Here is a 72,089-nt window from a genome sequence, read left to right as displayed (position 1 = left end):
TCTCTTCCGCATTCGAAGGATATACCTCTGGTCGGTCAGTGGTGGGGGTGGGACTTCTGGTACCAAGGTCGGGCAGATGCTAGAGCGTCAACCAAACACTAACGGGTGCCATGTTGGAATTCCCGCAGTGTGTCAACCAAAAGCTCTACACTCGACCAGGTATAGGCAAATGTTAGAGGCCAAGGAAAAGGTGGTGCAGTTATGATCAACATAGAGAACGAACACCACTGTGTCAGGATTTTGTGGTACTCAATTTTTATTAAGAAAAAATATTTCTTCTCGTATGTAGAGGGAAAAGAAAATATTATTCTCACTATAGTAACTGGGTATCATGGTGATGTATAGATGTATAAATATTTTGGAATTGTACTCAATCACCCAGATACTGTTTTGGTCGCTAGGAGGTTAATTAGTTGACAATTGCCTCAAGGTCCCTAAGGTGAGTATTCTTTACATCAGTCTTTTTTGAGGTACAGTTCTTGAAGCAGATGGCTCCTATATTAGGTATGGCGTTAGCCAAGACTTTTTAATCTTATTAAATATTTATGTATAATATACTTACTTTTGGGTTTTGAGACTGCGTTCTTCATCCAATGGTCTGTTGTGCCATTCACATTATTTGCTTCCCTCCACTATATTTTACATCCTGGGACTTTGGATCAACCTACTTCTGCCACTGGCTAACTTCACTTTAAGTGGCTGCATTTTGCTCTTTCACTGGAAGGACATCCACACACAAGATAGTACCCTTCAAGGCAATTTGTTTCCGATTTTACATTATTATTACTTTTATGTTACCTTTGTGTTTATAGCCTTATGTGATAGCGGGATACTTTCTCCTAGCTCTTCGTCTTTTAATGAGAGCCTAGATCTAATTCCAGCTTTATTGTATCTTTTCTCCTGTTAATGCTGTTGTAAATTAACTTTGGGGTGGCATTTGTTTATCTCACAGCATAAAAGATTTTGCCCATTTGAAACTGTTCTTTACCTCTTTTTCATATGCACGCAACAACATTCATTTTTAACTGCACTCACATATGGCCTGCTGATATATATTTTACTTGAGGACTACAATTATACTTGCAAACACATTCAGTCTATATGTCCTGCTTGTATGGCTTTCTGGTTTAATTTCAATGTTCTTTCATGTCATGCTTAAATAGACATTTAACTATTTATTACTAATCAAAGCAATGCTCTTTATTCCAATTTCCTGTTCCATCTATCTATCCGTTTGTCTTTGCAAACCTATCTGTCAATCTCTTTATTGACCAGTCTGTCTGCCTATCTACTGTCTGAGTCTATCTACCTGTCTCTATAGCTGTCTATCTGAAAGAAACAGTTAGTTATAGATTCCTTACCTTAGAATTACCCCCAGGTGTCAGACTGGATCCAGAACGTTTTTCGTCATCAGTACTTCTGCGCTTCAAAAAGTGGCTTCGGTCGGCTCTGCGTTCATTGTTGGCGTCGTGGTTGCCGAGATGACATCGTGGTAACTACATAGATGCCGCCCTCATGCGCTGACGTCAGTTCTTCCTTTTTCACGCCAGCCAGCGCAGATCCTAAGAGAGCGGTACCTCCAGTCACTTTTTGACTGACTTTTTCTCGACTTTTATTGACACCAGTGTTGCTGAGGCTTGCAGTGTCTGTGGCCGACTGGTGTCGGATCCACACCACGTGTGCCTGTTTTGCATGCAGCGTGACCACAATTCGACCATGAATCCAAAGTATTTGCGGGAGCGTCCCAAAAGCTTCTCAAGGCCCGTCAGTCGGCTCCGTGCCTTTCGAGGTCCAGGTCGCGTGGGAGGTCGAGGGAGCCACCACCACCAGTCTTCTTCCAAGTCTTTGCACTCCTCAGGTAAGTCGAAGCACAAGAAGTTGAAGAAGCATTGTCGCTTTTCGACTTCTCCCTGGCAGCCAGCCAACATGATGAGGGCAGCGCGTGGTGCCCCAACCGCAGCTCCACATGCGGAGCCCAAAGAGTCGACTCAGAGTTCCCCTCCCTTCCCGGGACCCGTAGCGACCCCTGACCTGCTTCGACAATTTTACTAAGCAATGCATGCCATCTTTGGGCAGCCCGACTCCATTGGCGCACCTTCGGGCCCCGCGGACTAGGCTGTGTGCCCTAGGCCTTCGACGCTGGCGGCTTCAGCCCCGGCACCGCAGGGTCCCCTTGGACCCAGGCCTCGATTCGGATCGGCACCGGTCGACCTGATTCCACCTCCCCTGGTGCAGATTCCACCGGCACCTCTCCCCTTTTCCGACCCGCCGAGTAGCTGTTGCCAGCGAGCGCCAAGAAACCGCCAGGTGTACGAGCGCTATACAAATCCCTTCAAATTCAAATTCAAATTCATCATGCCCGCAAACGACTCTAGTTATGTTTCCAGGCGGCATCGACCACGGCCTCCACCTCGATGTAGACATGGAGGCGACGAGTACTTTGTGCCCTTGTTCTACCCTGGCTCTTTTAGACCAGATTGGCAGCTAGAGGAGGGTGAGGAGGACTGGGAGAGGAACTGGGGAGGCCAGTGGTTTGGATAACTTACCAGACCTTGGCATGTTGTCTGCTCCTACCGTGGCTAAGGAGGTGGGAGCGTCTTACTCTGTGGTTTTGGGTAGGGTAGCCACCTCGAGCTACCTACTGTGGCAATCAGGACTAACCTCCTTCCTGACAGAGGTGCTTCAACTGGCAGCGAGCTCGTCGGAACCCCTGCTACCGTTTAATGAAGCCCTCACTGACCTTCTGTTGGGCACCTGGTCCAGGGCCAACACAGGGGCTCCTGTGGATAGGATGATTGCCCGATGCCACCGCCTGGCCCCGGATGACCCACTTTCCTCTCCCAACTTCCCACCCCTGAGAGCTTGGTGGTCCAACCCTCCACCTCTAAAGGTGCATTCCCTAACGCACCACCTGATAGGGAATCCAAAAAGCTGGACCAACTTGGGAAGAAAATGTTTTCTTCCTCCGGCTGGGGATTGCGTTCGGTAAACACTGCGTGTCTGTTGGGCCGTTACACCCACTCCGTGTGGGATATGGTGGTGCAAGTGCTGCCCCATTGCCCAGAGGAGGCCCGGGTCATAGTCTCCTGTGCAGTTGCTGAAGGGAGATGCAGCAAAGTTTACCATCCGCTGTGGGCTGGATAGAACCGACTCACTAGGCAGGTCAATTTCCACATCAGTAGCCCTTCGACACTACGCCTGGTTGAGGTCGACTGGTTTTTCAGGGGATGTCCAATCCACTCTTATGGACCTGCCCTTTGATGGCCGTCGCCTATTCGGCAACTAGGCAGACAACGCGCTGGAACATTTTAAGGACTCTCGGGCTACAGCCAGGTCCTTGGGCCTCTCCACCACATGCCATGCGCAGTCTACTTTTTATCCCTTTTGTGGCTATGGAAGGGGTGCTCTGCCACCTCCCACCCAGAGCCACAGGCCAGTGCAAGCGGTTCAGCCCCTGCACGGGCAGGGATGTGGGAACCAAAGCTGTGGTTCTGTGGGCCAGCAGGCGGGCCAGTCCACCACAGCCCCCTCTGCAGCAGCCTCCAAACCCTCCTTGTCCGAACTTTCAGGCCACCAATCACCAGTGGGAAGCAGGATTTGCCATCACCTCCCCCATTGGTGCACCATCATGTTGAACAGGTGGATTTTGCAGATAGTCCGAAGGGGCTACTCCCTCCCCTTCAAGAATGCTCCTCCATCCATGCCACCTCAGTACCATCGCAAGTAAAAGGATCATTTGGCCCTTCTCCAACAGGAATTGTCAGCGCTATTGCCCAAGGAAGCCATCAAGTGAGTTCCTGTCTCAGAAGTAGGTCGTGGTTGCTATTCCTACTACTTTGTGGTGCCCAAGAAGGACAAAGACATGTGTCCTATCTTGGATCTCAGGAACGTCAACCGCTTCCTCAGGAAGGAGAAGTCTAAAATGTTGCTGCTAGCTCAGGTCCTGTCTGCCCTCGACCCTGGAGTCTGGATGGTACAGTTGGACTTGCAGGACTCTTATTTTGACATCCCTGTCCTGCCGGCGTTACCTGTGGTTCACTGTAGGCCATAAGCACTTTCAGTTTACGGTACTCCCCTTTGGTCTTAGCAGCTGCCCTCGGGTATTAACGAAAGTGATGGAAGTGGTTGCAGCTCATCTGCCCAGATCAGGGGTTCCAGTCTTCCCCTATCTCGGCGGCTGGCTGTTGAGGTGGGCTCGCTCCAGGCTGTCATCTCCCCCATCCAGACTACGGCCGGCCGGCCGAACTGCATTCGCTGGGTTTCTCCATCAAAGTGCCAAAGTCACACCTGACTCCCTATCAGAAGCTCCTCTTCCTTGGAGCGGTTCTGAACACAAGGCAGTTTCGGGTCTATCCTCCCGAACAGTGAGTCTGGGATATTCGGGCAATGATTCTGATCTTTCAGCCTCTATCCTGTGTTTTGGTCAGTATGACCTAGCCTGAGGTGGCCTCCTGCATCCTGCTGGTGGACCATGGCAGATGGCATACGCAGGCTCTGCAGTGGAACCTGAAGTTCCAGTGAGCACAACATCAGGGGAACCTGTCTGATTGCCTGCAGATCTCGGATGGCACTGCACACCAATTGCAGGGGTGACTAACAAACCAGGATTGGGTCGACTGCAGATCCCTCTCCCTTCCCCAACCAGAGTTCACAGTGGTGACCAATGCATCACTTCTGGGATGTGGCGGCCACATGGGGGAGGCGGAAATCAGAGGCCTCTGGGCATATCCCTGGTGGTTCAACACCGGGCAGGTTCGCTGAACGACTGGGTGGATGAACTCAGCCGCAGGTGCATGATGGATCACAAATGGCGTCTTCACAATGAGGTGGGGTAGGGTCTCTTTCAACAGTGGGGAGAGCATTGGTTAGATCTATTTACCACCGAAGAGAATGCGCAATGTTAGCAATTTCGCGCGCTGGAATTTCCAAGGCGGCACTCGCTGGGCAATACTTTTTGTCACAAGTGGAGTTGCGGTCTTCTATACGCCTTTTTGCCAATACCACTTCTGCCCAGAGTGCTGAAGAAGATCAAGCACGTCCGGGCCCAAGTCATTCTTGTGGCTTCAGATTGGGCACGAGGAAACTGGTATCCCAAGCTGCTACACATGGCCATCGATCCTCCGATCAGACCGCCTCTTTGAGAGGATCTTCTGTCGCAGGAGACTGTACTCAACCCTAACCTTACCAACCTCCACCTCCTTCCATGAAGATTGAGCGGAGGCAGTTGATGTTGTTTGACCTGCCTTCTGAAGTCTGTGATGTTATCTTGTCAGGCTTCCTGATCAGCCTTCTCTTTTCAAGTCCCCTGTTGTAAATCGCTTCCTTAAGGGTATTACTTACCTTTTTCCTCCTGTTCCCATAATGGCCCAGTGGGGCTTGAACTTGGTTCTTACATATCTTATGTGTGCACCCTTTGAGCCGCTACATAACTGTCCTCTCAGGCTTCTGACCTTAAAAACTGCCTTTCTGGTGGCTGTCTCCTCTGCGTGCAAGGTGAGTGAGCTCCAATCACTTTCTTCTACGCTTCCTTTTCTGACTGTTCATCCGGACAAGGTTATCTTTCGAACTCGTCCTTCCTTCCCAAAGTGGTTACTCCTTTCCATATTGGACAGACCATCACTTTGCCTACCTTCTTTCCGCCTCCTCATCCTTCCAAAGGAGGAGACTCCACCGTCTGGATCCAAAGAGTGCGATTTCCCTTTACTTGGATCGCACAAAACAATTCTGGGTGATTGACCAGCTCTTTCTTGGCTACGTGCGCGCCACAAAAGTTTGCACTGTGCACAACGGACCCTCTCTGGATGGGTCTTTTTGTGCACCAAAGCTTGTTATTCCTTGGCAGAGAAGGAGCCTCCAGTGGGGTTGCACGCCCATTCTACCAGGGCGATGTCAGCTACCACTGTTTGGGACGCGGAGTCCCCCTTAATGTCATCTGTCAGGCAGCTAAGTGGGCATCGCTGCACACGTTCACAAGACACTACTGCCTGGACAGCCAAGTCCAGAGAGACGGCTTCTTGGCCGTTCTGTACTCCAGGACGGGGTTGGTATTGCTGGGATATCTATTCTAAGGTAAGGAATCTATAACTTACTGTTTCTTTCAGATGAACAAGTTACTTACCTTCAGGAACGATCTATCTGTAAGAAACAAAGGTTAGTTATAGATTCCTTACCGCCCCACCCATCCTCCCCGTTCTGCAAACGTACTTCTAATGCTCCCCAAGAGAGCGTCATCCAGCAAGGCTCTCGAATCCTTAAACTGGCTTCCGATGAGAAAACGTTTTCTGTTTAAGGCTATGTGCATTATTCACCGGATCTTGCGGAAGAAAGACCCTTCCTACTTACACAATCTCCTTATCCTGTATGTTCCCACGAGAGGTTTAAGACCCAGTGGTACTGGTCAGGTACGCATACCTATTATCAGAAGAACTAGGATGGGAGGACGTTCTTTCAGGTTCCTAGCGGCATCTTACTGGAACAAGCTCCCAGTGGGGCGCCAACTGGAATCGCCTGAGACGATCTTCCCGAAAAAGCTGAAGACATGGCTTTTTCCATCATATCATTCCATTGTTTGATTCTTCTTTGTCTCTCTTCCCTGGTATGGGACCTTGTCGCAGTGCGGGGACGCACGGGTTGTGCAACCAGGCGCTTTATAGGCTTAAAATTGATTGATTGATTGAGGGTTAAGGACTACCTTTCAGGGCCCTAGTTTTGTGCACCAGTGGTCAGTGTCTTGCCTGGGGGTAATTCTAAGGTAAGGAATCTATAACTTGCTTATGTTTCTTACAGGTATATTGTTACTGAAGGTAAGTAAGGTATTCATCTAGCTGTCTCTGAGACTATATACCTGCCTCTTCCCTACAGGTCTCTCAACCTATCTATCTACCTGTCTGTCTGTGTCTATCTACCCAGGTGTCTATCTTTGCAACCATATGTATCTATAACCATCTATACCCAGCTATACATCTGTGGTTGCAACTATATTTACCTAGATGACTCTCTTTGCAAATATATCTCCCATGCAATGCTTTCTTGGTATCCAACCATCTCTTATTATCTACGCAACAATCTATACATTGAATGATCGATACAACACTATCCATCCATACAACTTCCTCTGTTTATACAACCCTCTCTATTTATCTATCTTTTCAATCCACTCTATTTGTAATAAATATTTACTGCAAAAGCATTAGCAAAGGGAAGAGGCTGGCAGCCAACACCAGACCAATCAGCTATTTAAGGCCTTTTGTTTGCCAAGACATTTTGTTTTTACTAAAATTATGAGTATAACATATTTTTTTATAGAGGTTTTCAGCCAGATGCCATCCATTAAGCTATTGTTGTGCCATTCACATTTTTCTTCCACCAACTCTGGCATGCATCATGGGCAGAAGGTCAACCCACTTCAGACACTGGCTGACTTCACCTCGAGTTATGGCATGCTTCCGTTCACACACAAAGTAGCTCCCTTCAGTGTTAAATATTACAATGGTAATGTGGGCTTTTTTTTTAACTCGCAAATATTCTTGTCTATTGCGGAGGGCCCAGCGGCTTCCTGAACAATAAAGTTTTGCAAATACCATGACAGAATAAAACACGAACTGCCAAAGCCAAAAGGATGGCGGTCAACACTAGACCTCTTGGCTTTGCCAATGATTGCTATTATTTGTATCAGCATATGTAGTACTTCTAGACCTTTGGACAGGTCATTAAGCCCCTCCACCACGTGCGTTGAAAGTACTCTGAATATTGCTTTGGGAATGGCTGCGCTTTGAGTTCCCTTTGCCTTGAGGCCTTCAAGTGCCCACCAAGCCCCCCATCCCCACCACTCCATCGGGTTGCTGCATTACTGGCTGGGGAACAGTCAATTTCCCTCTTTTGCCCAAAGTAAACCCCTCATCCCCGACCTTAAAACCATTCTGTGGTAAATGGATTACCCAGGATCCAGGAGAAGTTAGGAAGTCCTTTAATAAGATTCAGAGAAGAGACAAGAGCGGACTCTCCACCACGGAGGCAACCAGTAACTGCCGTGAAACAGAACCCATAAATCACAGGCAAACATAGAACATAAGAGTAAAGTACAGTCTGCATGAAGTAAAAGCATTCTATAAACACTAGTGTGTACTTATGTACTACACATCCTCTTCCTTTCTATTGTTAAACCCAAAAAAAACAAATGACAATAATTTAAAAAAAAAAACAATCTTAACAAAAGAAAATCACCATAAACAAATGACGAGCAAATAAAATCTTGTAAATAGGTTTGTGGTCTGCAATGCCTTGGAGCACGATCACTGACCAAACCACCAGCAGGTAAAATAGATGTTTGTAAAGAGTGATTTTCAGAAGTGGGAGCATCCCCACTTCCCACATTGCGAGCTTCACCTGTTGGAACTAAGGAAATGGTCTCGACAGGTGTATGAGCTAAAAGATAAGTTGCAACACTTCTTTTATATAGCACCACTCTCTTGAAATTCCAGCACTCACCATGATTGAGAATCACACAATGATCAAGTACTTTCTTGACAGTAAAAGCCCTTTGAATTTAGACAAGCCTTTGTGCATTCTACCACTCTCAATTTTGACAAGATCACCCACCATGAAAGGAGATGCCAACTTCGTAGAAGAAGGCATGACTGGAGCTTTAGAATTGTAATGCAACAACTTGTTTCATCCAAGCTGGTACCGATTTCAAACCTGGAGATCGCCCTCTCATAAGTTGGAATGGTGAAAGCGGACCATCAACTAAGGGAGTAGTGCGATAGGCCCATAACATTTCATTAACCATTTTCCGTACAATGAATTCATTAGCAGAGGCCATTTGTATAATACCTTTGACCACTTTGTTGGCTCTCTCGCATATTCAATTGCCCTGGGAATTGTACAATGTAGTGCGATGGTGAGAGACACCACAACTCTTTAAAAATGTTTGCATCTCCTTGGAAGTAAGTTGTGTGCCATTGTACGCAATAATGACTTAATGAATACCTTCATCCTTAAAGAGATTACCTAAGAACATAATAGTACTCTCAGTGGTGACATCGTTGTTGAACTCTACAACTAACAATTTGGAAAAAATATCAACCACAACAATAGGAAATCTGTCCTTTTCATTTAGTTCCCCAATGGAACCAATAAAATCCGGACAAATTGTGTGCCAAGATGAACCCGGGTATTCTATGTGTGCATCCTTAGATTTAGGTCCTACTTTAAGTATTTTCTTGCCTTCCCTGCAAATAGAGCAATTCTCCACCCACTCTACAACCTGAGAATCCATTCCTGGTCACCAGAAATGGTTCTTGAGTCGACGCTGTGTGAGGGTTTGACCCAAGTGCCCCTCATGTGCTAAAGCTAAAAGTTTATTTCTGAGACTTAATAGAGGTATGAATTTTTCATCTTTGACCAAAATGCTAATATTGATGATAGAAAGATCATCAAGAACTTTACCAAAGGGTCTGACTGATATAGAGACAGAACTTTCTCTCCTAGAACCAAGTCTAGGAAGTTTGATAACTTCTTGAAGAGTGTGATCAGCATTCATTTTACGGTCCCAGTCACCAGCCTCAAAAGCACCCTCACCCACAAACACATCATCCTCTATAGAAGCAACAGTGATTTCATCAGCACCTTCAGAAACAAATGGATCAGGACTGGTTCGCCAATCTAAAGACATTCTTGAAAGACAGTCAGCCTGTACATTCTTCCACCCCTGGGTATATTCAATAGAAGCAAGTTTAACAAGTCTAGCTGACCCTTTGCCAGTACCCCCAGGAGAAAGAATTTTGAGAAGTGGTTTATGATCTGTTCTTAAAAGAAATTTCATGCCCCAAAGGTATGTCCTAATGTACTCCACTGCCCAAGAAGCAGCTAACGCTTCTCTTTTGATGACCTAAAAGTCTTTTTCAGCATCAGTTAGAGTCCTAGACGCAAAAGCAACTGTATATTCAGACCCACCTTTGATTAGGGAAAGCATAGCTCGAAGACCAGTAGCACTTGCATCCACTGTAAGAACAGATTTGTTATGTACATCAAAAGGCGATAAAACTTTTGCATTACAAATTTCTTTTTTGATATTCTCAAAACATTCCTGATGTTGAACACTCCATGAAAAGCTCACCCCACGTTTAAGTAAAGATCTCATAGATGTTTTATCAGAATTTTGTTTAACAAATTTTGAGAAATACTCAATGAGACCCATAAAAGAATGGAAATGGTCTTTGTCTTTAGGCTGAGGTGCTGAATGAATAGCTGGACATAAATCCCTTTTCGGTTTCACCCCGGAAGAACTGATAGTGTAATGCAGGTAGTCGATCTGGTCAACTAAAAACTTACACTTTTCTCTATGGAGGGTGAGACCAGCTGAAGACAGTCTGTCTAAAACTATCTTAAGAGTGGTGTTATGTTGTTCAACTGACTGTCCATAAACCAAAATATTGTCTTGAAAATGGACAATATGACCTACACCTTCAAAAATATTGGACACCATTCTCTGGAAGACACTGGCCGCAGAATTGAGGCCAAAAGGGACGCGTGTGAACTGAAATGTACAGTAGGGTGTGATGAAAGCCGTCATGTGTTTTGAATCCTTGTGTAAATTGATTTGGTGGTACGCACTCCTAAGATCTAATTTAGAGAATACCTTGCCACCTTTCAAAGTAGTAACTATTTCTGAAATATTGGGCAAGGGAAAGGTGTCTGCGACCACACACTGATTTAAAGACCTCAAGTCCACACAGAAGCGGAGTTTGCCGTCCGACTTCTTAGTGACGACAATGGGAGAAACCCATGGTGAGGCCTCTACAGGTTCTAGAACTCCAGTTGTTAGCATGTCCTGGATGAGTCCTTTAAATTCTTCTTTGACAACAATAGGAACCCGCCTAACTTTGTGTTGTACCGGAATTGAGCCTTTTCTCAATAGGGTTTGATGAGAATATCCTTTAAGTTGGCCTAAACCTTCTCTGAACACACTTTTAGCTTCAGAGAGAATTGTGTCTAAATCTCCATCCTCAATGACCATGACTTTTGGATTGGAGGGGGGATCGACTATTATGCCTAGGTCTTACTGATTAACCATCCAAGAATGGCAGGTCCAGATAATGACACATAAACTTTGCCTTGGATATGTCTGTGAGAAAACGTGATGTGTGCTTTGAAATAACCTAGTATGTCTATAGACTCCCCTCGGTAGCCCCCAGGGGAAATATCTTTTGGAAGAAGTGGTCTGACACCCCACTGTTTTATGAACAAATCATTAGGGATTATTGTGTACCTTGAGCCAGTGTCAACCATTAAATGAATGTCTTGACCAGTAACAGTGAACAAGGCTTTGGGTCTATACTTACGTTTGTCTTCCTCTTGCTCAGACGATAAATTTGACTCAACATTCAATATTTTGTCTTTATCATCAACCATGTGTAAAGAATTCTGTACATAAGCTATGCTAGAACGAGATTTACCCTTACAGACTCTGGCATAGGGGCCTATCCGACCGCACTTTAGACACTCTTGTTTTGCTGCAAAACAAAATTTTGAATCAGAGGAATGTACAGTACTCCCACACCGATTACACAGTCTGACATTAGGCAGTTTCGGAGTGTTAGTAACTTTTGTTGGAAAAGTTTTCTTGATCATCTTTTTATTCTTGATTGCTGCAATTTCACTTTGATAATCATCGTTTTGAATCTGATCCATTGACTCTGAAACCGAAACCTCGTTGACATCACTTGAAGATGACCTTTTTTCAAGCTCCTTCCTGCACCCTTCTGACTGTTCCACTATTTTAGCTAATTCAATCGCAGTTTGCAAGTTTGGATTTTTAGCTGCCCAAAAACGTTCTTGAATCTTTTTATTATTAAGCATGGGCGAATTTTGCGAATCTCGCGTTCGCGAATTTTGCGGATTTGCGAACTCGCAATCTGCAAAATCCGCGAATTCTCGGATTTTTTTTTGTGTTCGCGCGGGTTTCTGCCAGTTCGCGAGGGTTTTGTACAATTTCGCAAACGCGAACTTACCTGTCGGGTCGCAAGTTTTGCGAACTTGTTGTTTCTACGTGTCCAGCCTGTTTGGGACACTCTTCTTCATCACTGCCACTCTCTGACTACTCATGCCACCCTCTGGCCCACCCATGCCACCCTCTGTTTCATCACAGCACCCTCTGGTTGTCCAGTGTACATTATTGTGGCAAAGCAAAGCACACCTTCCCTGCCTCAAGTGACCTGAATTAATTTGGGGCTGATTAATGTGTCATAGAATATTTTTTTAGCTGGCACCTGCTTCCTTAGTGCTTCCTGATTAGTGATCTTTTGCACTTGCTAAGTGCTTTCATTGTTGCAAAATTAGTTACAACACCTGCCCTGCCCTGCCCCAACTGACAATAATGAATTAGGGGCTGATTAATGTGTCACTGGATTTGAACTTCCAGCCTGGCTCCTGCTTGTCTCCCTTAGCTGTAATTCAGGACCTTTGTGGCATATGTGTAACTATTCTGAGGGTCAGAGCAGGGTCACATAATAGTTGCAAGTAGGCAACTGAACTCTGGCGGGGCCCCTCAGGAAGCACTACTGGAAATGGCTACTAATGATGAGCTTGAACTTTTGAACCTGGTAAGTAGTTTCAGTTTTGCTAAGATCGTATTTCTGCAATTTAGCGCTTATTCGCGGGGCGCGAAGTTGAACTGGGAAGCCGCGAACTCACGCGAACAGTGCGAGCAAGCCATAAAATCCGCTGCTTGCGGATTTGCGGATTTTGCGGGAAATTCGCGAATCTCGCGGATTGCGAATTTACCGAAAATCCGCAAAATCCGCGAAGGGAACGGATTTTCCGCCCATGCTTATTTATTATTACATTGGACTATGAGTTGGTCCCTGATTAGTTCGTCGGTCATATTACCAAACTTACATTTGACAGACATTTCTCTGAGTCTTGAAACAAAATCATCGATTGATTCACCAGTTTTTTGACTCTTCATAACCAGGTTTTCCTCTTTAAAATATCTAACCTCTAATCGTGATATTGCTTCTTTGAACTCATCTGGAAGCGCTTGGCCATTCGCTTAGAGAGCTTGAGGAAGAAAACGAAATACACGTTGACCTTCTTTTCCTAATGAACTCAACAATAATGCTTTTTTCCGTTTGGCCGAATATTCTTGGGCATCAAGAGCATAAAGGTAGTTTTCAAACATTGGGAACCAATCTTCCCAGGATATGCTTGGCTGACCAGGATGACAGAGAAAACTTGGAGGAGAAGCACAACTGAGCAACTTTGTGAGCATTTTTGTGAAGCCATGATACAATAAAATCCAAATCAATTATAAAGAGAATTTTCTTTGAGAAAAGTGGGCGAACACAATGTATTAAGTAATTGAATTTTTTTGAAAATATGTATGAACTGTAAAGTCTACAAAACTATTCAACACACTGCATGTAAAATTGTCACAAAGTACTTAGCATGTAAAAACAGATTGTGCCCAAATTTTTCCCCAAAGTACCTGAAACTCTGAGGATGCAGAAGCACTGTAGGCATGTGTGTCGCCGAAGGAAGAAGCACTGTTCCTAAAATAATGCAGGTACGGGATACACAACAGGCGTGTGCATCGCCGACAAAATTGATATGCCCAGACGAATTCCTGAAAACAAAGACTTAAAAGCATGAGACGCATGTGCCTCAGCGTACGTGAGTAAACTGGAAGTCAAGATGTGTAGGGTTGTCAAAGTAGCAATAAACAATACAAAATAGCTGCTACGCCCTGCGCAATGACGTATGCAACGTGAGGACGAAGAAGCTGATTCGCCGGAGCTGACTTGTCACGAAGGAATATGAGGAAACATTTCCGAATAGAGCATCATGAAGTCTTCGCCAACCCTTGGGAACATTGTATGATGTCATCACTTAGACGGAGGCGATCGAGGAGAAACAATCACTGCTGCGCCCAACGGTGAGTAATGGCTAACGGTGAGCCGAATTGTGAAGAACTTGAGCTTGAGATAAAAAAAATGGCACAGTTCACACAGACATCACGCTGCTTGTCGCTAGAAACACAGTTCAGACAGACTTCAGGCTGTTAATCACTAATTCGTGCTACTATACGTTACCTGCTGAGACCGACTAAACGGTGCATAACTCAAACGTTTGTAGCCATGACAACCGCACGTTACTTGCCGTTGCCTGCCTGAATTACACAACGGAACCACAGCCAAAGTACGGAGGGCGTTAGGGTCTCACCTCTGAATAAAATGTTCACTTGCTGCTTGTGGGGGATCCGCGTGTGATTCATAGAAGTCGGCAGGAAAGTAGGAGTCCTCTTGCCCGCTCTTGTCTTAAGAACGCTGAAGGACCAAATTGAGTTGCACGGTGGGTTGAAGATATCGTCGCCAAAAATTGTGGTAAATGGATTACACAGGATCCAGGTGAAGTTAGGAAGTCCTTTAATAAGATTCAGAGCAGAGACAAGAGCTCTCCACCACGGAGGCAACCAGTAACCGACGTGGAACAGAACCCATAAATCACAGGCAAACATAGAACGTAAGAGTAAAGTACATTCTGCATGAAGTAAAAGCACTCTAAAAAAAATTAGAGTGTATACTTATGTACTACACATTCCTACTACTAAACAATATTCCCTTTATTAAAAGAGTATCAACCACATGCTTATACTCCCCCCAGACCGCAATACTACCATTACCTGCCCATGGAATCAGGGGGCCTCATTTATGAAAAGTGACGCATCGCTGCGTGAAAACAGCGATGCGTCACTTTTCACTGCGCACTCCTTGCGACATTCCTGATGCGTCATATTTAATGTATGACGCATCATGTTGCAAGGAGTTACAGATACGTCAGTATTTCTGACGTATCTGTAAGCGCAAAAGTGACGCATTGCTGGAGTGTGTCACAAAAGTGACGCAACTCCAGCAATGCGTTCTTTCACATGGGGATGGCCCATGTGAAAGGGCTTGCGTCAGTCTTACGCCTGCTGTGAGTCAGGCGCAAGATTTTGACGCAACAGCGTCCTAAAAGTGACGCAGTGAAATCTCATAGATTTCACTGCGTCACTATTACGAGGCTTTTTGCGGGGGAACGCCCCCTCTGCATACATTATACCTGACGCAGGTATAATGTGGCACAGGGGTTTAAAAAGTGACGCATCTACCTAGATGCGTCACTTTTAAATATGGCGCAACAGGGTGCATTTTTTACACCGCTGGTGCGTCACAAAAAGTGACGCACCGGCGGCGCAAAACTGACGCAAGGCCTTCATAAATAAGGCCCAGGATTCCATGCTGCATTGCTGAGGTCAGCGCACGGTGTCACCACAACTGTCTGATTCTGATTCAGTCACTTTGCTCAGGCTAGCTTTCGTCAGGTGGTGCAGGACGCTGGTATGCAATGCTGCTATTTATGGGAAGGGAGGTCATGTCACCTCTTTAATTATTTTTTAACAGTTTGCCTGTCTCATCGGAGTTCATAGCTAGTTCTAGGATTGGAGCCAACCCTATCTCCATCTAATGCACTTTCTTCAGTACTGCCCAGAGCCTCTCAAACATACATCTCATAAAGAGGACATTCAATCTTTTGATGTGCCAACTAAATACGATTCAAAAGTAGTTTCCCCATTGTTAGGAAACCTATTGCTGGCAAGGAAGCACTGTGACTGGGCAAAAGGCTCTGTTTTCAGAGGAGAGTTACTGAGAGATCTTGATGTAGTTGAAATGTGGTCATCCTGTGTGAGCAAATTATTTTTATGTTGTCTTTTTTCTCTTAAAAGAAATAGACCACTGTAAGGATATCGGGGGTGGGGGGATATTTACAATCACCTCAAGCAAGAGGCTTAAACAAACCATCCAGGCAGACTGGGTAGTCCTCTGGCTTGTTTCTGATTGAACGTACAAGGTCTTTGTTGGTCCACTGAAGAACAAGTTACTTACCTTCGGTACCACCTTATCTGGTAGAGACCCTATCTTGCCGCAGATTCCTTTCCTTTAAATTACCCCAGGCGTCAGATTAGATTTGAAAATAGTTTTGTGAGCAGTACCCCTGAGCACTGATAGGTGGTGTCGTTCAGTTCCATGTGGCGTCCTTGACTTTGTTCGCACTGGAAGTGTCTTACGCTGTGCCAATATAGTGTCAACCAAGGTGCGCTGATGTCAGTTACTTTACACAACTTTCCACGCAAGAAGCAGGGAGCCACAAATACACTGACCACTGATGTGGAAACCTAGGGACCTGAAAGGGGAAAGCCCTCGCCCTAGAAATCTGTTCATAGAGTGGGGTATGGGTGGGCTGGTAAGGAATCTTCAGTTAGAGTTTCTACCAGATAAGGTGTTACTGAAGGTAAGGAACTTGTTCATATGACAGAGACTTCTTGCCATGGATTGCTTACCACTGAATAGATATCCAAACTATACCTCCCCAGAGATGGGTCTGTGGACTAATTTCACACGAGGAAGTCCTGCAGAACTGAAAGGGTGACGTGCTCATCCCTATGGACCAGACTGTCCAAACAGTATTGATTGGTAAACGTGTGCAGAGATGCCCACATTGCTAACTGGCAGATGTCCAGGACTGAACTCCGTGTGCTAATGCAGTTGTCAGAGCTTTAACTCTTGTGGAACCAGCACGCAAACCCTTAGGGGTTTGCTTTTTTGCCTGTGCGTAGCACATTTTTATATAGAATGCGATCCATTGTGAGATGGTTATCTTCTGTACAACATGATACTTTTTTGGTCCAACATACACCACAAAGAGTTGGTCGTCCACCCGGAACTCTTCCTTTTTTCTGAGAGAACCTTCTCAGTCTTTAAGGATGAAGCAGCATCCAAACAACTTCCACTGCATTACGGCGTACCCCAGGGATCTTCATTGAGCCCGACCATGTTTAATATCTACATGAGGACTTTGGCTGATGTGGTTCTCCCCTGGGGAATTCAGCTGGTCACCTACGCCGATGATTCACAGTTGGTTGTATCGCTTGCTAGGGCGGATGCTGTGGATTCCGGGACTAGTTATCTGTTCCCTTGCCTCACCAAGGTTCTTGAATGGATCGATGCCTCCTTTCTAAAGCTTAACGGCTTTAAAAACAAGATTATGCTTTTGGGATATAAGGCCCCCATTAATCTTGATCCGTGGTGGCCGAGTTGTCTGGGTCCCTCCCCTGCTCCAATGAGCCAAATTAAAAGTCTGGGGGTTTGGCTTGTTCCTTCTTTGGGTTTTCAAGTTCAGGCCCGTAAGGTGGCCTTGACATGCTATGGCCTTCTTAGGCTCTTAAGGAAGGTTCTGTCCCTGTTGCCATTCGAGGCTAGACGGGTCCTTGTCCAGTCCTTGATTCTTTCTCGACTGGACTACGCAAATGCGATCTATCTGGGTGCCCCTTTGGGCACTATTAAGATTCTTCAATCGGTCCAGAACTGCGCAGCCCGTCTGCTACGGGAAGTGCCAAGGTACTGCTCGGCGAAGGTTGCTGTGCGATCTCTTCATTGGCTGCCGGTGCAGGAAAGGATCTGGTTTAAAGCCATGTGTTTGGCCCATAAGTCAATAACCAACAATAGCCCGGCTATCTTGCACCCTTTGTTCTCTCATTATCAATCCTCCAGAGTCTTAAGATCTAACCATCTGAATCTATTGACAGTTCCTAGGGCCAAGCGCGCACGGATGGGTGGCCGACGGTTCGCAGTTCACGCGGCCAAATGTTGGAATCAACTCCCCGATAACATTCGGCTTCAAACCAACCATATGGCGTTCAGAAAACGGTTGAAGACTCTCCTGTTCTGCTAAGTTGTGATGCTTTGCCCTGGGTCTAAAAGCGCTGGGATGCCTCCGGGTAGCAAGCGCTCTACAAATCTGTAATCATTCATTCATTCATTGTATGTGGTCAAGGTAGAATGACAACACCCATTTTGGCTCCAGACGGTGGAGTCACTCCTCTTTTTTGTAGGGATGCGGAGGAGCATAAAAAGTAGGCAAGGTGATGGATTGGCCTACATGAAATGGTGTAGTGTAGTTCCTATATTCCCAATAGGCTCTGCACATTGGAATAATGTATCCTATAGATGTGACGTAGGACTTATGTCTACTAGTTCTCTATCGAATATATTAAACTTAATTGTGAGTGCCAGCTAGCTCAGAGGTCATTAGAAATGTTCTCAAATGAACAAGAAGGGATTCGTTTCTTTTTTTTGTTTTTTTTTATTGTCCTCATCTCACCAAAGACTTTCACAGATTTAACAAGACGATTTTTCTGCTTCTGGGGGATGCCCTGCGGCTCACTGCGTCCGTCTAGGCCCCCAGGCCTTCCTCACGTGTTTGAGGACTGGTGTAATCATAGGACTTTAGGGTTAGGGCCATTTTGGTCTCTTACTCATTAATCAAGTGCTGTTGCCACGCCCATCTTATCAAGGGCAGCCAAATACTGGGTGGACTAGTCTCCCTAATATCTTGTTCTAGACGTGCCATATTAAGGATGTCTTAAAGCCAACCTTCCCTCCCCGGAGGAATAGTGGCCTTCCATTTAATACAATCTCTCTCCTTGCCAGGAGCACTAAGTATAACAGGAGGCCCATTTGTTCCTGTGGGAGCACCCCACTGGTGAAATCGTTCTTACCAAAAATCACCAGGTGCAGATCTACTTCGATGTCAATTTCAGAAATGGGTGTTAACGTGTCTCCCACATTTTACCAAAAAATAGTTAATTCTGGGCATTGAAAAAAAATATGTATGTCATTGGCATTAACACTAATGAGACTGTATCTGGGGCAGCTTGGCGGTGGGCCAGGGGGAACTTTTGCAATCTTGGCTGGGGTGTAATATAGCCTATTGATCACAAAAAAATGATTTTTCTTCAGGCAAGCGGGCTTTATATATTTATACAGTGTCTTGAGAGATGATTCAAAAGATTCCTCAATGTGAAGGGCGAGTGATGTTTGGTTCCAAACTGATGTTGGGGAAGGGATCTTAACTTCCTCTGCTTCTTGGATTCTTGCATACCAGAGAGATATTTCTTTCTTCTTCGGCCTGGGGTCTTGCAATAACTGCTCAAGTTCCCACCTCCCAGAGATGTCACCTACTTCTGACTCATACCATGATCTTAATTGGAGATATTTAAACCTACAAAAGGGGGCCTATCTTGGCTTGCAAAATTTCCCAGGGAAGAATACCCTCTGAGTCCACCAGATCCGACCACCTCACCATTCTGATATTCTGTTGGACTGTTAGAGTCCACATGACATATTGTACCAATTGTCTATGTATTTTAATTGTTTTAGCTGAGCTAACAGTTCTACATCTGTCATTCTTTCAATGTCAGGATGCGGTGTATAGCTGGCTAGTACCGGCCATGTTGCTCCTGGTCTACTTAGTGGACCGAGCTTGGTAATGTGATTTTGATGTTGTAGGGCCAGAGCTGATACTCTTGGTAAGTTAGTGGAATTTCAATGTCCTCGAAAGGAACGCATTACGGTGGATGTTCCTTTATCTTGTATATGTACGTGTGTTGTTGGATTTGCTTCTGGGAAGATAATCTATGAATAGAATACTTCCGTCTGACGATATTCATGTGCCTCTATGACAAATATAAACCTACCACCCCTTGGTGATAGGCCATTTTCTATAAGTTTTATAGCTACTGTTTTCCGTATGTTGCTGCGGATGATTATAGCATCCGCATCCTTTTCTTAGAAACCTGTAATGTTTAAACCTGGTCTGTTTGCAGCTCCACTGGTTCTTGTAGGTCTGCCGGTCTCTGAGTCGCTATCCGACATTTTGTTGAAAGTCTTGCAGAGCAAGTTTCAAGGAAACAAAGGTAAGGTGCACAATATTTTTGGAACACTGTATCCTTCAACGTTGAACAAAACCAAAAACTAATACATAGGATTTTTGTCCTACTCAGTTCTGGCGGATATTTTATCCTTCAACCCACTCCAGACGTCTATTGGAGTATTTTACGGAGAAAAGGGGTCTCTGTGAAAAGCACGACTGAGTTACTCTAGTATCTAGCATTAAATTAGTGCCTTACCAAACGTTGAGCGCCATGTAATGTAGTTCCTATATTCCCAATAGGCTCTGTGCATTGGAATAATATATCCTATAGATGTGACGTAGGACTTATGTCTACTAGGTCTCTATCGAATATATTAAACTTAATTGTGAGTGCCAGCTAGCTCAGAGGTCACTAGAAACTTTCTCGAATGAACAAGAATGGATTAGTTTCTGACAACCGCATAAACATGACAACTTTGTTTCCCCAAGAAAAAACTGATCTTCAGAGTCGTGGAAACAATAGATAGATATTTTACTCAGTCATTCGTGCATGCTTCGTTTCACCAGAGGTGCAGAGAAATAGAGAGACTGGCGTTTTCAATAAAAGTATTTATTGAACAGTCTTTCTCATGCAGAAGAAATGAACTGCTACAATTGTAAGACTGGCTGTAAAGTATAACGCATACAGCAAGAAGAGTATTATAAAATAATACTGTAAAATCATGGTTTCTGAGCCATAAAATACAAGTACTTAACTGGTGCTTCTAAAATACGCCTACCCCGATGTACCTAACCGAAGTCTAGTACGAGGGAAAAAGCAAGTGTGGTGTAGCATAAGTTTAGTATTCTTTTGCCAAGAATCTATCCAAGATTTCTCTTAGGGTCTAATCAGCTCCATACCTTGGGTTTGAATGAAGGAGGTCTGTCTCAGGACTCGATTTCCCAACACCCCTTGGAAACATTGGAGCTGGATTTCTCGGCAAGAGAAAAGACAGCGTCTCTCTCAGTGCATTTACTGGAGGGTCGGCTTCCTTCGGCACTTGCTGTAGCGAGATGCGTAGGGCAAGTAGATAGTGGAACTGCTCCAAACCACTGTGCGTTTGCTTGGGCAAGTGTGGGCATATTTAAACCTTGAAGGTGCAGAGTTTGACATAAAGGTGGACATAACGTCATCAAAGAGTCTCCTGTACTTTGAAAACTCCATGGGTTCCTGGACAAATCAATATTCAAGCAATGGGAAGTCCCTAACTGCTGAAGCCGAGTTTTCCAAGAAATCGTTGTGGATTTTTCTGAACTAGTGGAAGTAGCCATGCCGTATTTGGACTGCATGAGCTATGTCTAAATATGGTTATGATTTCTATGCCTATATAAGGATATGGTGATTTATACCTATATAAGGGCATGAATCTGGAAAATTACACTAGGGTTCTAAAATACTGTACAACACCCACTCCACTTTGTTATGTTCAACATTACTAAAATGTAAGCCCTAAAACATAACTAAAGCATGTGTTTACAATCCCACCAAAAAATATATAAAATGCTTTTGTAATGGTTGCACACGAAAATGAGCATTTGTGCTGTATGCATTTAAAAGCAATGATTTCAATTCAAGCATAAAGTATGATATTGGCAATGCTAACTGAATGAACCATGAATATTACATTTATGAAATGGCTCTAAATACAGAAAAAAGATCGAGACCATCCCATAGCAGAATATATAAACTGTTTTGGTATGTGGATAAGGCCAATATTGTTTCTAGGAAGTATTCAAAGAATTCTTGTTCCTAAGAATAGTTCTACTTTAAGCAGATTACTTTGTGCCAAAGTTCATTTTTGGAAAAAAGTCAAATCAAATCGTAGAAAAATAGAGTTCCAAAGTTAGAAGTTTTTTGTTTTGAACAACGAAGGTCGAATTCAAAGCTGATAGAACGATGTGTGCTAATTTCAAAAGTTATTCTCGGTGTCAGGAGAAAACATTAAATCTTCTAGGCTGGCAAAGAAATCGTCTACCACAGAAGGTGAAAGTTGAACCACTTCATTAAGTAGATCAAACGTACACAGATGAGAAGCATCGCTGTCAGCGTCAGTCGCATTAACAATGTTCGCAGTAGATGATACCTGTGTGCCTGTTGGTCAGCTGGAATTGCCGGTGAGACCTCAATGAATGCAGTCATCAGTATTGGTAGCCGTTGGGGGCAACACAATGCATGAGCCGTTACCGAACCAAGCAAAGCGTCAACATCCGTTGGCAGTGCTGATGGAAGTGTTAGACAGATATCGAGCACGCATTCTTCTCCACAAAAAAGGCATCGTAGAACAGGTAAGATGCAATCTTGCCAGATTGGTCTGAACGATAAGAACCACGTGGTATTCAGATCTCTCAAACGAGCCAAGCCAAGAATCTGCCTTATGCGCTCACGATATTGCATTGCCAGAAGGGTGTTCTCCATGGTAATCTCCGTATCGCTGGTGTCTGTACTTGCCATATCGGAGCAGAAGGAACAAAAATAGTATCCCTGCTACAAGTCCCAAGATGAGAGGCAGGCCGCCGAACACAGAGTGCACGAAGTTAGAAAAAATGCCTAGGACTGCTTCAAAGTGTGCTAACAGTCCCGAAAAAAATCGACTTAAATACATGTACAATACCACTGGTATCAGACATGTTTAAGATAAGACCTAACATTTCTGTGAAATGTATGGGGCAGTTTGTTGAAAATAAGGCATGTATCTCTGCAGAGGACCTTGCAACTTGCAGATCATACGTCTCTGTGGAGGAGGTCATTGGCACAGTTTTTTGTAAAAGAATGGCTTTCATTCTGCTTAACGTATCAATTCGTATAGAAGAGATGTTCAGTGAAGGCCATAGCGGCGACTCCTCATCTGTCTTAGTTTTAGGAAACAATACTTGCATACAGCAAGTGACCCTGGCTGACACACTAATAAGATAGGCTATTCCTGGCATCATTCCACAACAGCTGTGATCATTCAACATTATGTAGCTCCCATTGGAAAGTTGCCTAAAAATTGGATCTATCGCGGGGCGTGGCCAAGATGGCGGAGTAGGAGGACGTGTTTTCCGGAGCTCCTGTTCCCATCCAAGGCCCCAAGCCCTACTTTGAGCTAACTCTCCCCCCCGGAGCCACAAAGTGGAGCTGAGACAGCAGGGGAAGCGGCGGCCTGTGGACCGCACCAGATGAGCCCCGCAGAACACGTACTCACTGAGGCCGAAGGACCGAGTGTTTGATCGGCGCCGACTGGAGCCGGCGCAGCTCCTCAATCCGGACGAGGCAGCAATCAGCGGGGCTGCAGGAAAGCGAGGGTCCAGCCAGCCGAAGTGAGCGGTGCAAGTCGGCGATGGCGGACCGGGAAGCCGGTTGCAGGTATCCGGCGCCGGGCAGTGTCCGAGGAGCTCCTGCCCCACCCCCCGAGGAACAAGATGGCGGCGAGCTGAGGCCGGGGCTCTCGCCCGGACTTGCGGAGAGCGCTAGGCCCGAACAACGGGTGGGGAGACTGGAGCGGCCGATCACCGGCATCAGGTCAGAGCCCTCAGCGGCGGAGCGGGCGGGGAGCCTGAAGCAGCAGGTTCGATTACCGGAGCCTAGGGATTGCTTCACCCCGGGGCACTGGCTCGGCCGGTGTCGGAGCTATGCGAGTGCCCGGCTTGGGGGCCCTCTACAGGCCATGCGGGAGACCAGGATCAGCAGGCCGCGGTGACGCGGACCACCCACGCACCGGTTGAAGCCGGAAGACCCTCTGTGCCTGACCGACTGATAACGCCCACAACCTCCGGCACTGGCTAAATTTTGTACGGCCTCACCAGCGGGGCCCCGAACAGACTAAGCCGCGCACAGGACAGGACGGGGCCAGCGGCGGTGTAGAGGAAGCCCCTCCGACACAACTCTCAATACCACAGGCACATCTGAGCAGTCGGAAGGGGGGTTACAAAGCCCCGTGCTGCAGCCCTTACCCAAAAGTAACTGCAGATAGTGTCTGGCAGTGGTCGGAGCGGGGGGACGGCTGGAGACCCACTGAGGAATCGGCGCGGGCGCCGCGGGGAGGCCCAATGGTGGGGTTCTTGCCTTGACCCTGGGACCCGGTTGGAGACTAGACCCGGAGGCCGGGACAGCACTGAGGGCTCTGCACCGCTGACCGCCCCAGAGGCACGGCGCTTGGGGCACTTCGAGGAAAAAGGACGTAGATCTCCCGCCTCAGCCTGGAGTGCAGCGGGTAAGCCAAATCATCGACAGCCTTTGGGGGTGGCGCAGAACGGCATTCACCCCGGACTGGGAGCAGAAACCTGGAGAGGTGCCGATCAGGAGGGTCCAAAGCAGTGAAAGGCACGCGGGACTGAGGAAGGGCCAGCAACATGGCCGGTCAGAGGGGTGGTAAACGCAACGATCGCACACTACCGGAGATGCTCAGCAGATCTCAAAGCAAAGGGGATAAGACCCCATCCTCACCTGGAGCGGCTGGAGGCTCGTACTCTGGTGCTACGGCGGAGCCCCCGGTCACCAGATAATTTCTGGAATCCCTCTTTGGCACACTAAGGGAAGACTTCCAGGCCCTGAAACAGGAAGTGGCAGGTGAGGTGCGAGAAATACGCAGGGACGTGGACGGCTTGGGCGAGAGGGTGGCCACAGTTGAGGGCTCCACGCAACGACAGGATGAAGAAATCACTTTTCTGCAGCAGGAGGTGTTGACTCTTAGGGAACAACAACTGGACCTCCAATTACATAACGAAGATTTGGAGAATAGGTCGCGAAGAAACAACATAAGGGTCCGGGGTGTACCATCCTCGGAGGAGAACCCGGATATAGTCAAGTACCTGCAGGAACTCTTTCGAGCTGTCCTGGGAGAAGGAACTGATTTTCCCATCAGGATTGACAGAGCACACAGGGTGGGACCCCCTAGACGGGCGAATGGCCCCCCGCCGGGCATTCTGGCATTCCTCCCGGACTTCCCACTGAAGGAAAGAATAATGGCGGAGGCACGGAAGGAACACTCACTCACATTCCGCGGTCACCCTGTGGCACTGTACCAGGACCTCTCCACAATCACGCTTCAAAAGCGTAAGGCATTTAAGATAGTGACGAACTTCCTCAGGCAGCATGAAATGCCCTACTCCTGGGGTCACCCTTTCCGTATTATCTTTAAGTGGCATGGAGAGACCCACCAATTGCGATCCCTGCAGGATACCTGCGAAGTACTGGGCATCACCACGGAGGAAGAGGAATCCCCCACGCCGCGGAGAAGACGCACGGCTGATGGAGGATGGCAAAGAGTCGCACGGAGAAGGACGCAGGGGGTATCCCGGAGGCCGGGATCTCCAACCATCAGGGCGGAAATGGAGGACGCTGTCCGGATAGCTTCCGGGGAGCTGGGAGGAACGGAGGAAGTAGCCCTGACCGCTTGAAAGTGCTCCGGGGGGAGTTCACCATGGCATCACTGCAACTGCTGGCTTGGGGATGGGGGGAGGGAGCGACGGATCGGACACGTGTGGCTGGACGTCCACTAAGGTAACATACCACGGACTGGTCCGCTCGGACTTGTCTGGGACTGCTTCAAGAAGTTGTGGGAAGTTTGGGGGGAGGGGATGGGCCGGGAGGTTGGGGTGTGAGTTGAGAGAATGGGGGGGAGGGGGAGCTGGGGAGTTGGAAGGGGGGGAGGAGTTTGGGGGGACCCTGTCCAGTGCTTCCGGAGCGTCAACACATATCTGTCTCGGCTCACGAGCTAATTTGAATGTCATTTCGATGCCACACACTTCAGATCTAATGCATAAGGAAGGTAATCCCGACAAACTATGGCGGAACTGAAGGTAGTGACCCTGAATGTTAAGGGGTTGAATAATCCTACAAAGAGGAGGGCAATCCTATCACTATTAGAAGGCTCACAAGCAGACGTCTGTCTGCTTCAAGAAACCCACCTACTGGCTAGTGACTGTCACAGGTTGCGGTCCCGACATTTCCCTACACAGTTCTTCTCTTCCAACACAACCAAAACGGCTGGGGTGGCTATCCTTTTGTCCAAATCCTTTAAGGGGGAAGTGTTGCACAATTTTGTAGAACAGAAAGGAAGACTTCTAGCCTACCGATTCAAACTGGGAACCCTGCTGTTCACTGTAGGAACGATTTATGGCCCAAACGAGCAGCAAGATAGATTCCTACGCACCGCACTGGAGGACATTACAGCATCACCAGATAGGCACATAATACTGGGGGGGGGGACATAAACATGGTCTTTGACTCCACAATGGACAGATCAGCGCAGCGACACCCACAAACAGGGGAACTATCACACGCAGTGAAAACACAGTTAACTGACTTGGACATGCACGATCTCTGGCGAGGGCTTCACCCGTTAGATAGAGACTTCTCTTACTACTCACATGCACACAAGACATACGCCAGACTGGACCACTTGCTGGTCTCTGGACCGGTCCGGGACATGGCCGCTCCTTCAGAAATAGGGGTTATCTCTCTTTCAGACCACGCGCCGGTCTCGGGAACCTTTCTTATCCCATCGAATTCTGCTCGGCGAGGGGTTTGGCGGCTTCAGGACACGCTCCTACATAAAAAGACGGTAGTGCAGCATATAATAGACTCGGTGAAAGACTTTCAGCTGCATAACTCTAACTCTGATACCCTATTGACGACTCAATGGGGTGCTCTTAAGGCAGTGTTGCGGGGAGAATTCATAGCGATTTCGGCAGAAGACAATCGAGATAGGAAACTAAAACGGGATGAGCTCACGCAGAAGGTCAGGGAACTTGAACAGGTACACCGCCGCACTGGGGCTCCCAGGGTTTGGAAGCAGCTGAAAGCGGCCAGGAAACTCTTGTCGTCACTAGATTTAGATAGGGCTGAATATGCCGCGCTGTGTCTAAAACATGCCTATTATACAGGGGGGGATCGATGTGGCCGCCTACTGGCAGCCAAACTAAGAGCGGCGCATCAGAGTCGTCAGGTGAAAGAAATAGAGGGGGACGCGGGGCAACGGATTATGGATGACGCTGACGTAGCTGAAGGCTTCCGCCGGTTCTACGCTGAACTGTATGCGGCAGAGGATGCGCGGATGGAGGAGCCGGAGGCTTATTTGGACTCGGTGCCTCTCTCGTCCCCGACCCCAGAGCAAGCAAACTATTTGGAAAGAGAGATAAGGATTGAGGATGTTGTTGCAGCGATTTCCAGACTTAAACACGGAAAGGCCCCAGGCCCGGATGGTTACACTACCCTCTTCCATAGAACGTTTAGCTCGACGCTAGCGCCAATTTTGACTAGGCTGTTTAACTCCTTCTCCGACCCAGGGGCTATCCCTCCAGACCTCCTGCAGGCAACGGTGTCGGTTATACCCAAACCAGGGAAGGACAGGACCCAGTGCAGCTCGTATAGACCGATCTCCCTCCTAAATGTAGATCTAAAAATTTACACAGGGATCCTAGCAGCGAGACTAGCGCAGTACCTCCCCGGCTTAATTGAGCCGGACCAATCTGGCTTTGTGCCTGGAAGACAAACTGTGGATAACACTAAAAGAATTGTGCACGTTTTGGAAAAGGCCTCGCGTATTCCGGGGGAGAGGATGCTGCTTTCGGTTGACGCTGAGAAAGCGTTTGACCGAGTGCATTGGCCCTACCTCGAGCGAGTGATGGCACGGCTGGGAATGGGGGAGAAATTTCGACGCATGGTGTTTAACTGCTATAAATTCCCATCTGCGGTGGTGCGAGTGAACGGCTGCGGTTCAAAGCGATTCAATATTGAACGCGGAACGAGACAGGGATGTCCCCTCTCCCCTCTCCTTTTCGCGCTCTACATGGAGCCCTTTGCTCAACGAGTGCGACAGAATCCAGACGTGACCGGAGTGCGAATGGGTGGTTACACCCACACGATCAGCCTTTACGCGGACGATGTAATTTTCACACTGGAGAACCCGAGGCGGGCTTTGCCCGCAAGTATGGCTGAACTCAAGGCTTTCGAGGGTGTAGCAGGCTTTAAGATGAACGTGGCGAAATCCACGGCTCTGGATGTCTCCCTAACGCCCGCAACGAGACGCGAACTACAGGGGCTCTTTCCTCTGCGTTGGTCGCAGGACCAAGTGCAATACTTAGGGATTGCGCTGGCACCAACGTTGCAGGCGATGGTTTCCATCAACTATGAGGCGATGAGTAAGAAAGTTAAAGAAGAAATGGGGAGATGGAACAAGGGGACCATATCCTGGCTTGGCAGGGTTGCAGCTACTAAAATGACAGTTTTACCCCAAATTCTGTACTTATTCCGAGCACTGCCCCTACAGCCCCCTAGAGGATGGATTCAGCAGATGCAAACTGAAGTGTCCCGCTTTGTGTGGCAGGGCCGCAAACCCCGAATGCGCCGCGCCCTTACAACTTTGGCGCCGGAGTCAGGGGGACTGGGGGTCCCGGACCTGCGCAAATACTTCCAGGCATCCCAATTGCGGTACTTGGTGGAATGGAGTAGGTGGGAGTCGGACAAACACTGGCTCTTCCAAGATCAGGCGGTAGCTGGGCGCCCTTTACAGGAAATACCGTTTCTCCGCCGGTCACACCGCCCCCCGAATCTCTATGCTTCTTATATAACGCGGGTACCGCTGAGAGTGTGGGACACCACCAATCGAACATTCGATCTCACCACATTCCCTTCTCCGTTCACACCTATTGTGGACAATCCAGACTTTACGCCAGGGACAGAACCTGGGGCCTTCTCGCACTGGAGGGTGAAGGGCTGCATAGCGCTTTTTCACGTGTACGCAGAAGAGGGGATTATCCCCTTTCAGAGCTTTAAAGACAGTTATCAGATGGGCGAAACAGACCGCATGAGATACTGGCAGGTCCGACACTGGGCCCTGCAACCACAGGTTAGAGAATCGGCAGACAGGAAGCTGTTGCCGTATGAAAGGTGGCTGGTGACACGCACTTCAGACACAAAACTCATAACCGACCTCTATAAGATGCTACAGCTCCCATCCTCCCATTTCCATATTCCTGGTAGGGAACGCTGGAACAGAGAACTAGGGAGAACACTTAGCCACAAGGAATGGGAACAAATCTCGTACCGGGCAAGACATTCAGCTTACCATGTAGGTCTCACCGAAACCTTCACCAAGGTCTCCACTTATTGGTATCACACCCCGGAACGACTGCACGAGATGAACCGGCTCATAGATGATAGATGCTGGCGCAATTGGGGGCAGGTAGGCACATTGACACACGTCCTATGGGACTGCCCAATATTACAGGCATACTGGTCGGAGGTGATTGATGAGATAGATACATGCTTTGATATTGAACTGCCCCGATTTCCGGCATACGCCCTGCTGGGTCTCCCCAACGGCCTAATGTACCCGTTGAAATCTCGAAGGGGAAGGCAGATCACAATTATGCTGGGCTCAGCTGTTCAGAACATCCTAATACACTGGTGCACGCCGACCACTCCTTCTCTCACGGGTTGGCTACACAGGCTGTGGCATGTTCTGGGGATGGAAAAGCTATCGCTCACACTAACTGGGGAAGTGGACCGCTTTCAGGAGCTGTGGCAGCCTTTTCACACACTACTAGCCACAGAATTCATGGAAATTACATGCCCGAGATACCTGAGACTTATGAGGCTTACGCCACCGTTGTAATGTACTGTCCGAATGGGGGGGATATGAGTGTGACCCTACGAGCGACATGGGGGAAGGAGAGGATGACCGGGACAATACCTAGGTTCTATATTACACAGCACTGGACAGGGGGGAGGAGGGGGGAAGGGGAGGGGGTTGTTGGGGGGAATTGTTTATTCAAAGAAGGGTACGAAAAGTTGGGGAGTTGTTCCTTAGATTCTTTTGCACATCTCCACGCACGGCGCCGGATACCAGGGCGACCTTCCAAGGCTGGGACACTCGAACTATATTCCTGGGACGCCCCCTGGCGTAAGCACTGACTCTTTGTATAATTGTTTTCTTTTGCCACTGTACCTTTCTAATAATAAAATACTTTAAACCTAAAAATTGGATCTATCACTGCTGCCGGGGAACCCTGCAGGTGGCATGATAAGTTGTTTGACGAACCATCACAGGCTCCATGTAAATTAATGCCTTGACATAGAAGTGTACCGCTCAATGTAGTTTTAAAATTTTTACAACTAAGAAATACCTCCTTTTCCTCACTCCAACATTTGTGTGTGTATGGTAAATCCCAGGTTGACTTTATGTATTCTTTACCCAACCTTTCATACAGGCCTGCTGGTATGTGTTTTAAGCAATACTGAAACTGGAAAATCGTCACTGGTATCGTGATGGTGCCATGTATTATCCGTTCAACGGCTGGTTTCTCAGAAACGGTTAATGGTAATCTCTCCAGTTTTTGTTATGCTCAGCACCGTATAGTCTGATCCCCTCTGTGCCAAAGAGATGTGTTTATCTGTAAGGTTAAATCCAGTAAACAATGACGTGGTGTTGATTAGACGCCAAGGCACATAGCCTGAACAAAGGTTTTGTAACTTCCAGCCTAGCAGCATTATAGAACGCAATTGAGACTGTCCATGTTGTAACATGAGCAGCAAATCTTGTTCCATTATGTCTATGGCAGAGGATACAATGCTGTCCAAAGAATACATTCTGGACGACAGAGTTGTTAACCCATTGTCAACTACAGAGAGAGCTTTCTCTAAATTAATACGATCAATTTCTCGTATTCGTTCTGCAGTTTCCATTTGCGTGACTTTCCATGCTTGATTATAAACAGCGTAAATACCGGCGTATATGAAACGTTTATGACGTTGTTTGCGAGGTCCTAGTAAGAATTCTCTCAAATCAATGCCATCTTTAAGTAAATTTAAGTGTTGTTTTATATCTGGGAGTGCGGATTTTTGTAGCCACTCAAGGCACAGTTTTCCTACACTGTAAGTTGTTATTATCCCTGGATGTTGTCTCTGGATATATCATGGATCTGGCCTAGTTACTCTAAACCCTTGTGTCTTGTACAGGAATCTATCTTGACAGTTATTCGTGTCTGTGGGCCAGATTAACCATTTTTTCCAACCAGGGTTAGTTCTGTTTTGTTGTAAAATATAATTTACGTCTAACTCCTTATCTGTAGTTCTATTACTATCAGGTGTGGGTTTAGGTATGGACGGTTTGTTTAAGTCTTTTATCTTAGCCAGGCCAAGACAAGATGTTGGTTGAACAGTTTAATTTAAAAACAGAATTTGTTCTGGGATGATGCAGGCTCTAAATAAGGCTTCTAAACCTTGCACCTGCCAGTCTTTTGAGCCCCAAACAGTTTTTGTCTCAATGTTGTCTTTCCAAAAGTCAAAACCTAATGTGGACAATTGAGCATAAAAGGCAGCAGAATAAAATCGCTTAGTATTAGTCAACATACTTTTCATGTCTGTCTTATTAACATTTTTAAAATAAAATGTTTCTGGATTAGTGACATTAAAGCCTAAGAAGTATGGACATTTTTCATAAAATGTTTTAGAGCTCCCCTTTGGTGGCGTTGGACAATGTTCCCATTGATTATAAGTTAAAACATTTCTAGGGTTTGCAGATTTGTGCAAATAATGGTGACCATAATGGTTAAAACAATACATGTGTTCATAATCTGATGAACCTTCTAAGTATTAATGTTTTGTACATTTTCCTGACATTTCTAAGTCTGCCATCATGTTATTAACAGTCTCAAAGTCCCAATCATCAGAAAATGTGCTGGGTGAAAGAAAGTCACTCAAGGAAACCTTAAATTGGTGTGGAATCTTCAGCAGCTCGACAGGACCATAAATGTCATAATCAGTTCAGCTCCATGCTATACCACCTGGTAGGGGAATGGCTGTGATGTTTACTGACAACAGGTCTCTTTGCTCACAATGAGATGACTTGTGTGTCTTCAGGAGCAAGTTGATGTTCTTACTTACTGTGTCCATTTTACTATATTTTCCATCTATCAGCTTTCCCAAACTTAAAACAAGAATGAGCTAAAGTAGGAGAAAAAGTACACCTAACACAATCCAAAATTCAACCCATAGTGAAACCAGATATGTATTTGTGAGCTGGTGAAAAATTTCTTTTACTTGTTCCTCAGAAAAAAATCAAAGTTGATGAAATAGCCATAGGCGGTTCTGTCAATTGTTGGTATTGCATGCAGATTATTTGAAATCGCTGGAGCTGCTTGTTCCCTCGACATATTAGTATAGTCAGATGCTACATCATTGTAGACTGAAGTTTCTTGACAAACTGTTATTTGGGGTTCAAGAGGCAAGAGCTCCATGGCTTTGTTGCATAGTCCTTCTTTTCTTACTGCAGATTCTTCAAAGGTGATGAGTCTCTCAGTTTGAACCTCTTAGATAGTAGCAAGATTTGGTCTTCTGCTACACCTTTGGAGTCCACTTGGCCTACTACTTATTATCGACCACATGATATGGTTTTACCAGGTCAATTGATATGGACCGGTTCTCCTTTCTTCCAGCAAGGGGCGGCAGTAACACTGTTCTTGATCCGTGGACTGCTAGCACAGGTACTGGTTTTCTGTAAGAAGGTCCAAATTCCTTCTTATCCGCTATTTTTTCTCTGACCAGATCCCCAATCTTTGGAATCCAGACAGGTCTTGCTGGGACATGTGGTTTTTCTTCAGTGGTCGTTGGCTTCTGTATGATGTTGCTTAGACTTCTTCTTGTTTCATTTAAGTCCTGCAAAATAGCCAAACGGTCTTTGATATCAAAGGGTTTTTGTTCTACCACTGAAGTATGACGATTGAGGTCTTCGACAATCATTCTAGTACCAAAAAGGATTTCATATGGAGTGATTCTACCCAGAGAATTTCTTGGCAGGTTATTAAGACTACCTGGAAACTTGTTAAATGTTTGACCCACCCGTCACCCGAGCCTAATACCCTAGCTTAGATTGCTTAATGTCACAGTTTTTTCTTTCCACAACCGCATTTCCCTCAGGATGGAATGGACTAGAGTATCGCAATGCAAGGCCCAAGCTGGCCATGGCCTCCTTGTAAGCTCGAGAGCTAAACTCAGGACCCTGGTCTTATAGGACAAGTATAAAGGGGCAATTTATGAACGCAGAGTTCAAGTTCGATAGTTTAAACACAAGTCTCCAATTTGGCACTTAAAAAAATCGAAGGAGATAAAAAAAATTGAATAGTCGTGAAAAAACTCAGCATTGGACATTGATAAAGTCAATAGGCAATCTTTTTTGAAGAGAAAAAACAAATCCTGTGGAGGGTCCAAATCTTTTTTCTTTATTCAAACGAGATGTTCAGGTCAAAAACTTGAGACTGCAAACCCAGTTCATCCTAATAATGAATAGGCAAAATAAGCAGCAACAGCCTCCAACAGGAAGTCACTGTTATCATCTGAAAACAGATCAGCCATCCAAACATACATGCTCTTCGATTACCGGAGCCTCTTGCACCATCAGAGGACAACTCGGTGAGTTCTCGAGGAAACTGCGAGCCAAGAAATCTTGCGCCGCTGCGAACACATTCCAACGACCCAGAATATCATGCGTCGCTGAAAAGGCCATAATCCCTCCATCAGAACAAAGCAATTCATGAGCAACTAAGGGACTCATAAACTGATTATAATCCGCTTCGGGAGATACCGTATTGCAGAGACACAAATTCAGGGCCCAGTCGAAATTGCAACTCAGGCAATGGAAAACAGGCTAAACGCATGTAAAGTAGGAAAATCGAAACGATAATCCATACGCTGCACTAAGTGTGGCAAGCGGCAGTGCACCATAGTACTCAAGCATCCAGGCGCGAAGAAGCTCTAACCGAGACAGCCCGTCTTGAAACACAGGATGTGTATCCATTTCGAAATACGCCCGCAGCAAGAGCCAGTAGTAGCGGTAATCCACCAAACAGGCTGGAGAAAATAGAATGGAAGAATGCTGGAATGACTCCGAAAATATTTTGGAAGGAAGTCACTAAGCCACTGCTTACAACTTTAAAAAAGTGAGCCAGTCCGAAGTGGAGGACGCATTGAAGATTGTATGAATTAATTCACTGACGTGCAAGGGCAGATCAGTATTTAATAAGGCATGTACTTATGTGCGGGTGTTAGCCACGTGAAAGACAAATGTTTCACGAGCAGATGTGAGGGCAACTTCTTTCTGGGACAATAGAGCTCTTATGCGACTCATCTTATTGAACTCTGCCTTCAAGGTCGAATCTTAGGCCAGATGGAAATATCAAGTTTCCCTTGCGGGAGTGGATACATTACATTCTTGTAACAAATTACACGTTCACTGACTGTAACGACATAAGCAATCCCTTTAATTAACCCACAGCAATCCTCATTGTTTAAAAGTGAATAACTCCCGTTAGCCAGCAATGTGAATGTGGGAACTATTGCAGGCACGGGTGTACCTTTCAAAACACAGGCTAAATTAGGCTCGTCTTGGTTGCAAGAGCCATGTATTTGGATATGTCGACACATTAAGGAATGATCTGGTGCTTCAGTGCATTCTTCACCATTTTAATAAACTTCTCTTCCTTCCCTAAGACATCTGTATGTAAAAGGAAGCGACCAGGCTTCATGGAGATAAGAACTTCCTAGAGGCTCGTATCTGCCAATGGCAAAGAACTTTACACAATTCGTAAATGCAAATAAAGGAAAAGGAAGAGTAATCAAACTATGATTAAGCCAAGAAGCAGCATTTGCTTCAGCCACTGTAAACGGTAATGGTTCTAACTTCTCAATGTGCAACATGGAAAAAGAAGCATCCTTCATTGATAGTAAGCGTTGCTTGTCAGTCAAATTAAAGTGGGCAAACAAGGCAGACGTATTCAAGTAATGCCAGGGCACTTTAGAGGCTTTAAGTGTCTGCAAGGTCCAGGCAAACTGTATAATGGAACGTAATTGATTTTGACCATGGTACAGGGTAGATACCTCATCTTGCACAGTATTTACAACAGATGACACAATATTATCTAACGTGTAAATGCGAGAAGAGAGTGTGTTAATGCTGTTATCCACAACTGCTAGCACTTTTTCTAAATAAGCTTGATCTATTGCCCTGAGGCGGGTAGCCGCCTCAATCTGGGAAGCTTTCCAAATTTCATTATAAACAGCATATATCCATCTTTTTGACCTACCTTTAGCCGGGCCTTTAATAAAATCATTCAGATCAGTCAGTTTAGATAAATGCAGTTTAACTGACGGCAAGGTAGAATGTCTGAGCCAGTTCTGACACAATTTTCCCACAGAATAGGTAGTTACAGAATGGCCACTTTCAAGACGGGGATCTACCCTGACCTGTGTATAGCCGGGAGCTAAACCCAGAAAACGATGCTGGCATGAATCAGCACTTCTGTGCCAGAGTAACCAGCCTTTGGGATCCAAAGTGGATATGTTAAAGGAGGAATTCAATAACAGAGTTTGTAACTCTCTCATGGAATATTTAGTAAAATTACCCCAACCGGAATATTCCTCTAAGTCAGGAAAGGAAGGAGCATTCAATCTTTTAGGAGTAGCCAATACAAAGCATGTTGTTTGCGAAATAGTAGAACTCAAAAATAACATATGGTTCGGGATGAGGCATGCTCGGTGCAAAACCTCTGTGCCTTGCACTTGCCAACTTTTAGAACCCCAAACTGATTTAAGGTCAATTGTATCCTTCCACAACTCGGAGCCCCCAACAGCCAACTGGTCTAGAAAGGACTTCGAATACAGTAATTTAGTATTGGTAAGTCTAACTTTGGAAATGGACTTTTGAGCCATTTTAAAATAAAAGGCATTGGGATTAGATTGATTAAAATCTGTAAAGTAAATGAACCTTTTCAAAAAGGTAGAAGAACTGCCTTGTATAGGAGCTGGACAGTATTCCCACTGGGTGTAATTTACAGTGACCCTCCTGGTATTAGCTTTATGCAGGTAGTGATTGCCAAAATGTTGATAACAATACAAATCACCGTAATTAGCAGACTCCAAGTACAAATCTTCAGCATCAAAGGCAGCATAATAATTCAAATCAGAACAATGATTCAACGGCCTGAACATCCCAATCATCAGAACGTATATTTTGTTTAACCACATACCCCATTGACACTAAGCACATTGGGACATTTATAACCTCAGTGGGCCCATGAATTTGAAATCGAACCTCATCCCATACAATCCCATCTAGGACAGGCCAGGCTGTGATGTTAACAAAAGCCAAGTCTCTCTGCACCGTCCTGTTCCATTGATATGTCGAATGTCAGTTCTTTCCTCGATATAGTGTCCATTGACGAGACGGAAAAAATAAAATACAAAACCAATTGTCATAAAAAGGTAAATCGAAAAAAGCACCATCCAAATATAAGTCCAAGGGGGGAATCAAAAAATGTTTTTAAACAGTCTTGCCAAATTATAAATCTTCGAGGGCTTAAGAGATGTGTGTGAGACAGTGTCAAATGAAAATCTGGATTCTGTAGCCAAGCGAGTTTGCAAATCAGGCATCGATAAGTCAGTAGGATAAGTATAGTCAGTTTCATCATGTTGAGTACCAGGCAGTATACTCAATAAAGGACTGGAAATTGCAGGCAACTCAAGAGCAACATCAGGCACAGGATTGGAAACCCGGGCCAAAACAGAGTTTCTCAAAATCGAAGGACATGAGACTGCCGGTGTCATACTAAGAAGAATCGGCCACTCTGTGTATCTTGATAAATACAACAAAAGTTTCAAAAGGGTCCAAGGGATATAAAGTTTAAAGACCCACACCTGATTTTATCCCCAGCTTCAACTCAATGTACAACACAAGAAACACAGGGGGTCTACCAGCTAACTATTAAAGCTACACTGTCAAAACTGAGTCGGCTAGATCTCAGAGTGTATACATCACAAAGACAGTGTATTTGTGAAGACAGAAAATAAAGAGAGTAAACTCAACATGCATAGGAGAGACAGATACATCACAGAGTATTCATGAATGGCTAACCAGTCCAAAACAAATGATGTAGGGTTTCCATCAAAAGAGACTTAATGATCAGTCATATCATCTGGCCAAAACCTGGTGTATGGAGGGCTGGTCCCCTGATCATAGGAACCGAACCGCACCTTGTTGATGTTTTGGGATTTTGTCCACCAACATAAATGAAACGTCCATGATGACTGATCTTTGATGGTAGAATAGACAGGTGCAACAAAACTAATAGTGACTTAAAATAGGATGGAATGCCCTCCTTCTAATGACTTTATTCTATGGACATGACACGCCTCCTAATTAAAAACAGAACAGTGCAAAAGGACAGTAACAAATATCTGCCTATAAATGGGCCAATTTATAGGCAGATATTTGTTAAAGGAGGCGGCTTGAGTCACCGAGTCTAGACCGTCAAGGTCCGGAACATACATCTTGATACCAAAGAGCATTTTGTATGGGGTCCACCCACCCAGCGACTTCTTGGGAGATTATTAAGAGCACACTGGACGCCATTGAGATGGGCCAGCCAGTTCCTGCCAGTACCTATAACTCTGGCCATCAAAGACTGCTTTAAATCTCAGTTAATTCGTTCCACAACACTATTACCCTCAGGTCTGTATGGAGACGAAAACTTGACTTCTACCCCCAACGAAGTCATGGCATCCTTATACGCCTTAGAGGCGAAAGCCGGACCCTGATCCGAATAGAAGGTACCACAGGCAAAAATCCATACAAAGATACGCAAGTCTCTTATGACAGTCCGTGAATCAGCGCTGCAGTGCCGCCAGACCCACGAAGCGTGTGCATGAATCAACTGCTACTAAGATGTACTTATACGCAGTATCAGAAGAAAAGGGACCGCAGTGATCTAAATAAAAACACCCAAGGGGTTTATTAGAAATGTACAACTGAGTCTGAGGCGGACGCGCAGCAGTTGAAGGCTTAATCTGCTGGCATATGTCACATTGAAGGACATAATCACGCGTCTGTTTGTAAAGTCCCCGCCACCAGAAACATTGTAACTGAGCTACAGTGGCCGAAGCGCCCGCATGGGCAGACGCAACACCTTCATGGGCTGCGGTACTCAGAGTAGCCCTGCGGTCCGCGTTGGGAAGCAATCTCTCACCAACGTCAGGAATTTTCACATAAGGAACTTTATCAGGACTTAAGTGGTATGAATACTTCGAAGGGAATCCTTTTGGATATTTACCTCCCTTCTCAGTTGCAGCAATAGCTGCCAAGATATCATCATCAATCTTACTTTTGGAACATGTAACTGCTGCAACCAAATATGTCGATACCGCTGATTTTGCTGCCTCATCGGCTAGAGAATTGCCAACAGCGTGGACTGCCATGCGCTGATGATCAAGAGTATGAATCACAACACGAGTGGCAACTGCTCTTTAAGCTCAGCCACTCGGACCCAGATCATTTTATGTTTTATTGTGCTACCAGTGGAATCACGAAAATCATTCTGAATCCAAAAGAAAAGGTTTTCATTGTAAGACTGGACACAGTAGTAGGAATCACTCACAATAAGAGTTGACACACCAGGATCAGCGTACTCCAATGCAAGCATCAGAGCACGAAGCTCTGACAATTCTGTGGTGCAGTCCCCTAGAGTCTGCGTGTGCACGACCCTGGACTTGAACTCATCATTCACCATGGCACCCACCACAATAGCACAAGCGGAAACGTATGCGTGCTTAGACCCATGCGCAATCTGCGCTGAACCATCAGTGTATATGATGCAATGGAGGTCCTCCAAAGGCCGCATAGCCAAAGGTGCGGGATAAACAAATTCATACTGCAAAAACTCCTGCGACTGTAAGGAGGCATCAAAAATAAACGTGACATCCGGAGACGTCAAAGATGCTGCCCATTGTATCCACCGAGGGTGCAAAGCTTTTGAATTGGGTACGACTGGCTTTTGTCACTGCCTCTAACGCAGGAAATGGGGTTACAACCAACATGTGTTTTCCCTGCGACAGTGCACGTTCCTTGAGAATCGCCATTTGCACTGCTGTCAAAACTTTTTCCACAGAGGAAAACCGCATTTCAGCTGAAGTGTGCAAGTGTGACTTGTATTCAATAGGTACTGTGTCTCCTTCGTTAAAAGTAAGGTATGTGAAACCCACCACCCCAGGGATGATTTTTATCACCAGTATGGTGTGGTTATCACGGGTCAGTAAGAATTTAGATTCTAGAAGATCAGCTTGCAAAGATTGCAAAATCACTGAATGTTCCAGTAGCCAGCAAGATTTGGTAAAAGTAGGTTGTATCAGAGCATACAAAAGCTTGATACGCTAGGCATATTCGGGAATATAAGTACGCCCAAAATTCAAAAATCCCAGCAAGGACTGTCATTTTTTCAGAGTTGTAGGAGCGCGCAGTTGTACGCATTTCTCCAAGAAGTGAGGGGCCAATCCTCGACCTTCATTGTTGAGCTCATAGCCCAGGAACAACACTGTTTACTCTGCAATGTGTGACTTTGCAAAGTTAAACTTGTAACCGAAGTCCGCAAAGTTACAAATTATGCGGTCACCGCGACACAGATGCACCCAAAGTTTGTCGTCTGTGAGATATATGTCATCCACATACGAACACGCATCTGTGTCTATCCTCTCCAAGAGAGAGACTATACGGGCAGCAAACACGCCTGGACTATTCTTATAGCCCATAGGTAAACATCGATACTGGCGCTGTTTGCCGCCTCAGGTAAAACTGGTCCACTGGGAACTCAGTCCGTCCAAATTGTGGGCATAAAAAACGTTGGAAATGTCAAGTGTGGTTTTAAAACGTTTCCGCACGAGACATCAACTAAAGCAGAGCCGTGTGTATTCTGTACTGCACAGGTACGGCAATGCGATTTCAAATGCCGGTAATCCAATACCAAACGATATGAGCCGTCCGGCTTGGTCACAGTAAAAAGAGGGTTATTCATCCGTGACACACCAGTTTCAATCACACCTTGAGAAGTGTGGCTCAATGGTTAGAGCGGCAGACCCTGATGCAGAGGTCTAACCCGGGACCAGGGTTCAATTCCCCGACTCAGCGGGTCTTGGGCTCAAAAATTCCACGGACCTGATAATTCTCGCCTTGGTGCCTATTCCAATCAAGTTGTCCCACTCTGCAACTCTGGGCAATAGCTTGCTTAGTCTCCACAACGGCCCCCACAACGCTAAGGATGTCTGGCCTCCACCTTGGGGGTGCCCAGGAGTGGACGCCTCACAGGGAAAGCCAGGATGGGTTCCACAGCGGTATTCGTACAAGTGCCTTGAGACCCTTGCGGGTGAGTAGTGCGCTATACAAGTATCAATTTACATTTTTACATTTACATATTCCAATTGTTCAAGGATTTCCGCGACGGACGCCTTAGCTTCACGTCAGATGGGATATTGAGGTTGAGGCTGTGGCATAGACCATACAGGAATCTCATGGTGTGGAGAAAATTTATCCCAACCACATTGTGTACGGTACAAAGCCGGCGCAAGAGCCTTAGACCACTCTTCTGCAAAATTCAGTGCATGCTTTTTCAAGACCGCGTGCGCGAAACTAGGGAGGATTACCTCCTCCCCTCTTGGAGCTGCGAGCACAAAAGGTGGGGGCCAGTCAACCTCCGCTAACAAAATATCATATGTAGTCATAAGATTCTCCCAAAACATCCCTTTGATTGTACGTTGTATGTCACCTTCAATTAAAAGGACTATTTCATAAAGTCTATCAGGGGGAGCTACTCTAGTATCAGCCGTCTCCACAACAACATATCGATCAGTCGCTGTCACCTCCAGTAGCGGAGGCAGGGCCTCTCGCACTATGGTAATCTCCGCCGCGCTGTCCAGCAAGGTCAGAGCCCATGTCTGATTCCAAAGCTGCGTTCTCACTATCTGTGGCATATCTCGCCGTCAAAGCGGCAACTTTCTTTTTCTGAAACTGGGGTCTCTTCGGTGTTGAATCGTCTTGCTTACCTTTACCGTCTTTCGGGCGGGGCTGGTCGCGTCCTTGCTGTCCACCGACCCCTGCCGTCTCCTCCACCACCGGTCTTGAGGCCGATAAGTCCTGAAAAGAACGAGGAGAGCGTTGTTCAGAAACCTGAAAATGATCAGGTGATTTTATCGTCGCGGGATCGCGCAAGTCATAAATATGTTCTGTAGGCGCAGGACGAGACTCCTGTTTCTGCTGTTGCTGTTTACCCGGTCTTTGTTTCTTCGGCCAATTTTGTTTTTTGGACTTGGGCTGATCGTCAATCTCCCTTGAAGTATTCATACCACTTAAGTCTTGATAAAGTTCCTTATGTGAAAATTCCTGACGTTGGTGAGAGATTGCTTCCCAACGTGGACCGCAGGGCTACTCTGATTACCGCAGCCCATGAAGGTGTTGCGTCTGCGCATGCGGGCGCTTCGGCCACTGTAGCTCAGTAACAACGTTTCTGGTGGTGGGGACTTTACAAACAGAAGCGTGATTATGTCCTTCAATGTGACATATGCCAGCAGATTAAGCCTTCAACTGCTGCGCGTCCGCCTCAGACTCAGTTGTACATTTCTAATAAACCCCTTGGATGTTTTTATTTAGATCACTGCGGGCCCTTTTCTTCTGATACTGCGTATAAGTACATCTTAGTAGCAGTTGATTCATGCACACGCTTCGTGTGGGTCTGGCCGCACCGCAGCGCTGATTCACGGACTGTCATAAGAGACTTGCGTTTCTTTGTAGGGATTTTTTTTTTCTTTTTTTTTTGGTTGTAAGACTTTATTAGCAGTTGCCAAATGTACATTGCATTATTGTACAACCCGGAGGTCAGTTGTCTTCCACACTATAGTTCACCTTTGTTGTTACACAGCTCTTCAGCCGACAACCTTCCGGTCCGGCAGCAATAGATCGACAATTTACGTAAGGCAGTGTGATAATATGTGAATAATCTGAATCGTCTTACTTTTATTTTTCTTACTTAACACAACTTTAGACTCAGTAGGAATAGTTATCTGTTTGTATCGGTATCGATGTATATTCAGTGACTCACGTGAGTGGGTGTCCCTGGCCTTTATCCTATCTCCTCTTGCCCCTAGTCCTACAGGCAACCAGACACATTTGTAACCCAAACCCCCTCCCGACCCTTATCGAAGACTCCTAAGTGCATCATTCGTCTGTCTCCTCCTCGTCCCCTGAACTATCAATATCTTCTTCAGGAAGAGGTTCACACAGTTCCCCCCTATAACTATTTCAGGGCTGCCAGATCTTATTCCATTTGCGAGGGTTGGCTCTCATCTTGTACACTGCTCGCTCAACCACCATAAGTCTGTCCATATTCCTGCACCATTGTGCCAGAGTCGGTATTTCCGCCACTCCCCATTTCTGCGCTATAATCCGTTTGGCAACCATGACCCCCACTGTTACCCATTGCTGCCCCTGACGCGTCAGATCATTCTGTCCCCACACATGCAACAGGCACATCCGGGGGTCTGGAGTCAGTGATATCTCTAGAGTTTGGGAAATGGTGCGCATGATTTGTCGCCAATAGTCAGTGATAATCGGGCAGTCCGAAAGTGTGTGTAGCAGTGTCCCTTCCTCTCCACAGCCCCGGAGGCAGTTTGGGTGATCTGCCCTATGTATTTTGTGCAGGGTAGTTCTGGTGTAATGAACCCTGTGCAATATCTTAAACTGCACCAATCGAAATCGGGCCGAAACGCCAGCCTCCCGTGGGGATGCCAATGCAGCGTTCCAATCTGTCTCATCCATCGCACCCAGCTCTTCCTCCCATTTCTCTTTTAATCTAATCAGAGGGTCCGGCAAGTTGTTCAGTAATTTTCGGTAAGTAAGGGACGTGGCGCCTGTTTGCATAAAGTCAGTGAGCAGACGGTCTTCTAGCGGCGAAGATTCCGGGACCATGGACCCCAGTTCAATGGCCGCCATCAAGGCATGTCGTATTTGTATGTATCGGTAGGTTTCGTTGGGACCCAGTTCGTACTGCTGTTGTAGGCGCGAGAAGGAGACCATTCCATCGCTGGTCCATAGGTCTCCCACCGTGGTGATCCCAATGTTGTCCCATTGGGGAAATCCCTTACTAAATCTCAAGCATCCTAACAGTTTGGTGTCCCACAAAGGTGTAAGTTTCGTTATAACCCCTCTCCATTTGAATCTAGTCTGTGCCCTGTGCCATAGCGTCACTGTGTATTTGGTTGGGCCTATTAGCTTTTTCATGAGACCTTGGTTGTATAACGGGGCCAGCAGGCTGTGTGTGCCTAGTTGCGCTCTGTCTGCTAGATATGCCGGGTCATCTTGTGGGCCGTGGATCCACTGATTTATCACCTTGAGCTGCAATGCCCAGTAATACAATTGAATATTCGGCAGGGCGATCCCACCGTCGTACCAACCGCGATTGAGTTTTATATGCGCTACCCGGGCTGGTCGCTCTCCCCACAACAGACCTGTCACTACCGTCGTTACTTTCTGAAAATAAGAGGGTGGTACCAAAATTGGAGTGTTTTCTAATATATATAGGAGACGTGGTAACGCCATCATTTTATACAGTGCCGCTCTTCCCAGCATTATCAAAGGGAGGGCTTTCCAATGTCTCACGTCTGCTTTTAAGCGAGTGAGCGGCGGTAGCAAGTTCTGCTCATAAAATACCCCGGCGTCACGAGTGACATAGAGCCCCAGGTATTTAAACCAGATATCCGCTATCGTCAAGGGACAGTTGCTAGGAAGGTTCGGAGTAGGTCCCTTCAGCACATAAATGACCGATTTTGCCCAGTTGATCGTATAGCCCGAATTTGTCCCATAGCTCCAGCAACACCGGGATGCCATTCTCCGGGTCAGCCAGATAGACCAGCATGTCATTAGCATATAGGGAAACTCTATCTTCCCAATTGTTTCCCCATTGTACTCCTTGTAACAATGGGGTATTTCTAATGTGGAGAAGTGTGGCTCACTGGTTAGAGCAGGCAGACCCTGAAGCAGAGGTCAGACCCGGGACCAGGGTTCAATTTCCGACGCGGTATTGTCTTGAGCTCAAATGTCCATGGACTCGATAATTCTCGCTTCGGTGCCTGATCTAATCATGGGTTCACACTCTGCAACTCTGGGCATTAATCTTGCTTAATCTCCACAACGGCCCCCCGCGGCGGGATGCCTGGCTTTCACCTTGGGGATGCCCTGTAGGGGCTATCTCACAGGGAAAAAAGGACGGGTTCCCAAGGCAAGCACAGAGATACCCCTTCGGGGGTCGATTCTGGCGCTATATAAGAAACATAATAATAATAATAATAATGACAGTGGCTAGTGGCTCTAGAACCAAGGCGAACAGTAGGGGGGAAAGCGGGCAACCCTGCCGTGTTCCCCTAGCTAATAGAATTTCTCGGGAGATATGGCCATTTGCTGCTACGTGTGCGACAGGATTCGTGTAGAGAAGTCTTATCCAGGAAATAAATTTAGGGCCAAAGCCCATATGGGCTAACACTGCGAAGAGATATTGCCATTCCGCCATATCAAACGCCATTCTGGCATCTAATGATAGTATGGCTGCCTGCCCTGTAAGCAAGGGTGCTTGTGCTATTGCTCCGTGTACACAACGAAGGTTCATTGCGTGCTTCTATGTGGCATGAAGCCCGATTGATCCGGATGAATCAAGCACGATAGATTGGGCATCAGTCTGATGGCCAGTATTTTTGCTTCGGCATTAAGAAGAGAAATCGGACGGTATGATGCACACTCAGTGGGTGGCTTGCTCGGTTTTGGTATGGCCACAATTGTCGCCATTCGTTGATCATGGGGCAAGGTTCCCTTAACTCGACTCTCCATAAACATGGCTAGTAAGGGTTTGCTCAGTACGTCTGCCATAGTCTGAAACCATTCGATCGGGATCCCGTTAGGGCCCAGTGCTTTACCTGTGTGAAGCGCTTTAATTGCCATTTGTATCTCTTCTACCGATAGGTCCGCCTCTAGCTCGTCCACAGCTTCTTGTGGCAAAGTCGTGGTTTGCACAGTTTGGAGCGCTAACATAGCTGCTTCTGCCGTGACTTATACTTCCGGGGTGTATACCCCTTGGAAGTGATCGGCTAGGACCTCTATTATTTCCGAGGGACGCGAGTGTAGTATCCCCTCTGAATCTCTCAACTGTAGTATGTTTTTGCAACCATCCTTTTTTTTATCCAGCCAGGCCAGGAGTTTACTGGCTTTGTCCACTATATCGTACACCCTGTGCGCTGTCGCTGCTATGTTCTCAACTGTCCGTAGTCTAAGGTGGTCGTCATGTAGTTGTTGGCAGAGGTTAAGCGCGTGCAGTGTATCCTCCGTTAGGTTCGCCGTGTGTGCAGTTTCTAATTTTAGCTCTAAGTCCTGCAGTTCCCTCTTCTGCTGGCGCTTGTGTCCCGCTATTGTCGTAATCGCCTGTCCTCTTAACACTGTTTTATAGGCCTCCCATAAGTTTGTGTGGGAGGATACAGAATCTATGTTTTCTGTGAAGTAATATCGGGTTGCCTTTTTCAATTCTTTACAGATGTGTGGTACCTTAAGATACCCTGGGTAGATTGGATAGATTCTTTTGCGGACCCTTTCAGAGCATGACAGACTCAGTGTTAGAGGAGAATGATCTGAAATTCCCCTAGGCCTAATCTTCATGTCATGTATTGCAAGGTGGCCCCCTCCCAGCGTGAGGAAGTAGTCAATGCGTGAGAGGCTGTTATGGGTTGCAGAGTAATAGGTGTAGTGCTGGCCTTCAGGGTTAAGATGTCGCCATATGTCCAGTAGCCCCTGTGCCTCCAAGAACTCACCAAAGCGGGACGGGCCAGGAGTCTGCGTCCGGACCGGAAATCTATCCTGTATATTATGAGCCACTGCATTAAAATCGCCCCCTACCACAAGGTCTCCCTCCGGGAGTTCCAGCAGGAATTTCCCCAAGTCAGGAAGGGCAGCCGCATGCAGCGCCGGTGGAATGTATACCGACACTACGTTAAGCGATTTTCCTTCCCATTGTCCACATGCTGCTGCAAAGCGGCCGTGGTCATCAAATTTAGTGGTCTGCAGTATGAACCGGGATGTCTTCCTCATTAAAATGCCTTTCCCCCGGGAACCCGAAGTGAAGTCTGAATGTACAATCATGCGGTAACCCCGTCTGTCCAGTGCCTTGCTGGCTGTGCCCACTAGGTGCGTTTCCTGAAGAAGGATCAGGTCATGATTTAATCTCCTGATACCCTGTAAAACCAGCCCCCTCTTTATCTTGTCTCCCAGTCCTCGCACATTCCAGGACATCAATTGTAATGGATTTACCAGCCCCGAGTGAGGGTCTCCATCTAAGGTATCAGTCTGTGTGTCGTGTGCCATTTCTTGTCTACAAGGACGGACATGTTTGTCGAAATTATTGGTGTCATTATTCCCGGTCTATACCTATCTGAGTAAGTGCTATTCTGTGCCTGTATAACAGGTGCGCTTGCATTTTGGACTGGCTCTGTAGCGCTCGGCCTACACCCACCAATACGTCAGTACTTTTACAACCTACACAATCCTGATGAGTCAAACAATTTAAACAAGTAAACACTCCCCTCTCCCCTCTCCCCTGAATTCCCCCCCTCCCTGCCCCCCTGCTACACGGACTTTGAACTATCCGCCACCCCAACTCAGCAGAGTGCTTGACCCACCCCACATTGAAACACAAAGTTACTTGCTCGTTGGGGGAGAAGAACACTCCGGAGTCAGCGACCCCCCTTACCCTCCTCGGAGGTCCTCAGCCCAGTGTCCATGGCAGCCTACGCGGCAGTTCCATAACTGATAAATGTTCCGTACCCATCGGTCTGCTATTCTTCCGTCACTGAGTCCCCGTGACTACTGTCACTACCCGCAGCTGTGGTGAACGGCACGGTTTACCGGGGTGCTGGTGTATCCTGGTAAGCTAGGGTCTCCCCCAACCTCCGGCGCTATGCGCTCTGATGTGCCACCGAGTCTATCAGTCTAGTGGGTCCATGTCATTATTGAGCAGGTTAGTCGGAAGGACCCCCCTCACCGCCCGTTGGACTCCGCCATCTCCAAGCTTGCGCCCGCCGTTCAAGCCGCGGGTGCCACCAGACTCTGTCCGCCACTCAGTCAGGTCAACTTGAGAGGGAGAGAGGGATCTCACACAGCTGCTCCCCTATGTCGGCGCTTGAATGTCCGGCAGCGCTACGCTTTCCCCTGCAATCGCTCCGCCGGCGGCTGTTCCAGCAGTCTCACCAGTAATGACTCGCTACCTGCCGACCTACCTCTCCGGCTCACCTAGGTTCGCGCGCCGGTGCACAGATATCCCAATTTCGCAGATCGACTTGATCCCCACACTTCGGTCACCGGACACTTCCGGCTCCTTCCTCCCGGCCTGGTTGCACTTCCGGTCGGCTTCTTCCGCTGCTGGAGTCCCCGGTCTCTCGTCAGTTTCCGGGCCGCTGGTTCACTCGGCTGTAACTCCGCCGTCCGGTCTCAGATTTGTACCAGAGTTCCTGCCGCCAGTACTGCCCGGTCCCGGGTTTCAGGTCCCTCCTCCAGAGTTTGTAATTAGCCACAGATTCGTGTACGGATTACTGGAGAGGCCGCCTCTCTCTTGGAGCTAGTCTTCTAGGCTGCCGCCATGCTCGGCTGCTAGCCACGCCACCCCCTTTGTAGGGATTTTTGCCTGTGGTACCTTCCATTCAGATCAGGGTCCGGCTTTCGCCTCTAAGGCGTATAAGGATGCCATGACTTCGTTGGGGGTAGAAGTCAAGTTTTCGTCTCCATACAGACCTGAGGGTAATAGTGTTGTGGAACGAATGAACTGAGATTTAAAGCAGTCTTTGACGGCCAGAGTACAACAAAAAGTACGTAGCACAACTGGGTAGTGATTCAAGGAAACATTTTAGTAAAAATCAAGCTTGAAAGGACCTACATTAATATAGGTAGGTTTGTCCAACACGACTGCTTTCTGGAAATAATAGCGAAGGGTGTTAAGGACCGATATAAGCACTACTCAAGTGTCATGTAATAAGACCACCAACGATCGGGCGCCATGTAGCAGGGATTCTGCTCCTACACAGAACTGTGCATAGAGACTTAGAACCTCAGTAAATTTGGGTGTGCCAAAACTCACCTTAGTATCCAAAATCCCCCACCAGACTAGTAATCAGTGTCTCATTGGTACTAACAAAACCCCAATGATTTAGACAACCCAGAACATGGACTTAGAACACCTCCGGTAACATGGAACACATGAACACTCTTTCGTTATACTAACATATCAATCCAGAACGAGGAGTCAATGAGGACACGTGCAAGTTTGAAATGTTTATTTCTAATGCAGTGTTCTCCGCAGTATCTTAGCTAATACAAGCAAACCAAGGTTGGCCACAGCTGCATCCATATTATGTCTACTCTGTGTGCTGATCAATCCAAACAATAAGCGCTGTGTTGAAATAACCTTGAAGGCCTCGGCACCCACTGTACAGACATAGCTTACCAAGCAAGACTGATATTATAAGCAAACATGTTATTCTCGTGTAAAGCAAAATACCTAACTAGGCGAAAAGCATTAATAACAAAATGTGTAGTGTGCAGAGGCAGCAGGAAAGGAAAAATGGAGTTTAAAACTCTAACTAACACATGCCAACTTAACGCACTGCAAAGGTGAAACCCATACATAAGACAATATAATGCTGGAGCCTGGGCCACAGCCCATTTTCTGGCATAAGTGTATTTTTTATGAATAGGAATATGATTGGAGAACGCTGACAATGATCTCTTCGCCATGTGGGCACTCCCTGACAAATTCAGGTGGCCAGTCTTTTTCAGCCAGAAGGATGTCATAACCTTTAGATAGTTTTTCCCAAAATAGTGCTTTTATTTTTCTAGTTATGTCACCCTCTATACGGAGTGTAAATTCATTTAACTTATGGGGTACACTAATTCTGGTATCGACAGTTTCAACTTGAATGTATTCATTCAGGTCCACTGTCTCCAGATGATCCTTCAGGATCTTGCGAGCTATGGTAACTTCTGCTGCGCTGTCCAGCATTGTCTGGGTCCCCTCCCCGTTCTTGAGTTGTGTCCTCAAGATCCTCGGCATGTCTGATTTTTAGACTTGCTACCTTCTTTTTGGTGAATTGAGTTTTCTTATTTTTTGGAACATGTTGATTGTCTTTGGACTTCAGGCGTTCTTCCTTGTGTTCTGATCGTCCTCTTTCAAATTTCTGCGAGGAAGTCTGAAAGATATGAGCGGAACGTGTATCAGTATCTTGATATCTATCAGGTTTTCTCAAAGTGTCCCTATTTCTGAGGTTATATCTCTTTTCAGAGTGTTCCTTTTGAGGAGACCTTCCTCTGGATTGAGAACGCTTCTCTTTAGGAAGTGTCTGGCTAGTATTTTCCCACTTCTTTTTTGGAGTGGTAAGATTGTTTTTAATAAAAACTTTTTCAGGATTTTCTGTTAGTTCGGGCTTTACTGGTTTCCCACCCAAACTATCTCTACTAGTTCTTCATAAGAATTTTCTATTATTCTGGCCAGTTCATATGGTTGCTCAGTTACATCAAGATCTTTTAGTTTTTGGCGGATTGCCACGGATGCTGCTTCCCCTTTAATATTAAGTAATATTATGGCTGAGACCTGTTTGAAATCCTTTCAATAACTTCATACCGAGATTTAAAGCAGGCTCTGCCCCATATTCATTTTTCATCTGTCTCAGGACGTCTGGTATCACCTCCAGAGCCCCACACTTTTTCATGCCTATATGAGGCCCCTTGCACAGATCGTCCATCCATTTGGCGTCCGTATTGTCACCTATGCAGACAACACTCAGCTTGTGGTATCTTTGAACAATGCTGAGGGGTCCTCTAGCACTCTGAGTCCATGCCTTGAGGCTGTCGCCAGATGGATGGAACTTTCCTGTCTCAGATTAAACGGGGAAAAGACGGAAGTCATGCTGTTGGGTAATCCCTCACCTACCATCCTGACCCCCATCTGGCCTTCCTGTCTAGGTCCCCCTCCTCCCCCAAAACCCCAGATAAAGAGCCTGGGAGTTTGGCTAGACAGTTCACTTGATTTCACTGTCCAGGCTACTAAGACTTCTGCCACGTGCTTCGGACTTATGAGAATGCTCCGGAAGGTTCTCCCTCTATTGCCGTTCCAGGCGAGGAGAGTCATGGTCCAGGGCCTGATTCTCTCACGCCTGGATTACGGCAATGCACTTTACCTTGGAGCCTCCCTTGCTACAATTACCAAACTCCAGGTTACTCAAAATTGTGTGGCCAGACTACTTTTTCAGATTCCTCGCTGGCAGTCGGCCAAACCTGCCCTGAAGAAGTTGCATTGGCTCTCGGTAGCGTCCAGGATACAATTTAAATCTATGTGCCTGGTTCAGAAGGCTCTTCGTAAGTCAAGTCCATCCATCATGCTCCCTTTGGTCACTCCATACTTCCCTTCTAGAGCTCTCCGCTCCAGTGTGCTACATCTGGCCACCACCACAAAAGTAAAAAAATCCTGCTGGGGTGGTCGCTCTTTTTCGCACAACTTGGAACATAAACGGCTTAGGAAACAAAAGAGACGACGTTCAGCTACTTTCCTACCTCCAAACATTTGACATAATAGCCCTACAGGAGACCTGGCTAGAACAAGAACATCACATTCAAGGCTACAAGACATACCATCTCCCAGCGATAAGAAATGCTAAATATGGCCATCCAAAGGGGGGTCTAACAATATATACTGCTATAAAGAGCTTCAACGAATCGAAGTACATACACGCGAAACAGACAGGCAATAACTGCACCCTCACAATAGAATTAAAAGTGAGAGGAAAAGACTCAAAACAAAAACTAAGGCTGATGAATGTATATCTACATCCCCGGGAGAAAAAAACAGGAATGAAGCTCCTGGTGGAAGAGATCGCAAAAACATTGATAGAGACAGAAAGCCCCAGCCTCATAGTAACAGGGGACTTTAACATGTTCCTGGGTGGGCCTCAAACAAGGGACACACCGCTAGAAGAACTGTTCCTCGCATGGGACATTCCACAACAAGCTACAAGCAAATGGGGCAATCAAAACCGGCTGGCAATGGCAAGCACTAAGGATCTAGAAAATCTTAATCTGGCAGCACTAAACGGCCGCTTCACAAACGACAGCCCACCGTCTGCTACTTTTCACAATCTTACAGTCAGTTCCACCTTAGACTTTACATTTGTATCCCTGCAACTCTTCACGAAAGTCACTGACTTCCGAATAGGTACAATGCCAGTCAGCGACCATCAGCCCCAAGAATTCGGCCTTAATCTCCAGGGGGTTGTGGAATCTAGGCCGGCGACAAACTTGGGATGCTCACTGCTGGTGGCACAGAAAAGAATTAAATGCATCACGTCAAATCTGGAAGGCTTTACAACTGATGCAAAAAGCCGGTGGGAAAATTGTATCACAAACAAGTCTGAGTACCTAAACGCCTGGGAACAATTCACGAGGAGCCTGGGACAGGCTCATACAAGGAAACCTAAGACCCATTGTCAAAGCGGAAAAAACCAAGGAAAGAGCACCCACCCAACTGGCAACCGCGATAAGGAACCAAATCAAAACCTCGAGATAAAGGCCCTTAAAAGTAAAATTAACAAACTATTGCGGAAACTACACCGCGAAGGACCGGACACTGCAACCCAACTGGAACTGCAAAATTTAAAACAGAGCAAAAAGAGAACAATCTGGCAGGAAAAAAGGAAAGCAGAGGACGAGCTATGGGCGAGACTTTTACACGACGCCAATGGATCCAACACAAGCGGAAGATTCTGGAAAACAGTTAACTCACTCGAAAACTCCAGGACTCCCACCACCGACTCCTATGTAACTGAGGAAGCCTGGGCCAACCATCTTCAGGTACACTTCAATGAAGTGCAACAACTTGCTACAACCAGTCGATTAGATAAGGAAAATAAATGCCCAGCACGGCCAACACAATTGGCCAGTAATTCATTTGACCCAACTAAAAAACAAATAATAAGCAGGATTGCGAAAGGGAAAGCGGATGGAGCGCCAGGCCCCAATGGGATTCCCCCAATACTGTATAAGCAAAACCCGGATTACTGGGCAGAGGCCCTAGCGCCACTCTTCAAACAGATATCAGACACAGCAACAATCCCAGCGTCATGGAAAGGCTCTATACTAGCACCAATACACAAGAAGGGCAATGTTAAGGACCCAAATAATTACAGACTAATAGCATTAATCGATAATGAAGCTAAATATTATGCCGGTCTCCTACTAGAGGATCTCCTGGATTGGACGGAAGAAAATGCAGTAATTCCTATCACCCAGACTGGATTCCGCAAACAACTGGGTACAACATCAAACATGTTAGCTCTCTCACTCCTCATCGACGCCACAAAAGCAGCAAATCTACCCCTGTACGTATGCTTCATCGATTTCACTTCATCGTTTGACACCGTCAACAGAAACTTACTATGGTCAAAGCTGAAAAAAAGGAACATTCCATCAGGCCTTCTCACACAGCTGATCTCATTACATACGGACACATGGGTCCAAGTCAAGCTAGGGCCAGGTGACCTCCTCTCAAGGAAAATAAAGACCACGAAAGGTCTAAAACAAGGCTGCGTCCTAGCGCCAACATTATTTAACATCTTTTTGTCTGACCTTGCCCAGCAGCTGGACAAAACTAACTCTCATGCTCCTAGCATAGGCGGCCTCACTCTTTCAAACTTAATGTATGCTGATGATATTGTCCTAATCAGTAGAACACCGATAGGGCTACAACATCTGATCACCACCACGTATAAGTACTCTACAGATAACAGCTTAAGCATCAACCTATTAAAAACCAAAACAATGAGGATCAACGCAAAAACATCGTCAGCAGGATTTAACTGGCACATGGGAGGGACAACACTGGAAACAGTGGAAGAGTACAGGTACTTGGGGGTAATCCTCGACAGAAAGGGCTCATTCAACCAGCAAAAGGAAGCATTAAAACGGAGGGGTACCAGCGTAGGGATCGCGCTAAGGAGCCTCAAAACAAAAGTAGCTGGCCGAAGCTTCACCCCCCTGTTTCAAGTACTTCAGGCAAAACTAACACCGGCCCTAACCTACGGTAGCGAATGCATACGAGGAAGGGACGCCCAGCAACTGAATAGCACAATCGCGAAGGCCATGAGAATAATTTTCAGCCTGCCAATTACACCTCTCAGGCACAAATTAGGCTGGAATTTGGCCTGAGAAACCAAACATTTGAGCGAATGGGTGCCTACGCCAAAAGATGGCACAAGATCCAGAGAGGAGATGCCATAAGCCTAAATCATCATCTATGGAAAAAGATGAAAAGTAAGAGCAACAGTGCGGCCGCGATATATCTCAAGCACTCCATAAACTCCTTGTGCCTACAAGAAGCCTGGAAGATCGGTGGATCTCACAATACCTTTAAACAGTTAGTTAATAAATCAGTCAGATCTATGTCGCTAATTGAGGATAAAGCAAGTCTAGCAACCCGGGCCCATGGCTGGACAGTTATCCAAAGCTACACAAGTAGTCTCTGCCAAAGCTATCTAGGAGTTGGCTTCACCAGACACATAAAGGAGAAGTTCCTACGACTACGGCTGGGCCAACTTCCCGTACAAAACCATCTCCCTCCATGGAAAAGGCCCCAAGAAACAATCAACTGCCGAGTCTGTGGGAAGGAAAAAGAAGACATTGTGCACCTACTCTGTACCTGCAAAGGACTGGACACAGAACGCAGATACCATCTAAAACAGCACTTCAACAGGCTGGGAATAAGAACACGCCGGCAGGTGGTAAAGGCCTGTTTTGATGGGACGAATATCCAGCTAGTAAGCCACGTTGTCAAATTCTTGGAGAAAGCAGAAAAGAAACAAAAAAGATAGAGGGCCGAAACAAGCTAACGCCAAGTTACGAAGCGAAACCCAAACGGACAATGACAAGTGATCAATCACTCGAATGAGTATTGGACCGCCTCCCGAAGGCTAAAAAGCAAGGCGTTATACAAATGCCTCACCTTATTTTTTCTACGCTCACCCCGAAACAAGCACAAATTCCTGTATAAATTATTACTTTTTATACGAAGTCATTCTTATTTTATACTTTTATATACTAATTGCATTTAATTAATGGTTTTATTTGCTAACAATTGCAATGGTTTTAATTAACTGAGCAATAAAGATGATTACCTCTATCCTTTTTCGCACAATGCTGCAAGATTGTGGAATGCTCTTCCGTTGGTCTTGAGAGAAAATAACAACCTGACAGCTTTTAGAAAGCTATTAAAAACGCATTTGTTTGCAAGAGCTTAGCGCCCTGCCCTGCGGCCTAAATGGTTCTAGCTAAAGCGCTGCGAGGCCTCAAGGTAGTTACGCGCTATATAAGTTTAATTTTCATTTCATTCAACACCATGTCTTTTTGTGTAGATTGCAGCAAATACTGTACCCCAAGTGTCACAGTCCTCCAGGTGTGGTATGATCACCATTGGTAAATAGATTGTTAGAATACTGTGTTTCTCATGAGGTGTACTATCGGGAAATAGTCTCGATCTGAGTAATTTTTTGAGCTACCCAGAATTGAATTTGTTCCCTTTTTGTGGGTAATTTACCAATGACTGATTGTATATTCTGTGGTGTAATTTTGTTTGTGATCCCTTGATGAAGGGTTTGCTGTGGAATTCTGAAAGTCTGATAGTCGGTTGGACTGTTAGAGTCCGCATGACATATTGTATCAATTGTCTATGTATTTTAATTAATTGTTTTAGCTGAGCTAACAGTTCTACATCTGTCATTCTTTCAATGTCAGGATGTGGTGTATAGCTGGCTAGTACCGGCCATGTTGCTCCTGGTCCACTTTAAACCAGAGCTGATGCTCTTGGTAAGTTAGTGGAATTTCAATGTCCTCAAAAGGAACGTATTCCGCTGGATGTTGCTCTATCTTGTATAAGTGGAACACATGTGTTGTTGGATTTGCTTCTGGGAAGATAATCTATGAATAGAATACATCCGTCTGCCGATATTCATGTGCCTCTATGACAAATATAACCCTACCACCTCTTGGTGATAGGCCATTTTCTATAAGTTTTATAGCTATTGTTTTCCGTACGTTTTCCAGATGATTATAGCATCCGCATCTTGGAAACTTGTAATGTTTAAACCTGGTCTGTCTGCAGCTGCAGCTCCACCGGTTCTTGTAGGTCTGCCGGTCAAGGAGTCGCTATCCCACATTTTGTTGAAAGTCTTGCAGAGCAAGTTTCAAGGAAACAAAGGTAAGGTGCACAATATTTTTGGAACACTGTATCCTTCAACGTTGAACAAAACCAAAAACTAATACATAGGATTTTTGTCCTACTCAGTTATGGCGGATATTTTTTATCCTTTAACCCATTCCAGACGTCTATTGGAGTATTTTACGGGGAAAAGGGGTCTCTGTGAAAAGCACAACTGAGTTACTCTAGTATCTAGCGTTAAATTAGTGTCTTAACAAATGTTGGGCACCATGTAGTGTAGTTCCTATATTCCCAATAGGCTCTGCGCATTGGAATAATATATTCTATAGATGTGACGTAGGACTTATGTCTACTAGGTCTCTATTGAATATATTAAACTTAATTGTGAGTGCCAGCTAGCTCAGAGGTCACTAGAAACTTTCTCGAATGAACAAGAAGGGATTAGTTTCTGACAACCGCATAAACATGACAACTTTGTTTCCCCAAGATAAAACTGATCTTCAGAGACGTGGAAACGATAGATATTTTACTCAGTCATTCGTGCATGCTTCGTTTCACCAGAGGTGCAGAGAAATAGAGACGGGCGTTTTCAATAAAAGTATTTATTGAACAGTCTTCTTTCTCATGCAGAAGAAATGAACTGCTACAATCGTTAAGACTGGCTGTAAACTATAACGCGTACAGCACGAAGAGTATTATAAAATAATACTGTAAAAGCATGGTATGGTTTCTAAGCCATAAAATACATACATAAATAAAGACTAAAAGTACTCAACTGGGGCTTCTAAAATACACGCCTACCCCGATGTACCTAACCTAAGTCTAGTATGAGGGAAGAAGTAAGTGTGGTGTAGCATAAGTTTAGAATTCTTTTGCCAAGAATATATCCAAGATTTCTCTTAGGGTCTAATCAGCTCCGTACCTTGGTTTAAAATAAAGGAGGTCTGTCTCAGGACTCGAATTTTCCAAGACCCCACAAGGGGAGCTTGGAAGCACTGGAGCTAGATTTCTCGGCAAGAGAAAAGACAGCGTCTCTCTCAGTGCATCTGCTGGAGGGTCTGCTTCCTTCGGCACTTGCTGTAGCGAGATGTGTCGGGCAAGTGGATTGTCGACCTGCTCCAAACCACTGTGTTTGCTTGGGCAAGTGTGTGCATATTTGTACCTTTAAGGTGCAGAGTTTGACATAAAGGTGGACATAATAACATCATCAAAGAGTCTCATTTCTTTGAAAACTCCATGAGTTCTTGGACAAATCAATATTCAAGCAAGGGGAAGTCCCTAACTGCTGAAGCCGAGTTTTCCAAGAAATCGTTGTGGATTTTCGGAACTAGTGGAAGTAGCCAATCCGTATTTGGACTGCATGAGTTATGTCTAAATATGGCTATGATTTCTATGCCTATATAAGGATATGGTGATTTATACCTATATAAGGGCATGAATCTGGAAAATTACACTAGGATCCTAAAATGCTATACAACAATGGAGTAACTACTTTTGGAAGAAAGGAGGCTCTTGTGCGAAGCACCCGTTTAGTTTATCAGGATAAATGGTGGGGTAAGGGGACTTGCATGATAAAGCATGAAGCTCACTGGGGAGATGTTATTGCAACAAGAGGAGCCTGAGGGGACAATTGTATAGAGGCTCAAAAGGAGCGCACATAAGGAAAGAGAAGACGAGACTGAAGTCCCACTGAGGCATAAAAAATAGAGAAGGTTGAAACAGATGTTGTAAACATTTAGAAAGCTATCTACAATTGGGGATTTGAAGAGGGATGGCTAATCAGGGAGCAACAGAAATGGCACAGAGATAGTCCTTCAGAGTGACCAGAGCAGAGTGCTGCTGGTCAAGGAAACAGATAAACAGGAGAAGCAGAGAAAAGGGTCTTTCTGTGCACCTGCAGGCGTAAACAGTCTTGGACGGACACCTGGCTGCACAGATATCACAGACTTCTAGTGGAAGGTCGAAAGCTGTCAAGTGTTGCCGCCCAATCTCCAAGCAAGAAGGGAGATGGTTGAAAGGTTTGGGTTGAGAACTCTCGCTGGCTGCTGTGACAGAAGATCCATCCAAAGGGGCAGCCTGATTGGAGGATCGATTGCCATGCTCAACCGCTCAGGATACCAGACTCTCTGTGCACAGTCCAGGGCCACAAGATTGACTTGGCCCTAGTTGTCCCTGGATTGGTATGGGCAGAAAGGAGTACAGGAGGCCGAAATTGTACTCGAGATGAAAAATGTCTCGGAGCAAGGGCCGCCTTGCAAACTCCAGTGCATAGAATTGCTGATGTTGCACTTTCTCCTCGGTGGGGAACATTTCAGAACAAGGATCTCCCAACTGATGAAAGAGCGCTTGCACCACCTATGGATAGAGATGCCATTTGTGATGCGTTAGGCAACTCTGGCTACGGTCACGCCAGATGTTAAAACACGAGGGAAATGCCCTACTGTTCCAGCCATGTCTAGAAATGCAGGGCCCCTTGGCAAAAGGTTTGTTGTAGCAGCCTTTCCTGGATGGAAAGTAGAAAGGCTTTTAATGCCAATCGGATCACTCAGAGCTCCAACATGTTGATGTGGAGCCTGGATTCCGTTGGAGACCAGAGTCCTCTGATCCACACCTTTCCCAGATGACCGTCCCAACCCAGAAATGGTACATTGGTCACTAATCTGAAATCTGGTTGGGGAAAGGAGAGGGGTATGCTGCTGACCCACTCACAGTTTGTTAAGCACAACTGCAGATCTTTCACAGTTTTCTCTGAGTTCTGGACCATGTTGTAGAGATTTCCCTGATGCTGCGCCCCTGTAACTTCAGTTCTCACTGCACAACCCGCTTATGCCAGCAGGCATGTGTCACCAGCAGGATGCAGGAGACCAGGATTCCCTGTAGCCTCAGAGTCATTCTCACCAAAATCCAAGATAGAGGCTAAAACATTGGTATCATAGCCTGAATATCATGGACTCGCCATTTGGGAGGAAAGACCCAAAACTGCACCATGTCCAGAACTGCTCCAATGAAAAGGAGAGTCTGAGAGGGAGTCAAATGTGACTTTGGCACATTGATGGTCAACCCCAGCAAGTACAGGAGGTCTGCCGCAGTCTGAAGGTGGGAGACAACAGCCTGGCACGAACCTGCCTTCACAGCAAGTCATCAAGATGGGGGTAAGACTGTCACCCCAAGACCTTTGCAGATGAGCTGCAACCACCGCCATCACCCTGGTGAACACCCGAGGTGCGCTGGTGAGGTCAAAAGGAAGCACAGCAAACTAAGTTCTCATGGCCCCCCGTGAACCGCAGTTAACGCCTGTGGGCAGGCATGATGGGTATATGGAAAAGTGTGTCCTGCAAGTCCAATGCTACCATCCAGTCTCCTGGGTAGATAGGACTTGAGATGGAGTGAACGTTTTTTTTTTTTTTTACTGAGGTCATTACAGAGACACTACACATCATATTGACATGAAAAAACAAATTTCATCAATAGCAGGCAGAAATAGTTTTATATTATTAACACAATCACAAACAAGGTGCAGCTGAGTGCTTAAAAAAGAAAACAAAAAAAGTACAGCCGGGGACAAGAAAAAACGCGAATAGAAAGGACCTATCGAGGTGGGTGCTCATGACCAAACTGCAAGAGATCCAAGCAGCCTTCAAGCGGTGCTCGGATCTTCAAAAGCCGAGACCGCGAAACATCTTTATCGATAATCAGGTGCTCCAGATAGCCTATGTTGATAAATTCATGCCACCAAAGCATAGCATTGGTGTTAGATTTGGGGGTCTCTAATGGGCATAGGTAGGTACCTGTGACTAATAGGGACCCTTGTGTCTGTGACAACACTACAGCTGGACACCACACAAGTTGTATATTAAAAAAAAGTATCTTTTATATAGATTTAACACAAGACCACAAACAACAAAAATCCACAACACTGTACTTAAAATGGTAGAATTAGCTTCGTTTTCTTTAGATCTTAAAATGCGACACTGAGTCAATGTACCTTAAGATGCGTAACGCAATACAACGAAAGTGTTGCAAGGAAGGTGATGCGTCGGTTCCTCACACGCAAGAACAGGGGTGCGTTAATTTCCTACTGCTGCGTAGGGGACAGTGATGCGTCGGTTCTTCTCTGCGAGGGGAGGTGATCTGTCGGTTTCTTACTGCGCTTCCGTGATGATGCGGCGAGCAACGCCGTGATGCGATGAAGATTTGGTGCAAAGAAATAAAGATGTAACCTTCGTCTTGGTGCGATACAATGCGGCCCGCGACAGGCCCTGCGACACGCTTCCCGGTGATGCGGCGGTGTCTGCTGTCACGTCGATCCTCTTTTATGGCTATGCGCGGTGCTTCGACAACGATGCGAGCTGCGACACTTCCCTGTGATGCGGCACCGTCTGCTGCGACACGATCCTCTTCTCCGGCGATGCGAGGTGCTTCGGGGCCCTGCGATGACTCAGTGGTTCTTGGGGGCCGCGACAGACCCGGCGACGCGCTTCCCGGTGATGCGGCAACGTCTTTTGCGATGTCGATCCTCTACTCCGGCGATGCGAGGCGCTCTCGTGTTGTGAAGCGACAGTGGCAGTTCGGAGTCACGCTTCTTGCTCCTGAGTCGCGCTTCCAGCTCCTTGCGATGCGCTGTTCCTCAAAAAGTCCAACACAACTGCAGGCACTTCAAAAGAACTCTTGGGGAGCTGGTGGGTGAAGTCTGTTGTCCCTGAGACTTCAGCAGGAGGCAAGCTCTTTTCTCAAGCCCTTGGAGATCCTTACTAGTTGATAAAAGTACACACAAAGTTCCTCTCTCCTTTCTTTGGCAGTCAGGCAACCCCTGTAGTCCAATACCTCAAGCAGCACTGGTCTCTCCTCCGTCTCTCTGGTTCCTCTCCTCACTAAAGGTTTCTTCTTGTTTTCCAAAAGTGATCTAATTCTCTGTGGTACAGGTCTTCTCTTTTATGCACAGTTTCTCTTTGTTCTCTGAAGGCAGAGAGGCCTTTGCCTAGTCCAAACCAGTTCTGCTCAGTCCTGGAGCACTCTGTTTACATGACTCCTTCTTTCCTTTCACAGTGCAGGGCAGAGACATCAGACGCACCACAGGAGGTGGAGCTAGCATTGTGGTGGGAAAGCACAGCCCTATTCAAGTCCCAGGTGCAACTCCTCCCTCCCATCTAGATGCAGATCTCTCTATTCAGCACTGTGCTCTCACCCGGTCTCCAGGAATTCCCCAGCCCCTGTCACTCAAACTCCAGACTAGGAATACACAACCCAGCAGAGGCAGGCTTGGATAGTTAGACGAGAAAATACCTACTTTCTAAAAGTGGTATTTTCAAACACAGAATGTTAAAACCAACTTCACTAAAAGATGCATTTTATCATTCTGAGATCAGGCATACTAAACTCGAACTTCTACCTGGTTCTCAGAGTCAGTTAGGATTATAAAATGTAAGAATCTAACTGCCCATTCTGGCCTATGGGAAATAGGTAGCATTGCAATAGTGAAAAACAAAAATGGCTGTAATTCACTATTAGGATATGCCACACACATCAGGGCTTGTCCTACCTTATACCCACAATGCACCCTGCCCTTGGGCCTACCATAGGGGTGTCTGATATGAAGAAAAGGGGAGGTGTAGGGACTGGCAAGTGGGTGCACTTACCCAATCAACATGGCAGTACCAGATTGCACACAGGCTCAGCAATGGCAGACCGGAGATACATTTTACAATGCTGCTTCTATATGTGGCACAACCAGTGCTGCAAGCCCACCAGCAGCATTTGGTTTACAAGCCCTGGGCACACTCAGCACACTGTACTAGGGACTGACAAGTAAACCAAACCAGCCAATCATGGAATCACTAATCCATACATCAATTTACAATAGGGAGGGCGTATGCACTTGAGCACTGATCAGCAGTGGTAAAGTGCCCAGAGTCATAAAACAGCCAACAACAGGACAGAAAAAATATAGGAGGAAGGTAAAAGGTTCAGGCATGACCCTGCAAAAAGAGCCTAGTCCAACAATTGGGAGCTTGAGACAACAACCAATGTCGAGCCAAAATAAGCTGAGCTAGGTCGATAGCACAGAAAAAGATGCACCTAAATGAACAGGTGTGAGAGGTGACTGGCCCAATATATTTGATTTAGGGTCCCACCTTAAAATAGTAGGGCAGATGGGCAGGCAGGTGGCGAAAATATGGACTGAATCAGCTTGGTCAGTGGAACATCAGAAACACTTAGAGTCCTCCCTCAAATTCATGATAAATAGACGATATGGAGTATAATAATAATCCTTAATGAATTTTAAACTGATGGGTTTTAACCCGAGAGACATTCAAAACTATGTTTGAAAAGACATTTGTACGTCTAATTTTATCCAGGATTACTTGAGCCCCAAGAAGTTAACTCCACTTTTCCACTAAAGTCTGGAAAATATCAGGCCTATATTCGATCTCTGCCACCAGAATTATCTGATACGCCTGACTAATGCCCTTCTTTGGCGAACTCCGCCACCAGTATTCAAGAAAGGCATTGGTGGAGTCATCCAGGTCTTCCGCTTTCATATCCATGATGAAATGCAGAATCTAAATATAGCGGAAATGCCCAATCTAGGAAGAGAATCACTGGGATAGTGTCATGAACGAGAAAAGACATTTGCCATCAAAGAGCCCAAAGTAGATAAATTAAGCACTTGCCAGCAGCTAATGAAAATCTCATGGAGTGGGCTAGGAAAGTTGAGATTAAAGCCCACATAAGAATATGCATTAAATAATGTAATCCCCAACATCCGCTCCTTCAGAAAGGCCCACAGAAAATCAAAGACCCTAAGTATCTTAAATCGAGTCCGCTTAAAATAGACAGTATCGATAATGCCAGAATTTGGGGATATATCAGTACCCAACTGGATGTATTCTGGGAACAGCCAACCTAGACCCCCAAGCTTCACACCCCAATACTTTGCACAGTCGGACATAAATGCTGCTAAAAAGTAGACCCACAGACCTGGTAGTGAAAGTCCACCTGCCGTGTATGGCCACTGCAACATCTGTATGTTTGCCCTGGTTGCCCACAAAATACAAGGGAATACACTGAAAAAGGTGTAAGTAGCTGGTAAAAATAATCATTTTAATTAAAGTTGTATCATCAGATTAGATTGATATTTAATCAATGCCATTTACAGGATATCGCCTGAGTTCTGCCAGTTAATGCACCATAATTGAGCTCAATTAAATCCTCCACTTTCAGGAAGACAAACTCCCAAATAAGTTGCTGATTTGACCAGTCTATCATTCCCAGAAGGAGTGGTATTAGCTAAAAACAAGGTCTTATCAGGATTAAGTTTATACCCAGACAGAGTCCATACTCATTTGCCATTCTTTCAATAGCAGCTAACAAATCCTCTGGGACAGAGGTCAAGATAGTAATATTGTCCGTATAGGCAAGCACTTAGAGCTCAAGTTGATGTATCCGCAACAAAACAATGCCCCTTGAGTGCTTGAGGGCTTGGATGCAGGGTTCTATATAAAGCGCAAATAGCAAAGGTGAAAGTGGACATCCCTGTTGGGTGTCACGATTGATATGAATTTGGTCAGTGGAAGCACCTTAACAAAGAACTCTAGTCTCAGGATTCCTGTACTGCTGCTGAACCAGAGTAATGAAGCACGGTCCAAACTCTGAAGCGACCATAGTGGCCCAGAGAAAAAGCCAAGAACCCGGGCCAAACACTTTTTCATTGTCTAACCTTATTACTCCGACCGGATTTTCAAGAGCGCAACCAGCCTCTAGAGTAGTGATAACCGTATTAGCATGAGATGTAGTATCCCATCCTGGGACAAAGCCATGTTGATTCTCATGGACTAAATCAGAGATGACCGTTGCAAGTCTATTAGCTAAAATCCAAGTATAAATCTGGGAATAAGCATTGATCAAATCAGCATTGATCAGCGAAATTGCCCAATATGAGCCACAGTGAGAGGGTTCTTTCCCTTTCTTAAGGAAGATGACAATATTGGTCTCTGTCCATGACTCTGGAACCTGCCAAGATGAATCAAGTCTTTAAGTAATTCACAGAGAACCGGAACGACAACATGTGACAATCTAACATAAAATTCCAATGGAATAGAGGAGCTGGAGAAGCCAAAAGGGAGCACAGCACATAGAAAGTATTTGTGGCCAACCATGAACTACAGTTAACATCTGTGGGCAGGCAGGACGAGAATATGATATGTGTCCTGCAGGCCCAATGCTACCGTACAGTCTCCTGGGTCCAGGGAAGATATGACTTGAGATAGAGTGAACATTTTGAACTTCTTCCTGAGGAAGAAGTTGAGAGAGTGCAGTTCCAAGATAGGACGAAGGCCTCTGTTCTTTATGGGCAACAGAGAGTAGCGGGAATAACAACCACGACCGACACTCCCCTATGAATCCTTTAGCCAGAAGAACTGTCACTTCCTGTAGGAGAAGAGATAGATAGTCCTCCGTCAGCCAATTGTATGTTGGTGGCATGGAGGGAGGTGTAGTTTTGATGGGGGAAGGAAGCCCCTTTGGACAATCTGCAAAACCCACCTGTTCGATGCTATGGAATGCCAGCGGGGCAGGTGATGGCGGATCCTGCCGCCCGCTGGGCACCCATGATGGTATAGGGCAGACTAGGAATGTTTGAAGGTTGCTCCTGCGGGGGTGGGGTGGGATGGTGAACAGACCCAACCTCTGGCCACCCGACCCACGTGATCATTAGGAGCCATGGCCACGCAGACGATGGTAAGCTTGTGTTCCATGGTGGCTGGATGGCTAAAGGCATGGCTGCACTACCCATTCCATAGCCGTGAATGGGGGACTGAGGGTGGCGAGGGGCCATGGAAATGTCCAAGGACCTGGTTGTAGCCCTATTGTCCTTAAAGCCCTCCAGTGCTGAAACCGCCACATTTCTGAAGAGATAGAAGCCATCAAATTGCATGTCTAGTAAGTTGGTGGGGTCTAGTCCACATCGGATTGTGAACTTTGCTGCATCCCTCCCATTGGCAATAGCCTGGGAGAGCACGGACCGGGCCTCCTCCAGGACAGTTGGCAGCACCTGCACAACTGTATCCCACAGAGCGTGGGAATATTGACGCAAAAGACACGCAGTGTTCACCAAATGCAACGCCAGGCTAGGGAAGGAAAGATTTTCTTGCATAAACATATTGGGGACATGCTAAAAGCTCATCTAGAAATGCATTTCGCCCATTGGTTATCTTTGGCTTTGTGTTTTGTAACTCACATTTGCTTGCTTTCGATTTAACTGCTTTATTTGTTTTAGGCTGTCCAACACATCTTTGTCCTTCACGTTCAGCTACTTGGATTCACAATGCAGCAGCGTGGTTGGGAATGCGCCAGGATTTACATGAGATGTGGAGGCTTGTATTACCAAGCTCTCTGGAGTGGGGTTTTAGGTGAATATGGGTGGGCCTCCTGAAGCGGGGCAGTGGTGGCGGGCAATTGTCCTGTTCACAGGAGCCTCTGCACTGGTATTGTTTCAAGGAGGACGTCAATAAGTGCCTCATTGAAAGGTAGGAGCAGTTCTGATGGGGTAGACCCCCGGCTGAAGCACTTCAGGCAAGACATTAGTATTGACTGCCACCTAGGGCAAACTGAGGCGCAGGACCTCAGCCGCCCTCCGCACCACCATTGCAAATATATCTCCCTCCTCCATAGCCACGGTAGGAGGAGAAAGCATGCCAGTATCTAGAGAAGTGTACAGTCCCCCGACTTCATCCAGATCCTCCCACCAGCCCATTTGTTCTTCATAAGGCTGGCATTCTTCAGGGTCCAGCGACCCCTCCCATTCCTTCCAGAGTCCCAGCACATAAGTACAGTGCTCAGACTTCAGCCCGGATGGCATGGCTCCAGTCGGCGCCAGCGTCTCCTCTGGGTCTGTGTGGAAGTTTGGGATGAGGAAGGTGCTGCCAGTGGGCACCGGCCTTAGGGATGGTTTTGAGGTGGCACAATCAGCGCAGATCCATCTGTGGATACATGGGGTCCAACTGGTGCTGAAATTGCCACAGTGGATCCAGTGGGGGCCCTCCTGGGCATGCAGGGTCAAAGGCACGCAGGAGGGAACAGGCCGTTCAAATAGGACGTGTGTGGCCTCAAAGTTCTTTTAATTAGGAGGGTTATCACGCCAGCTCCCGGAAATTTGGGGCAGTACAGGGTTAGCACAGGCGCTAGCTCAACTGCGGAGCCAGGCCATCAGAGAAGACGCTCACTCATCTCGGTGGCCGATGGACAAGGTAAAGACAATCCACGCTTCGACATTTTGTATTCTTGTGGTAGCTGGAATTACCTTCAGACTCTGACCTTTCCCTTACCTTCCTCTCGACCAGTAACTCTATTGTAGTGGCATCACGCATCGAGCCACTAGAAGCTTGAGGGAGCACTCCGTAAAGGCCTTTGGGTGCATGACGCGGCAGTTGAAACAGGCGGTCACGTCATGGTCCTGTTCGATGCACCAGAGGCAAACAAAATTTAGGTCCGTCATCTGTTGTTGAAAAGGCGCCGTAGGGCTTGAATCTGGCTATTTTGGATTACATTCCTGCCACACCTGGAGGTAAGACCTCAAAAGAATGCGAGAAAAAGAGTTTTGGCAAAAATTACGAAAGGGGTAGCTCTTATCGGTTCTGTGGTGACTGGTGCAGAAAGAGACGTCTCACATCTGGGTGGGGCTTATAAATGCACCGCAAACGTCACTTCCATCACGGACAACGCCACGCAGAGCCAAACACCGCCACCTACCAGCATGCGGGGGTACTGCTAACAAAAACAATTCTGGACCCAGTCTGATGGCTGGGGGTAATTCAAAGGTAAGGAATCTGCAACTGGAAGGCTCTATCAGATGAAGGATATCACTTGATCCCAGACATTGTAAGTAATGTCTTTAATTCGGGACCTGCTTAAGCCATGCTTATTAAATGAAGGCGGTTAGCAAATCAAGAAACATTTACTTTATGTCACTGATTTAAACGAAACTTGCAGTGGAAGGTAGAACCAATCCTATGTCACAGTAGTGGCCGACTTTAGTCCTGAAAGTAGGCGCTGGGTCTGCCGTTCAATATGAGCAGGTTGAACTCTAGTAAGGATTTCTTCTTGGCACCTTCACCTGAGATTGTGTGGCTTCCCTGCTTGTTTGTGCTCTATTGTGGCATACACATGTGCAATTGATTAGGACCTTTTCAAAGGAAAAGCACCATTACCTATGGCACAGAGAGTGCACACAGGCAGGTGGTTCGGTCATGGCTGCTAGGCTCCCAAGTCATATTAGCAATGAGGAGTTGCTCTGGGTCTTGATGTATTGTCTTCTGACCTCCCCTGGGCAACAGCATCTATATTGCAATGCTAAACTCAGAGAAAAATATGTGTTAAGGCTCGTGCAACTTGGATGGACGAACTCGCCCTCCAAATTCCATCATGTTTGTGGAGACAGCAGGGTCGGACTGGCCTATAGGGCAGTCTAACAGGTCAGTGTGTGTGCCGTTTTTAAGTCAAAGCACGCTGTTGCTGTGTTGTTGCAAAGACATATTGGGGACATGCTAAAAGCTCATCTAGAAATACATTTCACACATTGGTTACCATTGGCTTTGTGTTTTGTTACTCACATTTGCTTGCTTTCAATTTAATGGCTTTATTTGTTTTGGGCTGTTCAACACATCTTTGTCCCTCCCGCGGAGAATACCCTCTTTACCACCTCTGGGACTGGCTCCTTGCATTCCTCCACAAGTGCGCACTTTCAGGGAACTCTTTTCTTTTTAATAAGGCACTCCATGGAAGAAATTTTCTGACTACACCATATCTTTCTACTTGACAGAGTCTACTTATCTGTGCCTCTAGTCTTCCATGCCTGTTCAAGTTCAAGTTCAAGAATTTATATAGCGCACTACTCACCCAGAGGGTCTCAAGGCGCTTGGGGAGGGGGTTCATTATTTATCGAATAGCCAGGTTTTAAGTTCTTTTCTGAAGGAGATGTGGTTCTGTGTAAGGCGGAGGTGAGTGGGGAGTGAGTTCCAGGTCTTGGCCGCCAAGTAGGAGAAGGATCTACCTCCCATGGTGGATCTTTGGATACGCGGAACTGCGGCGAGGCCTTGATTGGAGGATCTTAGTTGGCGGGTGGGTGTGTAGAAGGATAGTCGAGTGTTGAGGCATTCGGGCCCTAGTTTGTAGAGGGCCTTGTGTGCGTGGGTGAGGAGACGGAATGTTATTCTCTTGTTGACGGGAAGCCAGTGGAGGTCTTTCAGGTGGCTGGTAATGTGATCTTGGCGAGGAATGTCCAAAATGAGTCTCGCTGATGCGTTTTGGATGCGTTGGAGTTTTTTCTGTAATTTGGCTGTAATTCCGGCGTAGAGGGTGTTTCCATAGTCTAGTCGACTCGTAACCAGTGCGTGGGTGACAGTCTTTCTTGTCTCGGCGGGGAGCCAGTGGAAGATTTTTTTGAGCATACAAATTACGTTGAAGCAGGAGGATGAGACGGCGTTGACTTGTTTGGTCATCGAGAGTGAGGAGTCTAGGATGAAGCCAAGGTTACGTGCGTGGTCTGTGGGTATGGATGCTGAGCCCAGATCCGAAGGCCACCATGAGTCGTCCCAGGCAGAGGGGGATGATCCTAGGATGAGCACTTCCGTTTTGTCTGAGTTAAGTTTAAGGCGGCTGTTTTTCATCCATACGGCTACTTCTTTCATGCCTTCGTGAAGATTGGTTTTGGCGGTGTTGGGGTCTTTGGTGAGGGAAAGGATCAGCTGGGTGTCGTCTGCGTAGGAGATGATGTTAAGGTTGTGTTGACGCGCGATGGAAGCGAGTGGACTCATGTAAACGTTGAAGAGGGTGGGACTGAGTGATGATCCTTGTGGTACACCGCAGATGACTTCGGTGGCCTCTGATTTGAATGGGGGAAGTCGGACTCTCTGAGTTCTCCCAGCTAGGAACGAGATGATCCAGTCCAAGGCTTTTCCTTTTATGCCGATGTTGCTGAGGCGTTGTGGCGTTGAGGCCTGTGAAAAATAATGCTCGGTTTCTGAGGTAATTTTGGTCAGTGCTCTTTACTAATAGCATAACTTAAAGAATACTCTTCCTCAATTTCATGCCCATACCAAAGGTGCTGGAAGTAGGGGATTGGGTGTTGCTGGAGCACCCCCAAAATAACCTTGCTACAGTTCAGAAGCAAATGAGCAGTAAACTTGCCTTTAATTTTTGTTTCTATCTGGTCACATTTGCTGTGCATTCACAGAGGTCAAATGTCTGTTGTTCAAGGAAAGTTGCTATTGACTTTTCTTTCTCTGACTGCAAAGTGGGATGGTTTATGTGACAATCTTGCTGGGAAAGGCTGTAGGTGGTATTTTTTTCCAGCACACAACAAAATCTAAATGCCAATAAATGAACTGTACAAATATTTCAGAATATATGAGAATTAGAAAATAACAAATGAAACACAAGTGCGGTAGAAACAAATATTTTAATACAATGAGGAATGACACAACTTATCGTTTGTGGGATGTACAGTTTTATCAGTAAAACCACATCTCTGTGTAAATGTCAAGGTAGTTTCAATTGAAAATTAGTTGTCTGTAATGGCATTGTGCTACCACACTATGCACAATTTGCGACTATCTACTCTACACCACTCTACTCTGTCACACTATACTATACACCACTCGCCGACACAGTACTCCACTCCACTTAAACTCCACTGTATGTTACTCCAACTCTACGCTAACCCGCCCTGTACCATTCTACACCCCAACACTTTATGCCATCCCACGGCAATCGACTTTCGTACACTGTACAAAACTCCACAATACTATTCTGCGACACTCTATTCCATTCTATGCCACTCAACTGTACGCCACTCCATTCCACTCTGACACTACTCCACTCTATGCCATTCCACTTTACACCCCTCAATGACACCTAACTCTATGACACTCTACTCCAATATACTCCGTTGTACACCACTCTACTCCTCGGAACTCTACTCCACACCACTCTGACACTTTATGCTCTGCCTCTACTCTCTATGCTACTCTACTCCATAAAATGGCACTTCACTCTAAGACAGTTTACTCCATTCTACATCACTCTACCCCACACCACTCTGACACTTCACGATACTCCACTTATGCGCTCTAATTCACGCCACTTACTTCATCTACTCCACTGTATGACACTCCACAACACTCTGCTCCACTCAGTGTCACTTTACTCCATTCTAAAACACCACAACAAACTACTCCATTTTACAAAACTCCACACTGTCGACTGACTTGGGACTATGCCAGATTGTATTCCCAAGTTATACGACACCTACTGCACTCTTGGTAATGATAATTTTTATCCCAGAGCAGATAAACGAATGACCGCAGATAGTAAGTGTGTTGTAGATAGGATGTGTAGTAGAATGTGGAACCACCAGAATAAGGAACTGTCTTTACCAGCTGATAAAGTATGTCACAGCCTGGATATGGGTTGTTTAGATGGGGGAACTAATACTGTAGTTAGAGATGTGGTCAATGAGGCAGAAAATCAAACTGCCGATTTACAGTTAGGTAGTGTAGATCACCAGCCGGTATCCATGCCGGCCTTTGATGACCAAACCCGCTCCAGTAGTAGCCTTACACCACGTTTGCTTATTCTGTCATGGAACATCGCTGGTGTTGGTAAAAATCTAAAGGATCCTGAATGGGCTGATTGTGTTGACACCAGTGACCTTTGTTTGCTGCAAGAAACTTGGGCGATTGATGTTCCACATAGGGTCGGATATAAAACCTATGGGACTGAGGCAGTCCAGTCTGACAGAGGGAGACCATCAGGGGGTTTGATCATATGGCTTAAAATCACCTTGGTCATGAGGGTTGAAACTATTGATACAGGTACTCCTGACATTCTGGCTCTAAAAGTTGTACCCTCAAATGGAAACGAATGTTACATTGTCAATGTCTACAATAGACCAATTGGCCATTCCAAGGTCTCACCTACCTTGGAAACGCTGGATCTATCATCAAAAGCAATACAACCCAGTTCATTGTATTTAGTATAAGCAGGTTCCTCTACTCTGTTTACATTACTCGCAGGAAACATGGTCAGATACTCTGAGTAGGACCTCTGTATATGTTTACAAAAATTTACAGCCAAAATGAAATGTGTTTTAAATTGAGGTGGTAAAAACTATTTTAAACCATATTTTAAACTTACTGACTGAAAATGTTGTTGTATGTATGTTGCTATGATCCTCTGCATTTTAACGTGTATATGTGTCTTTTATGGCCAAAATTGGCCGAAATAAAGAAATAAATAAAACTCCACACCACTGTAAGACACTACTCCATTAAACGCCACACCACTCTATTGCACTCACCTCTACTTCACTCTACTCCACGACATACTAGGACACTACACTACTCCTCTTTATGAAACTCTTCACCACTTTACTCAACTCTGCGCCGCTTAACTCTATTCTATGGCACTCTATTTGGATACCCTATGCCACTTCATGACATTTGACTCTACAACACTAGTTCATTCTACATCCCACACTCTGACCCTTCATTCTACGCCACTTTACTCCATTCAGTGCCACTCCACCCTACGACACTCCAGTCCATTCTATGACACTCTACTCGACTCTCTTCTACATTACTTTTAGTAATGCTAAACAGCAACCACGCAGGTGTATTATATGGCTAAAACACTGATAATGCCAATAGCTCTTTCATAAGCTTGTTTTGGCTACTGTTGCACCCGTTTTATGGTCTGCTGGGCAGATTTTTACTGTTGACTCACCTGATATTAATACAAACAATGCCTGCAGCAAACTCAAACCCATGCAGTCTTCCATACCGTGCAAAACACTTTTACAGCAGGTCTTTACAAGTTCAAAACTGCCCCTATTTGCAAACATGTGCCCATTTTATAGCTTTCTAATTCACTAATGGAGGCCGCTTTTATTTTTGTGCCTGGGCCTTTCTTGTGTCCCAATCCGCCCAGGAAGACAGTGCAGTCCCACTCCTGTTCACCTTCTGTGGCAGCTTCACACGGGTCTTTTGGCTTGTAGTCATACATGGTCGGATGTCACTGCTGCTCACAGCCGCCCCTCCCCATAAGCAGTGAGTTTATGAACCACTATGTTGTATACTTGCGCTCCTCTATTAAATGGAAGCCACAGCAGCACACACGGGGAAGGACAGTTGGAAAACAGACCCTGGCATCAAGACGGCGTCACCTCGCTCACCTCACCATTCCTCACTGACAGGTCTTGGCCAGATCTGCTGGAAGGCTAAGGCGTTCCGCTAGCTGTAGCTGATATGCGACTTCTCAGTTTCAGCAGACATCTTGTGGCACTGATTAGTGTTCCCACCCAGGTTGGCTCTTTCACAGCTGTCCTTCCAAAGTTAGCTTGGCTAATGGCCAGTGGCAGCTGGTAAGGGACGGTGCCAGCGGAGTGTGAGAGGATAGGGAAAAAAATGTATTACCTGCAAACGCCAATGCCCCCTTCTCTTCTCTGGAATGGAAGCATCCCAGCCAATCACAACGCTGCTTAACAGCATTGTTGTGTGATGGGTTGAACGTCACTGGCCACTACTGTCAATCCAATGATAATGCTGTTGCGGCACTGAACAGCGGAGAACCAAGATATACCGCCTTACGCTAGAGTTTGCATATGAGGGTTTTTTACTATCATGAATCCCCGCACGTTATCATAGACCCTGGGAACACAGGACAAGTGCTTCATTCCCCCCCAACTTGAGTTTTTGCTCTAGCCTAAGGAAGCTGAATGAACTACAATTCTTCTTGCCCCCCTGCCCCCCATTGATCTTTGAATCTATAAGCAGCCCGCAGCTGTGGGAAACCTTTTTTTTTTCCTAGCAGGACTTCACTGCTACCCTCCCACTCCCTTAAAACAAGGATGTGGGAATTAATACTCTAAGCAAGCGTAAAAATACAGGGAAAACATGGCAGAGAATCAAGGCCTAAGCTACACAGAAGAAGAAGAAGTTAACGCAATACTTTCAGAATCATCAGTGTTGCAGGACAAAGACTTAGCACAAACTCTGGTACAGACCAATGAATGGGATGAAGAGCTGAAACCAAGAAGGAACTGGTTAGAACAGCAATACATGGTATTATCATGAAGGAATACCCAGGTGCAAACTCGGCCCCCAAAGGCCTATGGGTCCAGAATGCCCCACGTATATTCCTTAAAGATCTCATATTTAGGAAAGACTGGTCAT

Source organism: Lissotriton vulgaris, chromosome 5 (assembly GCF_964263255.1).
Source record: "Lissotriton vulgaris chromosome 5, aLisVul1.2, whole genome shotgun sequence".
In the NCBI taxonomy this organism is placed as follows: domain Eukaryota; kingdom Metazoa; phylum Chordata; class Amphibia; order Caudata; family Salamandridae; genus Lissotriton; species Lissotriton vulgaris.
The sequence above is the reverse complement of the archived record's forward strand: the minus strand, read 5'-3'. Positions refer to the sequence as shown.